The 72,089-nt window shown below is 32.3% G+C and overlaps 1 protein-coding gene across 2 annotated transcripts; it reads left to right on the top strand.

The window, feature by feature from the left end:
* Nucleotides 1-13,623: 13,623 nt before the first annotated feature.
* On the top strand, nucleotides 13,624-69,045 carry LRRN3 (leucine rich repeat neuronal 3). Of its 2 annotated transcripts, none has more exons than XM_074193899.1 (2): nucleotides 13,624-14,045; nucleotides 66,025-69,045. In XM_074193899.1, the coding sequence occupies exon 2, from the start codon at nucleotides 66,379-66,381 to the stop codon at nucleotides 68,503-68,505; it is 2,127 nt and encodes a 708-aa protein (XP_074050000.1). In that variant the 5' UTR covers nucleotides 13,624-14,045; nucleotides 66,025-66,378; the 3' UTR covers nucleotides 68,506-69,045. The 2 variants fall into 2 exon arrangements, with proteins under 2 accessions (XP_074050000.1, XP_074050001.1); XM_074193900.1 differs by lacking the exon at nucleotides 13,624-14,045 and adding an exon at nucleotides 64,193-64,384.
* Nucleotides 69,046-72,089: the final 3,044 nt, after the last annotated feature.

Below are 72,089 nucleotides of genomic sequence, written 5' to 3'. Positions count from 1 at the left end.
TTAAAAAAGAATGGAATCTGTGGAAACAAATGACTTCATGAAACAACAAGGTTCTGGAAAAATTGGGAAAATAAACTCAAGAGTAAATTAATCTTTCCCAACAAGAAAACAAATCCTTGAAAAATGCAATAACACAAATACAAAATGAGAATAATTATCTCAGATCCTCAATTGGGCAAATGAAAAATGAAAATAATTCTCTAAAAACTACACTTGAACAAAGGAAAATTCCTTCAAAAATATAATTGACCAATTGGAAAAGGAGTGGCAAAAAAGTAAATGAAAAGAATTCTTCTCTTAAAAAAGAATGGAATCTGTGGAAACAAATGACTTCATGAAACAAAAAGGTTCTGTTAAACAAAACCTAAAGATTGAAAAAAATAAAAGGAAATGTAAAATACCTCATCAGTAAAACCACTGACCTTGAGAATAGATTGAGAAGGGACACCCTGAGAATTATAGGTCTTCCTGAAAACATTGATGAGAAAAAAAGGCTGGACTTAATATTACAGGATTTAGTGATGGAAAATTGTCCTGATATCAGGGAACTGGAGATCAAAATAGTTATTGAAAGAACACGTTGATCCCCTCCTGAAAGAGATCCTAAAATGAAAACACCAGGGAATGTTGTGGTCAAATTCTAGAGCTATCAGATAAAAGAGAAAATCCTGCAAGAAGCAAGAAAGAAATAATTTTAATGCCAAGGAGCCACAGTAAGGATTATGTAGGTCCTGGCTGTATAAACATTAAGGGATAGAAGGTTCTGGAATGAGATATTCTGAAGAACAAGGGAGCTTGGAATACAGCCAAGAAATCACTATCTGGCAAAGCTGAACATGCTATTCCAGGGGAACAGATGGACATTTAATGAAATGGGAGACTTCCAACATTTCCTGATGAAAATACCAGAGCTAAATAGAAAATTTGGACATCAAACAGGACGCTCAAGAGACACATGAAAAGGTTAAAAAAAAGGTAAAGAAAAAAAAAAACACTGCTATCCAATAAGATGAAACTGGTTATATCCCTACTTTGGAGAAAGATTTCAATAATTCTTGAGAATTTTAACACTATTAGAGGTAACATATTTAGCCAGAAGTGATGGACACTCATGGCTTTTCAGTGACTCAAATAGAATGATTTAAAAACAGTACCTCCATAAAAAGGGGGGCAGTAAGGAGATGACAGGAGGATGGAGGAGATTGAATGGGGTGAATCTCCTTACAATAAGAGGTACAAAAGTCTTATTGTAATAGAGGGGAAGAAGAGAGGAGGTGAAAACCACCTGAATTTTCATCTCATCAGACTGGGCTTAAAGTTAACTTACCCACACTCAGTTAAGTTAAGAATCTTATTTTATCTTTAAAGTATTAAGAGGGGAAAAGGGGAGGGAGCACAGGGAAGGGGAGAAAAAGGGGAACTAACAGAAGGAAGGGATGAAAGAAGGGGAAAAGGGAAAGAGGAAAGAAAGGGGAGTGGTGGATGTAAGAGGGATAACACACTAAAGGTGGTGGAATTCAGAAACAAAATACTGAGGAATATGGATAAAGGGTTAAAAGGGGGAAATACAAACAGAGGAAAGATAGCATAGAAGGCAATAAAGAGTTAGTAATTATATAATTTAATGTGAATGGGATGAATATGCCCTTAAAACATAAGCAAATAGCAGAGTGGATTAATAACCAGAATCCTACAATATGCTGCTTACAAGAAACTCATTTAAAGCAGAGAGATACATATAGAGTAAAGATAAAAAGTTAGACCAAAATATATATTCTTCAGCTGAAGTGAAAAAAGCAGGGTAAGCATTCCTTATCTTAGACATAGCTGCTGTAAAAATAGATTGTGTTAAAAGAGATGAGGAAGGAAACTGTATCCTCCTAAAAGGTACCATAGTCAATAAAGTAATTCCAATACTAAATATGTATGCCAATGGTGTATCATTCAGATTCATAGAGGAGAAGCTGAAAGAATTGCAGCAAGACATAGACAGCAAAACTCTACTAGTGGGAGAACTCAACATTCTACTCTCAGATTTAGATAAATCTAATCATAAAATAAACAAGAAGGAAGTTAAGGAGGTAAATAAATTGTAAGAAACCTAGATATGATAGACTTATGGAGGAAATTGAATGAGGATAGAAAGGATTATATTTTTTTTCCTGCAGGACATGGCACTTACACAAAAATTGTACTAGGGCATAAAAACCTAATGATCAATTGCAGAAAGGCAGAAATAGTGAATACATCTTTATCAGATCATATTGAAAAAAAATATGTTATTTTGGGCCAGGGAGATATAAAACCAGAACTAAGTGGAAACTAAATAACCTCAATTTGAAGAATGAGTGGATCAAGCAATAAATTATAGAAAGAATTGATTATTTAATCCTAGATAATGACAATAATGAAAGAACATACCAAAACCTATGAGATACACTCCTCAAGGCAGTTGTCAGGGGGATATATTATATCTTTAAAAGCTTATATGAATAAATTAGACAAAGAGGAAATCAATGATCTAAATATACAACTTAAAAAGTTAGAGAAAGATCACATTAAAAACCTCCAATTAAATCTCAAATTAGAAATTCTAAAAAATTGAAGGAGAAATTAATAAAATTGAACTAATAAATAAAAGCAAGGTTTGGTTTTATTAAAAAACCAATAAAATTGATAAACCCCTGGTCAATTTGATTTAAAAAAAGAACAAAACCAAATTGCTAGTAACCTAAATGAAAAAGGTGGACTCACCACCAATGAGGAGGAAATTAAAGTAATAATTCAGAATTATTTTGCCTAACTCTATGCCAATAAATTTGACAATCTAAGTGAAATGGATGAATATTTACAAAATTATAAGTTGCCCAGATTAAATGAAGAGGAATTTAAAAACCTAAATAACCCTATCTCAGAAAAATAAATTTAACAAGCCATTATTGAACTCCCTAAGAAAAAATCTCCAGGGTCAGATGGATTCACAAGTGAATTCTATCACCATTTAAGGAACAACTGGTTCCAATTCTATATAAACTCTTTGGGAAAATAGGTGAATACAGAACTCTGTCTACCTCTTTCTATGACACAAATATCATTTTGATACCTAAATTAGGAAGGCTTAAAAAAGAGAAAAAAATTATAGACCTATCTCCCTGATGAATATGGGTGCAAAAACATTAAATAAAATCTTTGCAAAATAATTACAGGTTACCACTATGATAATACATTATGATTAAGTCAGATTTATCCCAGGAATGCAGGGGTGGTTCAATATTAGTAAAACTGTGAGTATAATTAATTATATCAATTACAAACCTATTAGAAATCATATGATTTTATCAATAGATGCTGAAAAAGGTTTTGACAAAATATATCACCCATTCCTACTAAAAATACTGGAGAGTGTAGGCATAAATGTATTGTTCCTTAGAGTAATCAGCAGTATCTATCTGAAACCATCAACAAGTATTTTAGGCAGTGGGGATAAGCTAGAATTATTTGCAATAAAATCAGGGGTGAAACAAGGATGTCCATTATAACCACCACAATATTGTATTAGTAATATTAGTTTCAGCACTGAGAAGAAAAAGAAATTGAAGGATTTAGAATTGGGAAGGAAGAGACAAAACTCTCACTCTATAGACATGATGGTACACCTAGGGAATCCCAAGAAATCGTCTAAAAAGCAGTAGAAATAATTACCAACTTTAGCAAAGTTGCAGGATATAAAATAAACCCTCATAAACTTCAGCATTTGTATATATGACTAACAAGATACTGCAGAAAGAGAAATACCATTCATCATAACCTCAGACAATATAAAAATACCTGGAAGTCTGCCTTCCAAGGCAGACTCAAAAACTTTTTGAAAATAATTACAAAATACTCACACAAATAAAATCAGATTTAAATAACTGGGCAAACATCAACTGCTCATGGATAGATTGATCTAATTTAATGAAAATGACAATTCTACCAAAATTAAACTACTTGTTTAGTGCCCTACCAATCAACATTCCAAAAAAATCACTTTAATAAGTTAGAAAAAGTTGTAAGTAAATTCATATGGAGAAATAAATAGTCAAGAATTTCCAGGGATTCAATGAAAAAAAGTGGAAAAAGAAGAAAGTTTAGCCTTACCAGATGAAAAATTATATTATAATGCAACAGTCATCAAAAGTGTCTGCTATTGGTTAAGAAATAAAGTAATGGACCAGTGGAATAGACTCAGGTGTAATAGGAGGAAATGATTGTAGTAATCTGCTATTTGATAAACCCAAAGGGACCAGTTGTTGGGATAAAAGGTCTCTCTGCAATAAAAACTGTTGGGAAAATTGGAAATTAGTAGGGAAGAAACTTGAATTAGACTAACACCTCACACCCTACACCAAGAAAAGATCAAAATGGATACAAGATTTAGACATAAAAAGCAATATTATAAGTAAACTTAGAAGATCTAGGAGTAGTATATCTGTCAGATCTATGGAAGGGAAGCAGTTCATGACCAAGGAAGAAATGGAGAACATCATTAAAAACAAACTAGATAATTTTAATTACATTAAATTAAAAGGATTTTGCACAGACAAAACCACTGAAACCAAGATCAAAATAAATGTAGTAAACTGGGAAACAATTTTTACAAGTAATATTTCTGACAAAAGACTCATTTCTAGAATATTTAGAGAACTGAGTCAAATTTTCAAAGAAAGTCAAGTCATTCCCTAATTGACAAATGGTCAAAAGCGATTTACAGACGATTTACAGATGAGGAAATCCAAGTGATCCATAGTTATATGAAAAATTGTTCTAAATCACAACCTATCAGAGAAATGCAAATTAAAGCATCTCTGAGGTACCACCTCATACCTCTCAGACTGTCCAATATTAGCAGAAAGGATAATGATCAGTGATGGAAGGGATGCAGGAAATATGGGACACTAACACATTGTTGGTGGAGCTTTGAATTCATCCATTCTTTTTGGAGAGCAATTTGGAATTATGCCCAAAGGGAAACAAAAATGTGCATACCCTTTGATCCAGCAATATAACTATTAGGTCTATACCCTCTAGAGTTTATGAAAAGAGGTAAAAACTTCACTCATACAAAAATATTCATAGCAGCCCCGATTGTGGTGGCAAAGAATTGGAAATTAAGTGAATGTCCTTCAATTGGGGAATGGCTTACCAAACTGTGGTATATGTATGTCAGGGAACACTATTGTTCTATTAGAAACCAGGAGGGATGGGAATTCAGGGAAGTATGGAAGGATTTGAAAAAACTGATGCTGAGCAAGTTGAGCAGCACCAGAAAAACATTGTACTACCTAACAGCAACATGGGGGCGATGATTAACCTTGATGGACTTGCTCATTCCATCAGTGCAACAATCAGGTACAATTTTGGGTTATCTGTGATGGAGAATACTATCTGTATCCAGAGAAATAATTGTGGAGCTTGAACAAAGACAAAAGATTATTACCTTCCATTTAGGGGAAAAACCCATTATCTTATTTAAGTAATTTTGCTATCTCTTATATTTTATTTTTCTTCCTTAAGGATATGATTTCTCTCTCATCATATTCAACTTAGATCAATACACACCATGGAAACCATGTAAAGACTAACAGACTTCCTTCCGTGGGGTTTGGGGATAGGGGAAGCAAGAATAGGGGGAAAATTGTAAAACTCAAAATACATAAAATTTTCTTTAAAACAATTTAAATAATGTGCTTTGGTCTGTGTTCAGATTCCATTGTTCCTTCTCTGGATATGGATGTTATTTTCCATCACAATTCCTTTAGAATTATCTCTGATTATTGTACTACTATGAAGAACTAGTTCATTCTAGTTGGATCATCAAACATTATTGTTGTTATAATGTGTACATGTTGTATTCTGAAGTAGTTCTGAGGAACTTATATTCTATTTTTTTTTAGTTTTTGCAAGGCAATGGGGTTAAGTGGTTTGACCAAGGTCACATAGCTAGGTAATTATTAAGTATCTGAGGCCGGATTTGAACTCAAGTACTCCTGACTCCAGGGCCAGTGCTCTATCCACTGTGCTACCTAGCTGCCCCCAGGAACTTATATTCTTAAGAGACAGATAACACAAATGGATTAGATAGCCCATATTTGGGTTAGAAAGATTAAATAAATAGTGAAATGAAATCATTTTCATGTTGTACAATAATTTCTATCATATCCTGTTCTTCACAACCCCATTTGGGTTTTCTTGGCAAAGATTCTGAAATGGTTTGTCATATCTTTCTGCGGCTCATTTCACAGATGAGAAAACTGAGGAAAACAGAGTTAAATGTTTTGTCCACAGTCACATAACTAGTAGGTGTCTGAAGCTATATTTGAACTCACAAAAATGAGTCTTCTTTATTTCAGGTCTAGCATTACCTACTGTACCACCTACCTGCCCCTGAGGAGAACCATGTAAGAGTGGGATGACATACCCACCCTTACTTGAAGAAAAGACAAAGATGATTTGATTATCATTCCATGCTCCAGCATAGTAGCTGCTGAGTAGTTTCCAAGAGAGACTGCAAAGCAAAGCCTTTCAGGAGACCAGATTATTATCAGTGAGCCATTGAGGCAACCAAATGAAGACACTGGGTATAGTGTGAAAGTGTTGAGGCTTCTAAAGATTGATTTCTGGACTGGTTTCTGGGATATAATAAATCTCTGTGATCATAATCAAATAAAATAATACATGTAAAATGTTTTTTTTCTATTCTTAAAACTCTCTTAAAGTCATTTATTAGAAATAATAATAACCTTGACTAAATTCTTGGTCAAGATTTCTCCAACCAAGAATAAATGAAGTCAAGTAACCTTTGAGAAGAATAAATGAAAGCCCTAGTAGTTTAAGTGATTTGCCAAAGGTAATGCATACAAGAAGTATCAGAGGAAGGATCTGAAAGTCAAGACCTCTGTCTCTAGAGTCAGTGCACTTTGCATGAACCATACTTTATTACTTCATAGAGTAAATATGAGAACCACTTCATTGAACATTATTTCTAGGGTTGGAGTGAAAGCATAGCTGCAGAAAAAGTTCCTACCACAACATATTAATCACCTTCTCTTCCTTTATTCACTAATTAAAGGGAGGGAAAGGGCAAAGGTGGGACTGGGAAATCTTTTTTTTCCATGTTTACTGGGTAAAGGTCTTCCTATCCTGAACTTGGCATACCACTTTGTTTTGTGCCTCTCTTTAATGTTCAAGTCTTGAATTTTTTGCATGATGCTGTGGCTATCATATATTCTTGTACTCTCCTACTAAACTGCATACTCCATGATGAGAGGACTCAGTCTCAACTTAAGGTTTTCATTTTCCCTAGGGTCTATCATAGCATTTTGCAGAGGCTAGAAATTTCAATATTCATTGAACTGAATTGAACTGTAAAGTGTTATAGAAATTTAACTTGCTATAATTATGAATAATTCTAAAAGCTGATAATTTTCACAAGGACAATCAGGTGTTAACTGCACAGAATTTGCAGATAGATAAAAATAGACTGAATAGTGTTTGCTTGATAGAATTTGGGTTTGGTCATTAAACAAAAAATATATGGGTCTAGATTTAAAGACTTATCCAAGGTTAATCTGAACTTAGGATAAAAACACAAATTAATGAATAGAAATATTATTCTTTTCTTTATAGTTTTCCAGATACTTTTGATATTCTAGATTTCTAAATGTGGTAGCGTAGCAGTGAGGATCAGTCCATTCATAAGTCCCACTGGTTCTACAAAGAACTCTTCTGGACTTGAAATATGGACCATGATTTTAAACAGTGTATTTCAAAATAGGAGGGGAAACAAAGCATGAGAAAAAGGAACAAAGTATGAGAGAAGGACCTTCAATGAGGTCTCACATTTTAGAGCATGTGTAGACATTCCCCTGATTCTTCTTGAGAATTTATTCCAGTTCAAATAACTGCTTGAAGAATTGAAAAGAACTATGAATGACTAAGGGGCTAATACTATGTGTTGACAAAATGTCTTCTTATCACATGTGGAAATAAAAAGAATATTTTAAGAGATACTAAACCAGAACTGATGTACCATATACAAGAATGAAATGATGAGTCTCCCTTCCACTGATCCTTTTTTCTCTTTTCTTCCATAGCTGCCCCCAATGTCTAGAATGCACTCCCTCCCCACCTCTGCCTATTAGAATTCCAAATGCCCTTTGTGGTTCAGTTCAAAGAACACTTTTTACATGAAGATTTTTCCTGATCCTCTAAGCTACCAGAGTCTTTTCTCCAAATTATTTCACATCTTCCTGAGAAGGAAGAGAATGAGGAGGAAAAGGAGATGAAGGAAGGCAAGGAGGAGAAGGAGAATAAAAACAAAAAACAAGAAAAAAAAGAAGTCACAGTAATAGAGTAACTACCATTTATATAGAACCTATGTTCTAAAAGTCTTACAGATGTATCATTTGATCCTCATAACAATTGTAAGAGGCAAGTGCTCTTCTTATTGTCAAGTTACAGATAAAGAAACGGGCAAATGGAGGCTAAGTGACTTTTTTAGGATCATATAGATAGTTAATGTTTGAGGCTCATTTTGAATGCAGATTTTACTGACTCCAGGTCCAGCACTTTTTATACTTTGGTAGTACCTTGGCTGCCTCATATTTGAATTTACTGTAGTATGTATCATTTTGGCTCCCTAGTTAGCACTTGAGATCAGAATCTGTTTCATTTTTTGACTTTATTTCCACTAGTGTCATAAATGGAGAATTTACTAAATAAATGTTGGTTGAATGGTTTATTGAACTCATATTTCCACAGTAGATTAAGGAACATGCATATTAAAGAATTCAAGAAAAAAGTGAATGTTTCTACAGGTATATCTAAGTCAAAGAGACTGTATTATTTGAAAGGACCTTGCACACTGAAAGAAATTAATAATCATTTTTTTAAATTAATACATAAATAATTGAAGCATCTGCCTTTGAGTCAACAGTAGTCTGATTTAGGATCTACTCTAATAATGGAGGATGAAATGTGATTTTATCATCAAAAGTAAAAGACTGAAATGCTTATGCTTCTACACTTAAGTTATACATCCTTCCTTACATGCAAGATGTTTTTTTCTTTTCTTTTCGGCTTTTGCAAGGCAATGGGGTTAAGTGGCTTGCCCAAGGCCTCACAGCTAGGTAATTATTAAGTGTCTGAGGCTGGATTTGAACTCAGGTACTCCTGACTCCAGGGCTGGTGCTCTATCCAGGGCTCCACCTAGCCGCCCCATTACATGTAAGATTTTGATCCAAACATATTGTTGTGTTCTTTAATTTAATGACCCTAATGAACTACTACATTCCATCAACTTAGCACATTATCATACAACAATACTACTCACCCCTGCAGTCATATTTCCAACTTAAATGAGGATTAATAAAATAGCAGAATCTATGTAATTCACTAAGTAGATCAGTCATCTATCATGCAGGACCCACTCATATTTATTTAGCTTTCTCAGCACATCAACTTGTCTTTTCAAGTCAGCACTGCATTCTTCTGAGCTCTGTTTTTCAAACAATGCAAGGAACAACAATTCTGTCATCAACAGACTGAATAATCATAACTATACAAGAGCACTGACTCTCTGATGCATTAAATTCACTGTTTTTCCCACCAGTTCAGTTACCAAAATTCTTCTTACTGACTCTTTATCAAATTAGTTGATTCAGCAATTCATAAATCATTTATTCAAAAAATATTTGTTGAATGTAGTTTTGAAAAACAAATCCAATTACACAAATATATCTTAAGAGCACATGCGTAAAGTTCAAGTTAGAAATATGAAGGTGAATAAGCCATACATCCCCCTAACCTTAAAATGCTTATGATTAAATAGGGTATAAAAGACAAGTATTAAGAATATAAAATAAAGAATACTGTGTTGTGTCAAAAAAAGGAGTGGAAATACAATTATACAATCTCAGAATTGGATATATCTTAAGTCATGTTCACAGTATTCTTGACAATGTTTTATAGATTCACTTTAAATATCATTACTAGTGGGAATTCATCAAAATCTAATCAATCAAAGTGTTATTTATTAAATACCTGATATATATATATGTACATATATATATATATATATATATTAAGCATGGTGCTAGACACTGAAGATACAAAAACATAACAAACCTTGTATGCAAGGAATTTATATTTTAATAAATTCTCTATTTCTACTTCCATGTGTTCAAACTATTTGGATATTCTTTTAGATGCTGCCAAAAATGTGCCACTTTACAACTTTTATCCATTATTCCTAGTTTAGCCCTTTGGGTCAATGATAACTAATCTCTCCTTCCACTTATTAGCTCTTCAAATACTTGAATAAAACTGTGATATTCTACTTGTTTTCTTGTTCCTAACCTGGACATTTCCAGTTCATTCAACAGATTCATGTTTAGTATCATTTTTAGTCTTTTAGTTATTCTTCTTGTTCTATTCTAGACATAATATTGTTTGCTGGGGTTTTTTGATTCGGATCTATATTTGTAAAGCACTATGCAATTTTTTTATTTATCATAATGACATAAAAATTGATATTTCATGGGCAAAAAAAAAACTACCAATAAGAAAACTTTATCTTGGAGATAGATACCCATACTGCAAGTTATAGTACAAGACAATTACATGAGTTATGAAAAAAACAGTGTGGCTTTAATTCTTATTTTTAAAATGCATTAATTAATATTAGATAAACACTACGCATTTTCATAGTCTCTCAGATTGCAAATATCTTTTATTTCTACTACAACGTCTTCTCTAAGGATTTTATTAGGAATAAATAAATGGATTAATGAATTGTTTGATGTGTTCCAAGTACTATGTTGAGCACTGGTGATGCAAATTTGTTTTTGAAAAAAAGAAAGGCAGTTCCAGAGAAAGAGATGAGAAAGGAACAGAAGTGCAAAGATTCAGTATATGGTAGATGGCAGGTCCAAAAATGGTCAGTGATGATCATGAAGACATCATCCCCTGATATAATGAAAAAAAGTGTTTTAACCCCTTTTGTCCCTGAGCAGTGTATACTGATGTGTATTAATAAAAGAGCAGACAATTTAGGAGTCATATTTTAAATAATCCACTTCAAGAAGTGCCATATTCACAAAGGTAGTATCTAACTATTCAGAAAAAGAGGGATTAAAGTATACATTTCTTGTTTTTTTTGAATGGTTAAACCAATCTACCATTGCAAAATCACTTTATAAGATGATCATAAATGCCAATGAAATGTAAAAAAGCATGTTGTTGCTAAAAGGACAATCATGAATAATGAATATTTTTTTTTTATTTTTCAGATCTGAGTGATTATTTCATCCATTAATCTATTCATACTTTTCTCATAATGGCATATATAACATAGCTATACTAAATGTTATTACAAGACATTATTTTTATTAATGTTTTTAAGTGTTAAATTGCAAAATCTTCAATCAGACAATAGAAGGAAAGACTGTAAATAATTTTTGTCAATGGAAATTTAATAACTAAGTTAAAATTACTTCCTGTGAAACGATGTATATAAAATATTTCTTGATATAAATCAAACAAAATCAAACCACTTCTTTTTGATTTCAGGAACACATGTTCAAATTTGAATATCAAGTGTGTTTGTTAGTTTCATCTATAATTCAAGAATGAAATCATATATCCCTTTGATTATCACAACTTACTAGAATTATATAAGTACATGATAATTTATGTAATTGTTGGGTTCATATATGCAGTCCCAATCAACTAAACTTAAATCATTATGTACCAAATATATAAACTAAAATTTGTTTACCAAATTATATTTTCATTCTTCACCACTGTACTTGATTCTTTTTATAAGATATGAGCTTGAGCCCAATTCTTTTTTAGAGATAAGGAAGCTAAAGTCCACAGATATCCAGTGACTGGTACAAATTCCCCTTAGCAATGGAGCTACAATTTAAACCAGTGTCCTTTGACTCCCAAATCCACTATTCTTTTTAGTACATATCTCAATTTTGTGAAAAGAAAAATATAGCAGCAGTGCAGAGGTAAAATCATTTACATTGAATAGCATATGCAGGGGCTGAAGGTAGAAGAAAAAGTACCACCCACTCTAAGTACAGGCAATGCTAAACTACTTATAGGTCAACATTTTCCAAAGTTCTATTCAATTTTGTGAATAGCAACTGAAATGACTGGAAAAGGAAACTACTGAACTATAATCTCCTAGTACATGTGATGATAAGTGATATGAAGACTTCTTTCACAGAAAGGTCATTTTTAGTCAAAGAGTATTTAAAAATATGTGGATATTTTTATGACTTCATGTACAAATAAGCACTTTTGTAAGATTTGCTTTTATTTTTTTAAAAGCACAAGAGCTTTTGAAAAATACCCATGTTTTATGATGTTTTCAGTTTCAAAAACCACAGTGAACTGTGTCATTTCCAAAATTAAAAAAAAATTAATTCTCAGTCTATTATAAGACACAAATACTTTCTTAAATCTAGAAGGAAATGTCAGCTTTTTTCCTTCTTAGTCCACTAGAGGGTATCCTTCCTAAACTAGGGTTGGGATTATGAATTCTGTCTTCTTTGTGACCTGTTGATAAACTGATTTTCACATTTTATTCTCTACTACAGGATTTTTTCTAGATAAAGCAATCACAATTTAAAAATGCATTCTAATTATAATTGTCTATTTTCAGGAAATCTCTCAAGAAAAATTTCAGGTTAACATTTCATATCTTTTCCCTTCAAATAAGAAATTATGTTTCTGAAACTTCCCTGAAATTGAAAAACACCTTTAATAATCTAATGAACTTTCCACCAAGCATAAAATTCCCAGGTATAGCAATTATGTGTACATGTGTGTGTATATTTGTCATATTTGCCAAAATTTCAGAGCCTGCATTTACACACACACACACACACAGACACTTGACAGGTTCATTACACCAGAGAAACAAAACAGTACAGATACAATTAGAAATCAAGGTTTGAAAAAAAATATCTTCTTCTTGAATATGTCAGCGGTGTGAATCCAGGGCTAGAAAAGATAGTGGATTACGTTAGTCAGCCTAAATTGGAAAGGGCAGAGTTTTAAACAGTAAAAACAAAACAAAAGTCAGCACCGACAAAAAAAAATTGTGCTACATTAAGTAGGGTAAGTAAAGAACAAAATGCCACCCAACATAGCTTCAAGCTGTTTTTGTTGAATCAGATCATCCTTTGTTGAATTTCAGAGGGAGATGCTCAGGTGCTGAATCTATGAGATAGTCTTTCTGTTTGGAAATATTGGTAAATATGGTTTTCCTATTTCAGATCTGGTATTCACAGTGCCTCAGTGACTGACAACTTTTTTTTTTTCAAATAGAAAACTTGCCCCAAAGCCCCCTTGCAAAAGGGGGGAATAAGACAAACGATACCCAGGAAAAAAAAATATGTAAGCCGATTCCATTTATTTGTGCCTAAGCAGCAGTGTCATATAACAGACAGGTTGCTGCAGCCAACCAGACTGGAGCAGCTGCGAGAGCTACATCTTGGCACTCTGAGGCGATTGGCTCCTCTCTGGGGAGCGGAGGGTGTTCAGTTATTAATGACCGCTGAGCAGGCAGCACCATGTCAGTGTGACAACTGATCGGGTGAACGATGCACCACTAAACCACCATGGAAACAAGGGGAAGTAAAAGGAGCTAGCAGCGTCTCTCTCTCCTCTCTCCTCTCTCTCTCTCTCTCTCCTGGATTGCAAGCAGCCAGCAGTCTGACAGAGAGGCAGAGAAAGCGGCTGCCTGGCAAAACCCGGGATCTCAAGTGCAGTCTGCTGCTTCCCTTCATGTAGGACATACAGATAGGACTCTATATACATGTCTATGCATGTGGTGTCTATTTGTTTATGCTCTGTCTGCACATATGCATATGCACCTTTTCACACCCAGGGAAGACTGCCACTCTGTGATTATCACCCCTAAGGAACTAAGGATTCCACAGTCCAGAGACACAAGAAGTCATCTACTACCCAGAAACTGCATTTGCAAGGTAAGTTTTGGTTTTGCTTTGCTTAAAAAAAAAAAGAAAAGATAGATATTAATATGTACTGTTTTTCATGTAGCTGGTGCTTGGTTTTGTGCTTCAGACCTCCTGTTGGTAATTTCTTCTTGACTGCATCTCCAATAGGCTTTAACCTCAAATTTTACTTGTAGAGAAAAATAAAATTCAACACTTCCTTTCCCCTCCCCCTTTTATGTCTAGTGGTGCTTGTGGAATTCTCCAACATGCATTATACAAGCTTGAAAGCCCAGCAAAAGATATGAGAGGGAGAAAGGGAGAGGTGCTGAGAGGGGGAGGAATGGACTCCCCCCCCCCCTTCAAGTACTTAATGTAATAAGCAAACTACACAGATATATTGTGTGGAAAATAACGATAACAACAACAAAAAAAATCAGACCAGAACCCCCATTACTCACCCTCCCCATAGGTGGTTTAAGGCAAATACTATTCTATGTCAGGACCCAAAACCACTGAGCACGGAGGCTGAACGAGCATATTACAATCAGTTATTGAATTTCTGCCAGGCTACATCTTAAGGATTGTGGTAAATGACTTCCCTTTAATAACATCCCCTCACTAGTCAGAAGGGACAGGGAGAATGTCTGATGCTAATGCCGCTGGAACGGTACAGCCTAGGTAAAAAGAATCCCATGAACCAGAAGAGTTCTCATCTTCTTTGGTAATTAACAGGGTCACAGCAGGTTGGCTCTCTGATACATTTTCTATTTGAGAAGACTGTTCCAACCAACTGTTATTATATTTTCCCCTGGCTCAAACCAAGCTGGAAGGCTCAATTCTATTCTAATGTACTGAACTGAAACAAAACCAATATGCCTTTTTTTTTTCAGTCAGGTTTTAAGAATACAACACAACCCTATTATTTTTTTTGGGGGGGACAAGTGTTGAAGGAGAGGAAAAGGAGATGAAGATTAGGAGGAAAGGAATAAGTATATTCATACAGCATTGAGGTAACTACCCATAGGCATTACTTTAGGTCTTCTATTTACCCTCTCTAATTTCAAAAGCAATGCCCCTGAGACCCTGAGACCAAAACCATGCCTAGTCAAGTCTGTCAACAGCCCTGTAAGAAAGATTCATAAAATACTGTGCTTGACTAATTGATACTTTTAAACCCTGAGAGGGCACATAGCTACTTAATGTGTTATTTCGAATAGACAGGACAAATTTAAGATCTTGTAGAAATACTCACTACTCCTTTAATGAATCCTCTATAGACATTAACAATAAGCTAAGCATTGAAATTTGGTTTTCTGGAGCTCTATTTCAATTTCTTATCCCCCTCACCCACCCATTATCTTCAATTCACTAAATAGTCAAAGGCAAATGCTTTATCAAAAATAAATGGTTTGTTTCTAAAATTGGATTTTTCTGAATTTGTATCCCCGTGCAACATAAGGAAAACTGAAGGGATGGTTTTCTCTCAAAGCCTGCCACTTTCCCATAAATGTGTCAAAAATCAAGTCACTTTTACACTAGGTAAGGTAAGAAGTCAATTAATTCAGGTGACCTTTGTAAATGACGACAATAAAGCAGCTCTGACAATATGCCACTGTCTTCGATTTTCCCTCTGGAAAATGAATGAGCTTAAGAAGAGGTTTCCTGCTCACAGTGAAAAATGAAAGGTGCTGAAGCATTAGCTCTCGATATTGGCGAGCTTAGTTGCAAAGCTTCAAATGCTATGTGCAATCTGTTTTAAAAACAACATGATTTATTATTTGGAAGGAAATATACTCTACTTGCTGTTTTGTTATTCATTAAAACTACTGCTTTTGCCACAGACCATCCTGATATTTGGTTCAACAAACACCCACCCCTTTTGAGTAGACCTGCAACCTCCTGCTTATAAAGTCCTGTCTAATGTGTGGCACTGCAGTATTGATCCTAGACTATTGTGGACAGCTTTGGGGCACAGTTCTGAATAAACTTTTCACACAAAATGTTCATTCCCCAAGTCTTATAGGCTTTTGTTTTCTAAACCTGCTTTCAGGATTGCAATCTGTAATACTTAAGAATGACTAAAATCTCTGCTCTCTTTCAATCCTGAGTAATGCTCTTATAGATATTCCACGTACCACTGGGTGTCACGGTGATGTGCTCAATGGATTCTGAAAAATTCATATAACTTCAGACACCCCTATACTTGGTTTGTCTTGGTAAGCAAAGGTGTTTTTTGTCTGTCAACAGCAATGTCAAATGATAAGGAAGGTAGCAAAATTTGAAGATTTCTTCATAGTCTCCCTCAATAATGTAATGGTGACAGAAAAATAATAATAATAAAAAAAGATTGCCTATCATGATGGCAGTCTTCGAAGGACCATCCTTTCAGATGTAGAGTACGTCATATGCCTCAAGCCTGGTTAGAATGCCAAGTACACACTATGTGGGTATTTTAGTTATGTGGGCAGTGTCCTAATAAATTCTAGGACCTGCTTTGCATGCTGTCCTGAGAACATATAACAAAAGGGCCAAACTTAGGATGCCCAGCAGGTATCTGCCTGCTGTATGCATGCTGATTAAGATGATTATTAAAGGCGCTTATTCACTCAAAAAGTCCAAATAACAAACACTCATTTTATCATGTTTTTTAAACGTTATTTAGATCCTAAACATTATCCTGAAAAATAAAGTATTAGTTATAAACTAAAATAACATGATTAATGGAAACTGAGATTAAGAGGAGAATGAGTTCTTCTCTTCTTTTCTCAATGAGGATGCCCCTAATGACCAATTTAAAACAATATGTTTCCTTTCAATTTGTAAATGCACTGTGCAATCAATAAAATTTTAAAATGTGCAATATAAACCTGGTTCTAACAATTTAACCACTCATGCCATTATACATGTCATGGCATGTCATGGTACATTAAACTAAATAAAGTAAGTAAACACCAAGAGATACATTTCATGCATATCATGAAGGCTAAGAAATTCTTCATAAACTTCAATAATGGTTGCTCTGCAAATAATACTTGGGAAAAAGTTGAAAGTTTGGCAACTGAAAAGAGATCTGTCACATAGCTTCCTTAACATCTCTATCCCTGACACAAAATAACACACACACACACACACACACACTCACACACACACACACAAAGAGAAACACACATGAACACAAACACCAGCTATAGTCTGTAATGAAAATAAAGCTGTATCTACTTTCGGAACCAGGAAGTAATGAGCTAAATAAGAATCATTCCTTTGGCCAAATATTTTAGACAGATAACCTTTTAATTAGCAATAAGAAAGCAGACAGTATAAAAATATGTGGAAAAAGTTAAAAGGAACAATTAAAATAATTTAGGGAGAGCAGGAAGAGATTGAAATATAACATGAAATTATAGTAGATGATTCTGAAAGCATTGCTATGATACAGGATGAAATATTACTGAGCACAAGTGTATGTGAAGAAAGACAATGTACTCCCTACTTTATAATGAATTTGCATAATTGACAAATTTATAAATATTTACTTGCTGTTATTGAAATTCATCTTTTAAAGTTAGGGTAAGTGTTGCTTTTTTTAAAAAGCCATTTTGAAAAATCTATACTGGACAGCTTCAATTTGAATAAATTAAAACCAAACATATTCATGAGATCTCTGAATCTTTAAAGTGAATGGCACCTTGAAGAGTCACAAGCTTATCTTCTCATTTTATACCAGAAGACTGGCACCCAAAGAGAGCCAGTGATTTATCTATAATTGCAAATCTAGTTAGTTGTAGCACATTGTCTTTAGACCCTGAATCCAAAGCCCTTTCTATTATACAGTATTACCTCCCCAGTATTTGATTAAATCAAATAACTTTTATCTTTAAAGTCTATGTATATTTCAAAAAAAGAAACTTCTATCTCTAGAACAGAGCACTTAACAAATGAGAACTATAAAAAGCATAAAATTCAAAAACATGTTATCTCATTTCATAAATTACATAAAATGCTTCATGGGTTCTCAAGAGATTTCTCAAATGTGGAACCAATTATTTGCCTTACTTTGAAAAAAAGTATGTAAACAATTTTATAGACCTTAAAGCACTATTATACATGTTAGCAATTATTTTTATCAATATTTTAAGATAGTGGTTTCCCATTTGAGTGGAACATGAATCATATTTAAAAAAGAAGTTACTGACCTACTGTCTTTTTCATCTAAGCTCTTTTTGCCAGAAATATTGATAAGGTTTGATCTCACATTTCTTAGTCTAGTTTCACAGAAGTCCACATGCTATGGGTCACACAGTTCTTTCATAAAGCCAATATCCATACTCAATTGAATGTAATTTAACCTTCATTTCTAAGACAATAAAAATCTTATTTTGTGTATAAGCTTAAGTGTTGGAAAGCAACAATAAAGTTATTATTATGATATAAAAATTTATATATTGTATAACCAGTATTTTTAAATGGCTTTATTTTTGTAGATTTTTAAAAATATATTTCTAAAATCTCCACTTGGTAAGACATAATTTGAAACCAGGGAAGGTCTTTTAAATACAAAGACATTTCTCAATAATAACCAAGATCAAAGTTTATTCATAATGTAGAAATAAAAATAAATACACCACAAAACAATAATGAACCCAAATATTGTTATATAAGATGAAAACAGAACAAAATTAATTAAATTATATACTGCTTGGTTACTAATTTTAGTTACAATTTAGATCAAAAGAAAATATATGTAAAGCATTTTGCAAACCTCAAAGCACTATATAAATGTTAGCAATTATTAGTACTATTATTATTAATGAATATAGTAGTCAGAAATAAGTTCTTTTTTATGTTTGCAATAAAGAACATGGCACAGTAGGTGGAAATCTGGCCTCAGAATCAGGAGCACCTTGTCCTGACACCGTACTGCCTCTATGAACCTGGTATAATCATTTAACCTATCAATGTCCCAACAAATCTCTAAATTCCAAGTTGCTTTAATAAGTTCCCATATGCATTGGGAGATGGAGTTTATTCCTGAGGAGTTTCCAATATACAAAAAAATCTTGTCTGGACTAAAAAAGTTTAAGTTTTTAAAAGAGAATTTTAATAGGCACAGTTGATCAATGAACCTGAAATCAGAGGAAGTTAATTTCAATTTTCATAAAATATTAATACTAATGAGGAAGCCAACCAGTATAGTGGATAGATAACCAGGCCTGAAATCAAATGTCTGAGTTCATATTTGGCCTCAAACACTTGTTAGGCTCAGCTCCTGATCTGTAAAATGGGGATACCCTGAAGGAAGAAATGGCAAAGCACGCCAGCATCTTTGTAAAGAAAATCTCAGCACCACAATCCATGGCATCTATATATAGAGTTGGAATCAACTGAATAAAAATAAAAATTAATGATGATAGTTAGCAATAAGAGATGTTAAAGAAGCTCCTCAGTCTCTCTGTCTCAGTGTCCTCATCGGTAAAAAGAGAAGTTAGACTTAGATGGCCTCTAAGATACCTTCTAGATAGAGCTCTATGATTCCATATGAAAAAAAATCTGTTTGAAAACAATTTTATTTTAGAATTGGATCTAAAACTAATCTTAATGGAAAAAATGAATAATTCAATTCATCTACTTGCCCATAGTTTTTTGTTGTTGTTTTTGTTTGCTTGCTTATTTCCTGGCACTTGTCAATCTGGTAAATATATAATCAGGAATAGGTCAGAGTAATTTTTATAAAATAGAGAGCAAAAAATAAAATTCTTCAAGATTTAGACCCAGGGGCACACAAAATTGATTGGTGAGAAATCATGATCCATATATTTAAGATTCCTTGAGGCACCAAACAAGTGCTGGCATGATGGCAACTACACAGTTATAGCCTGCTTAGGCTACCTACATATGTAAGGCTTAGGGAGAGGCAAAAACATTGTGAGCAAATCACTTCAAAATTCATTTTATTCTAGGATTCACCTGAAAAAAAGGGAGGAAATGAGATTGTTTTCATATCAAAAACAACTATGATATGGACAAATGAAGGGAAATCATTAAAAATAAGTTTATAAAATAAACATGATTTGAATTTTTAAATAGATTAACTAGTCTTTCAATGACCAACTCTTGGGTTCAGAAAAAGGGCAATAAAAAAATTTTAAGTACCTACAATATGTCAGTGTTAGTAGGATAAAAGGATTAAAATTTTTAAACTTTTCCATCAGAATACCCAATAGATTCTGAAAACGCTGCCTGGCTACATTATAGACTTGCATCATCAGCAACAACACATATCTGAACATCTGCAAAATTATCCTCTGGATAACTGAGTACCTGAGACCTGAAGAGAAAAAGAAAATAAGGCATAGATGATATATTAAGTTGAAAATGCATTCATCAGAGAGCAAATTCACTAGATATATTCACAATAGCCTTTTAGCATGTGACAAACTCATTGATGACCTTTTATGAAGTTCCTACGTTTTGGTGAAGATTCATAAATTCCCAAAGGGTGTAATGCTTTTAACTTGTTTTTTCTGTAGGTGAATAGACTAGGATGGGAACTGGCCAGGGACAGCCCTGGTGTTTTATTTGGCATAGGAAATTCCAAGGAGAGGAAACTCCCTCTGCCGATATAGTTTGGTATAGTCTTAAATAACTTAAAAATATCAAAAACACAGTCTGAGGGACCCCTGATGATGTCTGAAGCAAATATAATTGGCAAATATTTAACAAAATAAATTAAAATGCAGTGAAACAGATAATACTGCATCTTAAAAATAACTCAATATGCAGTAAACTTTGGATCACAGGGAGTCTTATATACAATTTACTGATTCTGTTTCTATTTGAGTTTAATACCACTGGTCTGGGTCACTGAGAGGTTAAATACCTTGCTGAAGATCACAAAGTCATCATGTTTCAGAGATAAGACTGAACCAAGATCTTTCTAGTTCAGAGACTAGCTTCCTATTCACTATGCCATGCTATCTCTAAATAGATTATACAAGTATTATAGAGAATTCATTTATTTTTCCACATTGCTGCTTGATTATTTTCATAAAATGGGTGGAAACAACCACTTTGTACTGGGATAAAATCTAGTTTCATGAAATTTTTGTACATGCTAACAAATTATGCTTTTCAGATCTGGAAGTTTGGAATTAAATTTCCATCTGATCTGAAGCTTTCTTTTCAGAGAAAATTACAATATCACAAATCAAATGAAAGAAATAAATATGTAATAGATGTATTCAGCTTTATGAGTCACATTGGTCTTACTGTTCTCTGAGTTTCTTCCTTCATCACTGACTTCAAAGAAAGATCCCTTTAATTGGTGAGAAAGAGAAGTCCTAGAAAAATTGAATTTATCATAATTTGTTAACAATGTTAGGAGTCTAAACCATAATCTCATCTATTCTACACTTGATTCCTCAATGGCTGCAATAGTAGCAGCAAATCTTAGAAATAGGTATTCAATATTTTTAGAGTACAGCACCCATCAACTTTTCCTCTTTAAAGGAATTTAAATAGTTGCAGGATGTCATTTCAACACACATCCAGATATATGACATGCTGATTTCTGAAAGGGTAAAAAGATTAATTGGCATTATACTCTATTTGCCTCAGGTACCAAGAACAAGGCAAAGAACCAAAAATGGAATTCAATCTAGCTTGCAATTCTACCACACAGTAGAAAGTATAGTCAAGGAAAAGGCAAAGATATTACCACCATGTAAGACACAGGAAGAGGAAATCAAATCCAGTATTGAACAGAATTTAATGCTCTGAGTTCTATTCCTAGCAGTCCTTGAATGAAAAGCCTCTGCATAGATATGACATCTGAAAAGAAAATTTGTTTTGTGAATGATTAAACTGATTCACCTATCAAACAGTTTATATTCCTCCTTATATCTGTAATTTGTCACCTACACTTTTTTATATCAAATGTGCTTCATATTTTAACTACATAAAAATACCATGAATTGATACAGCCTTCCTCCCTAACTTTTTTTTTAATAGTGGAATGTCTGTCAACTCAGTGCTTCATCAGTCAATTGTTTTACATTAATGAGTAAGCACATTACCTGATAATTTACTAATTCAAAGATTTTTCATTTTTTCTAAGTATTAGACAAAAATCTTTTGACATTCATAACCAGGTTAAAGTAAGCAAAGAACTTACACCTTGGGATCGGAGTATACATACTAGAGGAAGTGACAGCACAAAACTGATCCATGACCTTTTTCTCCCCCTCCATCCCCATGATGAACAAATGAAACAACTGAATGAAAGAAGCCACTGATCATTTAAATGCTATGTGGGACAATCATTCTATTCATATCAAGGTAATATAACACACATATAATTCAATTTACAGCATAATAGAAATTTTAATTCAGACTTTCTTTTGCTTACATTTTTGAGGTAGAGATGAATTCTAGGCTATTTCCTTTTACTCCTTTCCTTCTAACTTAGTTCTACACAAATCAAAATCTAAAAGAAACTTCAGTATTATTCTCTACTTGATTAACTGACAAAACAATTTTTACAGTCCCTTCACAAGTGGCCCTATGAACTAGCAGCTTGTATGTCTTCCTTTTACCATTTTCCATCAAGAAAAGATGATTTCAACATGCTACTTTACTTGAGGTCATGCAGTGCAATCACTGTTATAAAGGCATAATATATAGTTTAACTCATAGGTCTCCATTTTCATGCTCCATAACAATCTCAGTCACTTTGTATATATTCTCCAGTTATGTATTTCCTTTTAAAAAGAGGAAGAAACTACTGATAGTATGTCAGCCTGTTGTTACTAAGATCTTAATGCTCAATGAACAACACCAAGTTTCTTCAATGTTAATGAACCTCTAGCTTTGAAAAGATAATTCATGAGGAATATAGTTATTTTTTCAAATCAAACATGCTTGGGTCAGGTGTATTTATTACTATTTTGAATAAAAGATTTTTCATTATTTTATAGAACTTATCTATATTAGAGTACAATTAAAAATCCAGATAGGATAATTTACACATCTAGGGCAAAACTAGGAAAAGAGATAGCAAGGACTTGACAACTAGTCACATAATCACAGAATTAGAGCAGAAATGTACCTATAAAGATCAAAGAAAGTTAGAGATAGAAAGTGGCTGTAGGCAATCATCTAGTCTAATTCTTTTATTTTATAAATTGCAAGAGGCTTTCTTATTTTTATATCTTAAGAGATTTTTTTCTTCTACTGGCATATTGTAGCCTTCTCAATCAAACCAGGATTTAAATAAATAGCAGTTTTCCACATTAGTTGTCTGTTGAATTTGAGAGTTACTAGGTTAGCAACATCTGTAAAAGGCCATCATTGGAACTGATCTACATGAGAAAAATCTGAAGGAAGAATGGGGGATAAAAAAAATCACTGGGCACTTCTGTAATAGTAAATTAAAAGAGAGTAGCTTGGGGATTAAATATTGACATAACTTTCCTTTTCATACTTAAGATACTGCTTCTTTATTTCAAGTAGTTAATACATTAAAAATAAAATATAGATTTAAGTCATTGATAAAGAGATAGCATACAATATTGAAAATGAATACAAGTATGTGTGATTTTTCACATTTCATTTGATATTTTTACTATTTAATAAGTTGTATAATTAGTTGCTTAAGAATAAATTGGGTGTCAAATCTGTGCTATTTTCCTTTTTGTTAAAACTAAAAATATAACTTATAAATATTGATGCTATGATCATGTGATTAACTAGGTATGCCTTTCTGATTGCAATGCTCAATACCTAAATAATGAAATTTTAGGCTTTTCATAGAAGAAAATTTACATGGACTACCTTATAAATGAGTCTTTTTGTATGATAATTTAAATCTTATATAATTAATAAAATCAAAGAAAAGTGATAACAAGAATGCATTACAAAAAGAAAAGGGAGATTCTTCCCTTTTAAATATTTCAATAAAGCTTTGAACCTGCATAGATCATAAGATCCAAATACAAAATATCCATTTTTAAATTCAGAAGAGCATCTCAGAGGTTAAGAAGGAGATATCCTCCTCACACATAGGAAAAATACTGACATTTATAGATTTTTATTTTTTCTACCATGAGTATCCTGCAACTATCTAGTTAAACATTTGATTATGATGATCAACAAAGTAAGAATTTACTTAAGTATTTTTTCAGGGTGTGAGAAGAGGAAGAATAGGCTTCTAATCTTTCCCTGTGCTTTTAACAACAGGTCTTTAGAATAATCTCTTGAGTGCATCAAATGTAAAAGTTTTGCTTAGGATGTAGGATCATGGAAATGTACTGAGATTCTTGGGTAGTTCACAGAAGCTATACCTCATTAACCAAGTTAATGAATTAAAGTACAATTATTTAATGAGTGTAATAGATCATCATTTTCACAATCCCCCAAATTAACAGAATTCTAGAAGGTAAAGGAAAAGCTAGAATTTTTAGCCTAAGTTAGTTTTTTCTCTCCCCTATTAGAATTAACCCTGTGACAAATGAATTGCTTAGTACCAGGTTAGCAAAAATGTAAAGACAAGGTTTTAATGTAGAATTGTAGGGATCTTTAAAATAGTTTAGCAAGAGCCTCCACGAATTACATAGTAACATTGTATTGAACTGATTGGAAGTGGGGTTCTTGGTGTGTCATGGACTCCTTAGGCAGTCAGGTGAAGCCTCTGGACTCTTGCTTGGAATCACATTTTTAAAGAAATAAAATAAAATACATAGATTTCAAAGGAAAAATTTATATTGAAATCACAAAAAATATACAAAAAACAATCAAACAAACAAAATACAAAATAGTTCAGAGTCCCAAAAATGAAGAAACTTTCATCTTGGAGCTTAAGGGATCTTTGTCAGATTGAGAGAATATTAGGGCTAAAGATAGGGTATTTCACCATAGAAAGTACAGTAGTTTGGAAACAATAAAAACACTAAAATAAATAGTATATAAAATACAATAGTGTATAAAAATAAAAACCAGCAACAAATTTGAATGTATTGTGGTGTAACATTGATTACTAATGAAATGCATGACTAGAAAAAGAGTCAGGCAACACAGTCTGTAAAGCCATTGCGAGACTATGATTTATATCTGTGGAGAGAATAAATGCATTGGAGAAATCATAGATTCTTTCAAAATTTCAACTAAAAGAAGCACCCAATTTATGACTTCTATTAAGTTCTAGGATCATAAATTTCTAGTCTAGCTTAATAACTGTTATGTCCCTAGGCAAGTCATTTTACCTCCAGGCTCAGAGACCTTAATATGTCCCAGACCTATTAAGTTTTAAGAGGCAAGATTTGAACCTAGTTCATCCTCACTCTAAGGTCATCTCTTTATCCACTATATCATACTGCTTAAGTTCACAGTATTGAGAGAATTCTAGCATAGATATAGAAATAGTTAATTGATTGAAGACTAGGTTACCTTTTTTCTGACTCCTCAAAAAGCATTCAAACACAAACACACTCATACAAGCATACATGTACACACACAAACAGAAACATAAACACTTTCTGGTTATAGAAATAAAAGTTTTTAGTTAATAGATTCAAGTATCTTCATTCTGAAGAATATCAAAAGGAGTCATTAAATGCCAGTGTTTCCTTTGTTTATTCATGTAGGACTTATTCCATTTAACATGCAATTGTGCTACTGTATGAGTATATTAGAAAAAGAGGCTGTCTTCATTTAATTATCCCTCACTTTCATCAGAGTATGGAAAAATATAAATAAAAGTTTTTTGCTAAAATGAGCTTTACTTAATAAATATATTAAGTTTAATCAGATCAGAACATAAACAAAATATAAGGTATTTGGGAGGGAGGATACCATAGCCTATGGGTGTTGTGGAACAATGAAAGGCTTGTAGAGCAAATGATGATTAAATTGAATCTTGAGAGAAATCAGGGATTCCAAGGAATGGAGGTGAAGAAGGAGTGTTTTATATGCTAGGAGGGTGGGAGGGGCAGTTAGTGCAAAGACAATGAGACTTAGACATGGGTCATAGTGAAGCATGATGTATGAGGAAAAGCAAAGAGGATATAGCACTGATGGCTTCATAAAGTGAGGAGAGGGGAGAAATATGTAAGAAGAGTGGAAAGGTAGGAAAGAGACAGAAGGTAAAGCACTTAACTGGCCAAAGAGTTTTCAATTTTTCCTGGAGGTACTAGGGAGCCACTAAAGTTTATTGAGTGTGGGGTACAGGGAGAAAAGTAGAATGTAGTTAAATCCACCTTATTGCTGCTAATGGGAAGACTGTTGATTTATTGCCCTAACACACAATAGTCTCGTCCTCTCTCTCTAAGGAAACAAAAACACATTACTTCTCATTATATGTATAGTCTCTACCTATTAGAATACAAATGGATTATTAGGGTTGCAGATTGTTTCTCTTTTGTATTTCTATTTTCAGTACTTAGTGCAGTGTCTTGTACCTAACAAACACTTAATAAATACATTTTCATTCAGTTATGTCCATAAAAAGAGAAATGGAGGATCTACCTGGAAAGAGTTGTCATCAGTCCATAGTATCCTTCCATATTAAATATAACCATCAAATTATCTCATCATTGTCTTGACAGGTGTAATTGACTACAGGTCATAAAAGGTACTAAATTTGTCACTAACTTCAAACATATTCTACTAATGATATTTCAGCATTTATGGCTGCATGTGATTATTAATGCCAGGATTCATATTTAGTATTAGTCTACAGATGAAAGGTTCAAGTTTTTCTGTTTTGTTTTGTTTTTTCCTCCTCCTTCAGTTGTTCCATTCTTTGGTATTTGTCCAGTGATTTATTTATCTTGGATATAAATTTTATGATTCATTTCAGTTTAGAAATTCAAATTACTTACATGGTTTGTTTATGTGAATTTTTTTGTCAATGAAGTCTTTGTTTTAAATAATTACAAAAAATATTTACATCCTACTATTAGCTAACTTTTTCATCTCATCTATGCATACAGCACTTATAAGGATTGTGTGAAAGGAACCTGGTTGAATCAATCCAAATAAGAGGAATTTATAATGATCAGTTTTAAACACTTCAAAAATAAGATGAGGGTATTCTCTTCCCTTTGATTTCTGGAGGGTATTTCACAATTGTTTATATATATATACATACATATATATATATATATATATATATATATATATATATATATATGTATATGTTTGTGTGTGTGTGTGTGTGTGTGTGTGTGTGACCTTTGTTTTTTATTGTTGTTTTTCCTTCTGGTATTCTACTGATAATTGAGTTGATTGGTGAGGCCATGAGTGCTATCTAACTCCTAAGTAGTACTTCTCTTTGAGACAAGGTCCATGTTTCAAAGACCTGTAACTTCAAGGTATTGCAAGAAAAGATCACTGACACTAGATTCAGAGGGTCTATATTCAAATCCTACCTCTAATTCTACCTCTATGACCTTGAATAAATCCCTTTACCTTACTGTCTAATTTTCTTCATGAGTGAAATGAGTGGTTTGGAAGAGATGACCTGAGAAGTCTCTTCTACCTCTACCTCTAGACCTGTGATCATATGAATTATAAACAATATTTTATATAGAAATTCTTGAGAAGACCACTAAGAAACAAAAGTTGATAAAGAATGCAGAAATTTAACTGAGATCTAAGTAAGGCACAGAGTTCATTACAATACATTAGATTACTACTGGGAGAAGTCATTAATCATCCCTGGACTTTATTTTCATCAACTCTGAATTGAAGAAGAATTTAGATTAAATTATCTAAGTTCCCTTTAACCTTTAAATCCAATGGCTAAAAATAAGCTTATTTTCAAGTAAATTAATAAGTTAAGATGTTATGGATACAAATATACATTTTTTTCACAACTAGAAAAGAGCTTTGGGATTAGTTCATATAACCCTTTCACTATAGGACAGATCATTCTATGAACACTTAGACGGTATAGCCCCCTGCCAAGACCACCTTTTTGAATAACTATTATCCTAACAATTAAGAACAGATGACAATTTCTAAATTCAACTCATTGGGAATAAAAGGCAAGCTATTTTCTATGAAGGGCTCTCATTTACATAACTCCCTAACTACTGCTATTTGGCAAGGGCCCAATTTCCTGGGCCCCTGCCAAATGTTATCACCCAGTCACATTTCAAGGTGTAACTTTATAAATTGGCAGTTTATTTAAAGTAATATGTTTGTTGTTGTTGTAAAACATCATGCATGTTAATTATTCAGGATCAATGTGCCTTTTTAATATTTTGTGCTTGAAAATGACTTTTACTAAAAGGTTAAAAGTAAAAATCACATAAAAACTAAGTACATATTACCACTGAAAAGTAAAGAAAAAGATTTGGAAATAGTAGGTTTTAAATATTTTTCAAAGTAGAAGCATAAATGCTAGATCACTACTAAGCTCAACAAACTGTTAGGCAAGCAATTTCTAGGATTCTGGATTAATCCAACTATGAGATGATTCAGTCCTGGCTTAAAAAAAAAATAACTTTTTTAGGTACTGTAGCAAAAAAAGGTTAAGGGAAAAATGTCTTAGGGGCTGATGTGTCCCTCATTTGCTTTAAACTTGTGGTAAAATTATTTAATATTCATTATATATATCCTATATCCTATTGTGAATAAAATGTATTAAAATTTGTGCTATTACTATTTCTCCAATTTTAATGCACAATTGACAGACAGAAAAATAAAGAAAATTATATATGATGAATTTGAGTTGATGACTTCTTAAAAGTGACATCACATATTTTACTTTTCATGAAAAGTTTACTGAAGGTATTACTAATTTTTATTTGCTTTTTTTTTTTTGGTGGGAGGTGGCATCCAGAGAATGGCCTGAGATACTGAAAGTTTAAATAATTTGCCTAAGGTCGTCATATTGACCAAAACGTTCGTGGAGTTTATTAAAAACATAAATTGCTTTTCTCCCTTTATTTTATTTTGTTCATTAATCTTATGGAAATGTATAGCTTAAAAAATTCCTTTGAAACTCTTTATAAGAAGTTGTGCTGCACGAATGATTAGTAAACAACCTCTAAGTCAAAAAGTCATATTTTTTGTTTGTTTGTTTTAACTCCTGCCACCTTTGATATGCATAGGCTATGTGAAAGGACAAAATATTTAACTTCTATGATGCATCAAACTTTCTTAGGATCTCCACTCTAATTTCTCCAAAACAAATCAGAGCTGGTGCTGATTTTCCTTGGTAAGGAAAATTTCTTCACTAGGAATAATCCTTTATCAATTAAACTATAACTCCAGATTCCACCTTGCCCCCAGACTACCCCCCCCACCCTACCCATCAAGGTTTTATTTTTTCCTTTAAAGCACAAACATGTCTCAACTGGCATTGCTTATAATAGTATGCTGTCACTTTATACACTTAAAATCATTGATAATATTGCAAGGTGATATATTTTTTTACAAAAAACGTTTTCAATTTCCAAAAGAAAAAAATTATACAGCATCTTCTCTCCTATAAACTCTCTTATCCTAAACCATCATTATCAGTAAACTAACATTCAAAGTTCTATAGCCTATCTTCATGAACTCTGGAAAAATTATACTTTTCCTTCTCCTAGGCAAAAACATGAAATATAGCAATAGTCATGCATATAGAGCAGGGTTACACTAAGTTATATTTAATGATACTTCTTATATAAATTAAAATTCACATTATCAAGCAAATAAATCAGTCCAACTTGTGTTTGTGATAAGAATCACATGTATTCCTACACTAATTCAAAAATTTTCTGATTTTTCTTCTTAAATACAAACTGAACAGTTATTTCTGAAGCCTGTCTATAGGATATTACAGATAATCTTGGATTCATAGAAGAAGAATAAGAAGGAAAAGAAAGATGTGTGGAAAGGGGGAAGTGAACATGAGGAGACAGTATTAATGGTATAGAAATAGATACAGATATTGTAATATTGAATAAGGAGGAAAAATAATATATATATATATATATATATATATATACATTCACAAAGAATTAGAATTAAAGTATTCTAGAATTATAAACTGTTTTTGGCAACCTTATGTTTGCAAATGGAAAATCTGCAAATGGTGCTATACTCTCAAGGAGAGCATACCTGGGAGAGAATTGAGGGAGAGAGGTAAAAAAAGCTAAAGCCTTAAAGGAGCACAAAACATTGATATATATGTATATATATATATATATATATATATATATATATATATATATATATGTATGTATGTATGTATACACATACATATATATATATTTAAAATCATCTTTTTTTTTAGAAAAAAGTGATATATTCCAAGTTTCCCTGCCTAGTAGTAACCATCTTCTCCCCTAAGTGATCCATCACAAATTTGTAGTCTGTGGATAAGCAAATATATGTCAGCTTCTCCCCCATCTTGCCACCCCCCTCCATTTTTTGAAATGGAAGTAACAGCTCAGATGAGGAAAAAAAGCAAAGTTCAAAATCAGACACTCTATCTTTCAATGCACATCCAGTTTTTAAACTGTTGAAGCATATTTTTCAGGAAAGGGGATAACCTCTATTTCCATGTTTGAAGACAAGTTCTATAAGTCAAAGATTCAATTTTAAAGAAAAAATGAATATGTCTTCTGTTCAAATGAGGCTTTAAAAAGCATGTGTTAGTCTTTAAACTTTTTCATGACTCTTTTTGCTCTAATAATAATAATAGAAAAATAACAACAATAATTTATAAGGAGTATCAGAGTAGCTTACATTTATAAAGGGCTCTCAAATTTGGAAAGATATTTACATATGCTTTCTCACTTAATCCTAACAAAAATGCACCAAAAATGGATACTACCTTAAATTCCTTTTACACATGACAAAAATTGCTCTTTAACCCCTATACTGCCTGTACAATTTAACAATCATTTCCATGGACAATTCTATTCTTCTGTCACATACATCTACACAATGTATCTCAAAAGACTTTGTGATATTTTAAGTTTTAATATCTAAAAGTAAAAGTGTACAAGATGAGCAGCTAGGGGGTGTAGTGGATAAAGCACTGGTCCTGGAGTCAGGAGGACCTGAGTTCAAATATGACCTCAGACATTTCATAATTACCTAGCTGTGTGAGCTTGGGCAAGCCACTTAACCTCATTGCCTTTCAATCTTCCCCCCCCCAAAAAAAATACAACAAGAATTTTGCCTCAAGTCTGTTTAATACAATTTGTCTGTCATGAATTTAGTTACGAAAAGCAAACTATTGAAACATAATGCCAATATTTTCTCTGAGGTATGTTTCTTGGTTTGGAAATACACACATATATGTGTGTGCATATAAATATATACATATATATATAATGTATATTTAAATTTGGTAAGGTGTCATCATGAAAAAAGGTGTATAATGGACAATTTTTTATATTCATTCCCCCCTTCTACTTACTGATTGGTTTTGTCTTTTAGGTTCAGGAGAAAGGAAGCTAATGAAGTCCTTTGTACATACAAATGAAAACTATATTCCCATCTTGCCTTATACTAAGAATGTTGTAGTATCATTGTGGTAGTTTTACTGTCTACTACTTTTCACTGAAAAGCCACAATATTTTAGTTAAAATAAGAGTGACAGATTTCTTCAAGTTTGTCTGAGGACCTTTGCTGATTTGATTTCATAGAAAAGTTCATGAAAACTTTCTAAACAATTAATTTACAACTACACCTGAAAAGCTACAGAATTCCTAAATAATGGGGAATCCTCTTACCCTCTTCCTCATACTTTCATTGAGGATGGAATAAAACTAATAGAATTAAATTGACAGAATGGGAGTATATCATATATTATAGGAATTACTTCAATATAATGGATATTTTATATGCTCCAACTTCATTCTAATGGAAATTGTAGCATATTCATTTATTTTCCCCTTAACAAAATGGAGAAAGTGAATTTTTAAAGGGCTTTAAAATTTGGAAAGATATTTACATTGTTTTCTCACTTAATCCTAAGAAAACTGCTCCAAAATATATGCTACCTTAAATTTCTTGTACACAACAAGAAAATTGCTCTTTAACCCCTATACTGCCTGTAACAATTTAACAATCATTTCCATGGACAGTTCCATTCTACTATCACATACATACACACAAAGTATCTCAAAAGACTTAGTGATATTTGGAAATTGTAATGATACTAGTGTCAGAAATCAAGGTTCGAATCTAACTTCTCAGAATCAGCTATGTGCCCACTGGTCATCATTAACTTCTCTGTATCATAGTTTCAATCAAACGAGATATTCTCAAAGATCTCTTCTAACTCTGCATTAATGATTCTATGCTTACAGTGATCCGTGATGAGATATAAAAAGAAGCAAAAGACAGTCCCTAACCTCAAGAAAATTACAGTATAATGAAGGAGAAAACATGTGAACAAATAAGTACAAATCAAGAGGAAAACATTGGAGTTTATAGGGGTTAGAAAAGACTTCTTCTAGAAGGTGTGCTTTTCTTTGGGACATAGAGGAAGTCAGAAAGTTCAGGAGTCAGAGCAGAGGAGGAAGAGCATTACAGGCATGGGGGACCAGTCAGAGACAATTCCTGGAAGAGAGAAATGGAGTGTCTTTATGAAACAGCCAGGAAGCCAGTTTAACTGAATCAAAGAGTACATGTCGGGAAGTAAGGTGTAAAAATACTGGAAAGGAAGGAGGGACATAGGTTATTAAAGGCTTGGAAAGACAAACAGCCGAAGAGAGCATTTAGTACTTGTTCCTGGAGGCAACAGGATGCCACTGAAGTTTATTGAGTGGAGTGAAGTAGATTTCATGATTGATTCTGCATTTTAGAAACATCATTTTAGTGGCTGAAAGGAAGATGAATTAAAAATGGAGAGGGTGGAGAATTGAGGAAGGCAGAACTACTAATAGGCTATTGTCAGAATCAAAGCTAGAGATGAGGACAAAATACAAATGAATTGGTTCACCAAGGAATTAACAGGAAAAAGTGGCTAATCAAGGAGAGTACCCCTGGGAGAGAATTGAGGAGTCGAGAGAGAGAGGTAAAAAGCTAAAGCTTATAGTCAGCTAAGTGATTTTCAAAATTATTAAACATGGAGGTGGTTCATTTCTGTTCATATTAAACAATATAGCAAAAGCAAGGGTATGACTATCTTTGTGTGGTAGAGATGGAGTAGAATAGTTTTATGTTAGATGAGTAGGTTGAGGAACTGAGTGATTAGGATTTTTGAGTTGGAGCCCCCTAGAATTTTAGTAGGAATTGGGTAGGAGCAAAAATAAAGTAAGCAAACTGAGGAAGGAAGTGTTTTGGGAGTCTGTAGATAATAGCTACAAAGATTTTGATTGGTTGGTAGATATAAATAACATGAACCTTAAGGGAAGAAGGTTTCTAAGTGATGAAGGGACAAAAACCTGAAAATGTCAATAGGAAACAAAGATTATATCAACTCCCCTGCCTCAACCAGTGAGCCTAGGATAATGAGGGGAGATGCACCCAGTGCTGGAAAAGGTGGTCAAAGAATTCTGTGTCATCAGGTTTCAGTAAACACTAATAGATGAAAAGGAATGGGATAGGAATAGATTGACCTTGTCCTTGAGGAGTTTTACAAATACATTTTCAACTTATTTCAGGCCACAGTTACTGAGCAAATTGTAACAAATTGTGTATACACAATTTCTCATTTCAGATTGAACACAATGGCTTCATAAACTCTTTCCACTAAAATTGTATACTACAGAATTAACATGCCATCAATTCTTTAAAGTGAATCCCTACTTAAACTTGAATCTGAACCTTTTTATATTTTTAAAAAGTAACATTATTCCAAAAACTCAAATTTTATCACAAATCTTAATTTTCAATCAGCCATTCCCTGGACTGCCAATTAGCCCAGGTAATTTCAAAATTATGCAACATTGAATCATTATTCAGGACAGGATACTGAAAATAGAAGATGAGAACAACTCATAATAGAAGTATACAAACTGATCAAATTGCACAATATATGTTACCATTTTCTATGACAACAGTCACTTATTGACTGACAATTTACTTCTGTTTTACTCTCTTAGTCTGCAAATCACAAAAAATGGGTTTCCCTAGCAACTGCTTCATGTTACTTAATTTGCTAGGGGAAGAAACGCACACACTGTCTTCAAAGCAACAAATACACCATGTGTTTTTATTGTTCTTCCTATCCTAGGAGAACAGTTCTCAAGACTGGTTTTTTTTTTGTTTTTTGTCTCATAGCTTTGAAATTACTTTTCTTTTTCCTTCTGATGTCCTTTGCATTTATATTATGTATGATGCTAGCAATTTGTGTAAAATGGAGAAATGGGAAAAAAAACAGGAAAAATTCATGCTGTCACAAATGGAATGAAAATATGTAAGTCACTGGTATCTGCTGTATCTAATGTAACCATTGTCTTTTATTATATATATTCACATTTTTTCATCAGAATCTTATCTAAGTGCATTTGTGTTTCATTCAGATTAAAACACAGTGCTTTTGATGTTCACTGAGTTCAAGGTTTGGTCTTTCTGCTGTTTTTTTTTTTAGATATACCATGTTTACCCTCTCTACCAGTATTTTACATATTCAAACACACAGAGACAGCTGATCATTAGAAACACTAAATGGAAACATTGCAGAATAATAGTAGGTGATTTGTTAAAAGTACAATAAAAATTATAATAATTTTGTTTGAAAATAAATTGAAATCAGAAGTAGCCCTATATCACACAATAGCTGATCTCATAGTCTATTGGAAAGAACTTGAGGCTGGAAATCAACAGATGAATTTCACATTGTCATTATCTTTCTTCATGCCTTGGGAAAAGTTACTTAATTCTCTAAAAAAGGTAAGTATGATACTGGGGAAGGAAATGAAGACATAGGGTCAGTCTTGAATTTAGGAAAATTGTGACCATGAGCAAACAAGTTAATATTTCAGTGATCTTGAGTAACACTCAACAGAGATGAGTTACAGAGGAGTTGAAGTTCTCAAACCAGTGAAGTCATAGGTCTGAGTTAGATGAATAGTTAGCTAGCTAGATATAGAAAAATAAAACAATTTATTAGCCTTTTGTTTGAACTCTTTCATATAAAAGGAAAACAAAATATTCAATTACTGCTTCTTTTGAATTCTGGGGGAAAGTGAGATGATTATGAAATACTGAATTTAAAAAAATATGGAACAATATATTGTTAGAATAGTTTTCAGAATTGAAAATGAAATACTCCATATGTGATGAAGTACAATAATGTCATTTAAAAGATGGATTTATAATAATATTTGTCTTTCATTCTTGAAGATCTTGACATCAGGGGAGGTGCCATGATGCCATGACAAGAACATGGATTAGGTTTGAGTGAGGAGGAGATGTGCTGTCACCAGTCTCACTTTTTCCTCCAGACCCATCTGGGTCCAGTGGTTAGAAATGAATCAGGATGACTGGAGATGGTTTTGGATGTGGGGAAATCATAGCTAAGTGACTTGCCCAAGGTCATGCAGCTAGTAAATGTCTGAGGCTGAATTTGAATTCCTGTCCTCCTGACTCCCAGGCCAGTACTATATTCATTGTGTCATCTAGCAACCCTTGAAACCAAAATTCTTTTCTTTCTGGAACATAATTATGGTAAAAAGAAATTCCTATTGTGTAAAGGTCTCCTTCCTCCTTTTGTATTGTAAATACTCTACTTTCTACTGTCATCAATATAATAAAATCACAATTAGTTACTCTTACTAATTAATTTTTTTAAAATTTATCTTTTATTGAATGTCTTTTAACAGATAGGAATATTGATAAGAATGAGTTGTATATTTTTCTTATAGTGGATAAGGGAATTGGCCATAGAATTTGAAAAACCTGATTCTTATGACAGATACCAGCTGTATAACCTCCCATTATATATCACTTAAACTCTCAGTGCTCTAGACAACTCTCTAACTTAAGTTATAGAGCAATCAATAAGAATTTGTTGAGATAAACTATGTGCTAGGGGCAGCTAGGTGGCACAGTGAATAAAGCACTAGCCCTGGAGTCAGAAAGACCTGAGCTCAAGTCCGGCCTCAGACACTTAATAACCTTGGGAAAGTCACTTAAGCCCATTGCCTTGCCAAAAAAAGGAAAAAGATTACTATGTGCTAGACATCATGCTAAGCACTGGAAATACTAAAAAGCCAAACCAAAATCAATGAACACAAAACCCCAGTTTCTGGTTTAAGGAAGTATACATTCCAATTAAGGAAATTACTTATCCATGTCAATAGGTACACAAGAAAACACTTACAATGTAGTGACCTGACAGTGGATGGCATAAGCCACTGAGGAAACCAGAAAAACATCCTTCAGAAGGTGGGGTTTGTTCTGAGTCCAGAAAGAAACCGTGAAATTGAAAGATGGTGGGGGAACAAAGAATTCCGAATCAATTAAAGGAATGACTGGGAAGAGGCTTGAATAAGGGAGACCAGTTCAAATACTCTTGCAGTAGCCCAGTTTAGAAGGTATTAGGGAATGAACTAAGGTAGAAGACTTTATGAGTAGATGATACTTAAGTTACACCTCTGTGTGGGGGAATGTTGCTGGCTAATAAAGAGTAACGATAACATTAACAAGAAAGTGTCTGTCTGATATAGAGCATCACCAGGCACCCCCTTTACCAATGAAATCACAAGTATGGTTTTAAAAGGTTATAAAACAAAAAACAAAAATTCAAAACTAAAAATAACAACAATAACAACAACATCAAAACCATTTACAAAGAATTCTGAGTTTGAAGTGAAAACTTCTTAATTCTGAACCCAGACTTCCAACACCAGTTACATCACATTAAGTAAACATTTCTGGGCCTGGTTTTCATAGATTTAGGACTGGAAAGAACCTTAAATGACAAATCTAACCCTCTCATTTTATGGCTGAGAAAAGTGAGGCTCAGGCATGTCTGGCTCCTTATGAGGGTAAGTGGCAGTTTTAGGATTTTACCCTTGACTCCAGGACTACAAACCCTATAATTTATTTTGATTTCACTTTGCTGCCTTACCTTTTTGTTGCTTTGTATTCAAACCAGTCAATGAACATAGGCCAGAGTTCCCTAGATCAAAACTACAAATAGATGCATGATATATAGTATATAAATAGATAGGAGAACAGATAGGTAGATAAAGATATCTCACAAATTATAACTATCAATGTGCAAAAATCTTATATATTCAGAGCATAAATATTCTGGCAAGTCTTGGCTTAAAAAGTGCCTTGTCACCTCTTGTGAACATAACTAAATTAATCTGCTATTCAATTTAATCATAATAAAGAAATGGACTGCATACACATAATTTTTTGGCATTTCCTTAGGCAAGAATATAGAGCAATCAATTCTAAAATAATTGGGGAAAATTTGTGTTTTGTTAGAACAGAAAAGCAAAACATTCATTCAACAGTACCACATAGAATCATTTGCTTAATAGCATTTCTAATATGCTTTGCATTTATTCAATGTACTTCTTTCTATATTAAAATGCAAAACAATTATATTGGATGTAAATCCTAGTAAAACAATCAAAGTTTCGATTAAACAAGTAGAGGCAAAGTTAACCTAGTCTGATTTGCAGTTTCTGTTGAATAGATAGTACTTACATGCAATTATTCTCTTTGAGTACTACATGGAAAGGAAAAGTTTGGGGGTTTTAGTTTTGTTTTTGTTTTATTGCTGATGCTTTTAAACAGAGAACACAGAAAAGATTTTTTAAAGCAAATTTTAAGCATTTTAAATAGATGAATCATGGAAGTGAATCATCTATAAATATAGCTAAAGAAGTATAATCATTAAGAGAGACCTAGCACAATCAAGGCTTTCTTTTGAGAAATTTCTTTTGCAAATAATTACAATCCCAAAATCATTCATTTTTGTTACTCCAAATTGTCTCAAAAATCCTTTAAAAGATGTCTTCAACCTGCCATTTTAGGCATGCTTTCCATTTCTCATCTTTCTACATTCTACATTCCAGTCAAAATGGCCCACTTGTTCCCTACATATGTTATCTAATTTCCCACCTCACTCTGTATTTTTGCATATACTGTTCTCTTTACCTGAGGTATTTATGTTTTTACATATACTGTTCCCAACCTTAGGATTTTGAGTTTTCTTCAAAACTTAGCTTACTGAGGCCTTTTCTGATATCCTAAATTGGTAGTGTTTTTCCCACAGACCCAAAATTACTTTGAAGTTATCTATATATTGTACAGGTAGAAACCATGCAAGTAGTTTTTTGACTGGTGAGGGTTATTTAATTTTTGTCTTTGAAATCTAACTTCTATTGTGGGGTCTTGTAAACAAATACTTTATAATGCTTGTTGAGTAAATTAATTGGAAGAAACATGGATGACTTCAGCATTTTATTCTTTCACATCTCTCTTTTCCCTGTATGTTTATGTATAAATTGTATAGAAAAAGCAACTAAGTCATACATAACATGTATATGCATGCATGTTTGTAAAATAACATAATAACCTATATATATTCATATTGAAAACTGATTGATAGTTGGAATTCTCATATTAGGACAACTTCTGTTCATTAAAATCTTGAAGTATGTATTTTCAAGAATTGACATGTATAGGACATGAGCATGTACTAACCAAAAAATGTTGTGTGAAAGATAATATTGATTTTGATTTTACTTTGTTGGAGAGAATTGGTGAGTTACTGAAGAATTAATTTTAAATATGAGATTCAATAACTGTGGTTTTTGTTCTGATTAAATGTCAAGGTCACAGATTTGTTATTTCAGATCTAGTGAGCAATAATTTTGTTGGATAATAATGAACTCCCAACGATTTATTGGCAACACTCTGTTGTCCACTTCAGAGATTTGACACATAATCTGTACTTTCATGCTTGCACATAAAACAATTAGTTTGGGGCCATAAAATCTTCTGGACCCAATTCAAAGCTTTGAGCAAAGCATTTTGCATCCATACAGTCTTTGGGTTCCCAAGATGAAGATAGGGAGAAAAAATATTATCCAGTTTAAGTGTAAAAAACATAATTTTGTTTACATTAATTTCTCCTGCTCTTATTCCTTATGCCCAACCCAGTCTTAGAGTTCAAGGAGTTAATTCAGGGAGAGTTAATTTCTAAGGTACTGGTGATAAACTTCCTACAATCTCATATTTCCTGGCAAATTAATTCCTCAACTCTAGCACTTAGGCTCTTCTCCTAAATTCAGTCTCACAGATTGTTGTAGCAATGATTGCTTTCCATTTCAACACCATTGGGCTTCTCTCCAGAAGTATAAATCAGCTAGAAACAAGCAAGGTCAGATTCCATCCATACCAAATGTGGAGAACTCAATGCTCTCTAGACACTGATAAGAACTGAACACTGCATTATGTTTTCACTGTCGATTAGTAAAGCATGTCAAATTTTTCTCCAGAACTTTTTTCAAGGAAGTTTATAGTTTAATTATTTGTTTGGCAGATTTCTCTCATCTTACATCTAGGTCAAAAAATTAAATTACATTCCCTAAACAGAAATGTGTGTTAAGACCAACATTTCTAAAATGTCACTGGTTTTATACTTTTTTCTATGTATAACTGTTTTCCAAAAGTAATGATCTGAGTATTTTTATAGTAAGCTTAGGACTCAAGTCCTAAGCTAAATCCATTTTTCCGATTATATCTTTAAACAGCACCTGACAAAGCTTATCTTAAAGTGGAAAGGTGCATACTTGTATAGATAGAGAGGTCATATCTTCATTAGTTCCACCACAACAGATTACTTAAATCTGTCTCATAAGAGAGAGATTGTATGGAGTCACTTTTATGATTTTCTTGAGAATAATCCATATTTGTTATTGGATTTTTAACCATGCTATTATTTTAAAGTAGAAGTTTGTTACACTCCTGTAGTCCCCAAGTAGCAAATATCTCTTCCCTGGGTTTGTCAAGATTATCTATTGATTCAACAGTTTGCCTGTAACAATTACAACACGAGTCTGGCATTCATCAAAAGTCCAATAGTACTAATAATGTGGATGGCTTATTATTTTGTTTGCTACATATAATAATAATAATAATAATAATAATAATAATAATAATAATATCACAATTCAAAATAAAAAGCAAATGTTCACAGAATTAAATAGCATATGCTTATGATCCCCAAAGAAGATTAAATCTATTATATGTTCTGGTTTTTAATAGCAATAATATTTTAAAAGTAACTGCATACTTCCTGACTTCAAAAGAAACACATTCCATTTTTTTCAGTCCATAGTTTTAAATTGTTTTGGTTTCCTTCAAATCTCACCAGCCTTTCTCATTATTTTCTGTTCTTAATGAATTCCCTCTATATCATCCCCAATTTATAATGTATCATTTTTACAGCTGTTCACATGTTATCACTTCCATTAGATCATGAGCTCCTTGAAAACAGGAACGGTTTCCTTGTTTGTTTCTTTATTTGACTGTTGCCTTTCTTTGTATACTCAGTGGTATGTATAGTTCCTGGCCTATAGGTGCATTTTAAAAGTGCTAATACATTGGAGTCATACATATACATAAATATATATATATATGCATGTTAATACATGCATATTTGCCGTACACACATAGAAATGTACATAGAAATCACAACCCCTTTATTACTCTAGGAAAATCTTAAGATTATTCCTCTAAGGCAAGTTTTAAAATAACTTGCTTTCAAAATCTACTTGCTTTCTAGAGTATTCTGCATCAAAAGAAGAAAATTTCCACAAATGTGTATGGAAATTACTGGTCTGCCTTCCTGTCTACAAACACATACTCAAGCACACATGTTTATGAGACAATAATAGATGTAAGTCAGAATGGAATAGGGAAATTCATTTTAAGTGTGAATCATGGTGTAAGTAAAAGTATACACATAGAAGAAGTAAGGAAAAGAACAAAGAAATAGGGAAGTATAGTAGATCTGTATAGAACCCATGAAGGGGAACAATGGCAGATAAGGCTAGAAAGGGAAGTTTACATCAAACTGTGGCACAAAGTGAAAGCCAGATCAAGAGTTTGCTTTTTATTTATTATGTTGCAATATGGAGCAAATAAAGGATTTTTAAATCAGGTAATAAAGATATATTGGAAAGGAAATCATTTAAGGGAAAGACAAGACTCTTCTTACAACCTGTACATGTCCTCTGAAAAGCTCATCACAGAAGCTCCCCTAATTTACTGAAGGTTCTACACTTGCTTTCTACATGGCACAGCAGATAGAATGACATCCATGGAATCAAGAAGACTTGAGTCCAAATTTCAACTCATATACTGAGTAGTTGTGTAATGCTGGGCAAGTCACCTAATCTCTGTCTTCCTCATTTCAATCAACCATGACATAGGACTAATAATAGCTGCTTCATAGGACTGTTTTGAGGATCAAATGGAATAAATATTGCAAACTTAACATCATATCTAGAGATTAATGTTTATTTCCTTTCTTATTCCCTTCTTTCCTTTCTCCCTTTCTTCTATCCTCCTTCCCTTGCTCCTTTTACCTTTCCCTATTTCATTCCTTCCTTTCTTTCCTGAAGCCCTTCTTCCTCCTAGGTTCTCCTTCCTTTCTTCCTCTATCCCTCCTTCCCTCCCTTCCTTCCTTCCATCATCCTGAGAAAGGTTGTCCACATGCATTGACTTTCTTTTACAAAGTGGTTAGTCTCTTCCTATTATATACTTTCTTGATGAGATATTTAACTACTATTACTAGAAATTTCTCACTGATTAATTTTATAGCCTGTATGAATATACTCACCTTGAATGTTCCACTGCATTTTATCTGATTTTCATTTTAAATTCCTCAAAATCTATTTAATTTGAAATCTGGCAATCAAACACCAATACCAAAAGAATACTTATATTAAAAATATGGACTTTGATGACTATGAGATGATTTGAGTCATGAAATGAACTTTTTAATTTTCTGAGACAATTCATTCTTTTCTCTTTCTGTTTTTGTCCAAACCAATATGCCTCTATCCCAAATATACATACCAATAGACGAATGCTATAGGTAGTTCACTGAAATGCATGCACAAAAAGCATTTTTCATCCACCACTTAGTTTTTACCTGAATAGCAGAACTCTTTTGAGTAGATTTTAATCTTTCTAGAAAACACTAGAATTTTCTGGATCTTGATGAAATTCATATCAGGATATGCACAAACAAGTATCTAGAAGAGCATATTAAATATAAAGAACCCTTCAATGTTGACTTTGAACTAAATCTCTCCATAACAATGGCAAACAAATATTTCTGTGTTTTATGCTCTGCTTGATGTATTGGAAAGATCACTCAGAAAGAATATGAGAGAAGAAGAGAAAGAGAGGGAGATAGAGAAAAAGAGAGAGATTAATACAGTGATTCTGATGTATTGATGAGACATGCTTTTATAGGAACATTTTGTTCTATTGTGTGTATTGTTTCATAATCAACTATATATATATATATATATATATATATATATATATATATATATACACACACACAAAAGAACTAGTATTCATTATTTTTAAGATAATTATGAATGTTATCCACTGTAGAATTTCAGTTGTAAAATCCTACTTGCTTCATACCTTCATTGAGACTGTCTTCAGTTGTTTGTAGATTAGCCTCATTGTGTGGCATAGCCACAAAAACAGGTATTTAAGTGTTAGTAATTGCTGTTCTCTAACTCACCTTTTTTGAGCATGTATTGTCTAAGATTTTCTCTGTGCCTTTCTCTTCCTCAGAAAGTTTGTGAATTCATCAGTACTCTCATAGCATTATCAACTCTTCTATGTAAACAGTTTATAATTCAGCAACTTTTCTTCTCATTTCTTTTTAAGTGTCATGTTTCTATTCCCTATATAGTTTCAGACTCTGATATTAGAATTAAAGTGTGGTGTCTCTGCTGTCCTTGATGGTCAGAATAATTTATAAAACAAAATTTTCTGATTTTTTTTCACATTTTTCATCTTTCCATTCTCCTTTTTCCAATGATTATTTCCAAATGCCTCCAGGATGATTGTGTTGAGATAGACCTTTTGCTTAACTTTCTTTAAACTGTTTTTTTCCACTGCTTCTCTTTGTTTTATGAGTTAATTTTGCCTATGATAATCCATCATCTGTCTCCTTAAAATATGACAATTTCATTTCAAACCATTGTCAGTTTTTTTTCCTGCCATCTCTCTGTACTTGGCTAATCAAATGCTTGCTAACTTTTGGTTTCCCATTTGGTGTCATTTTCATTGTCAATATTAATACTGTCAATAATGATTACTTGTTTAAATGTTTCAAAATTGAGTTGTTTCAATTGGATGCCATATCTCTCTGAAGTTTTTGCAAATTCATGGAGATGTAGATATTGTCTCTGATCATTTCAGTGTTGCTGTTATACAAAAACAATTGCCACAAGGGTGCCAGAAAAGTGAGTCCTTTCATATATACATATATATATATATATATATGTATATTGTATAAATGTTTATTTTACTTGATACTTACCATGTCCAGAGTTAACCTAGTAATTTTTTGAAGTCTTTATCATATAAAACATGAGGCTCCTATAAGACTGTTTTTCCTGCTTTCTTCTTCCTTACTCATGTTTTCTAATATATTTCTCACTATGAGTGTATAGTTTCAACTTCACAAAGAAATTGTTGAGTAATAAAGTACAAGGTAATTTGAATTAGCTCTTTTTTTCAATTAATTTATAGCAATAATGTGTTGATAGTTGTGAATCTATTCCTTCAATATTATATCTACTCATTGAACATTAGATAAGAATCTTATTTTTAGAGTTAAAAAAGTCAAATTACAGTTTATAGCTATTCTAAAAATTGTTGATTCTAAATATATTCTTCTCATTTTTTCTACTACTCTGTCATTGTCACTGAAGAAGTGGGAGGAGGTCAAGAGCTAAAGGCCATTTTTGTTTGTTTGATTTCCCTGGCCAAAATAACTCATCATCAGGTGGCAAAACTACTGGTAATAAGGCATAGCTTTTGAGAATCCAAGGTCAGGTCATCTCTACGATGTAATTATGCTGTGCGATTTTTGTGGAATAAAAGCAGTAAAATGATAATACTTTGGGCTGCCATCTTAGACCTTAAAATGATTTTGCTTGAAATAATTACCCAAACTCTTCCACATGGATCAACATATGAAGTAATAAGATAATTTTTCTTGAAAGTTCATATTATTATTTAAAAGATAGGTACCTAGCAATATAAGAAGGAAGTTGTTTTGTTTTGTTTTTTCCTTCCCTCTCATTAGAATTAGTCAATGCTAAGGATTATACTTGTCTTCCAGGAGAAAGAATGGGAAGAATATCAAAGTGAATCAAAGAGAAAGGGTAATGACAACTAAAGTTCCCAACAATAAACAAAAGGATAAAGCCATAGTCTAGAGGTGCTCTGGCACAAGGTCCAGATGACTATGACAGGTAACAATGAGAGAATCAATAGGCTTCTCAAATACTATACTAAAATATTCTGATATTTGTGATTGCTTCCCACTTTTCATCTTTTCATTGTCCATTTTCCAAAGATTATTTTCATTGGGACTGGGATTAAGGATTCCATTCCTTGGGAGGATAGGTCTTCATACCCATGGGAAAGGGGTTAAAGGATTCATTTATTGGAATTAGGATATAAGGGAGGATCTAGTCATTAGAAACAAAGCAATAATTAGGATATAGCAATGTGGCACAGTGAATGGAGTGCTTGACAGGAAGATAAGTTCAAATATTGCCTTAGATACTTAATAGCTTTGTCATTGTTCAAGTAACTTTATTTATCATCATCATCATCATCATCATCATCATCATCATTATTATTATTATTATTATTATTATTATTATTATAAAGGTCAGAAAAAGACCAGCTTGGAGAGACATTGAGAGAAATGATCCATTAACCTCAACTATTTTTGCCATTGCTTTTGCTGTTGTTAATATTATTATTACTGCAAGGTCAGGGAAAGATCAGCTTGTTAATGAATATGGAAGCTATGGTTCCATACATTCCTTGTCCATAGACTAAATTGTCCTTGGAACTGAAGTGAGTCTAAACTGATAGGTGAAAAAATGAGTGGAAATAACTTGAAGAAATGGGGGGGGGCAGGAATAAGCAAAATAATCTCTATAATTTTAAATGCTCTCAAGGTAAAGTGATAGATCAAGTGCCATGTGTGTATGTTTTCTCTGGTAAAATGAGAACTAAATCCCAGAACATTCATATATTGATAACATACACCATCATTGTCAATCTCAATATTCATTTATTATCACTTTGTCACTAAAGTCACTTTTAACCAAAGCCAATATTTGACCATTTGAGAGAAATTAAATTCTCAGACAGACTGGGCATCATAGTGCTGTTTTGTTGTTGTTATTGTTGTTGTTGTTGTTGTTGCTTGTTTTGGGTTTTTTTGCAAGGCAATGGGGTTAAGTGGCTTGCCCAAGGCCACACAGCCAGGTAATTAAGTATCTGAGGTCAGATTTGAACTCAGGTACTTCTGACTCCAGGGCCGGTGCTCTATCCACTGCACCACCTAGCTGCCCCTATAGTGTTGCTAATTAACATTAATTTCATATCTAAAACACTTAAATAAAATTGAAAAGTCAGTAAAACTTATGATCAAATTTTTTCTTGATCTGCAAGTTTCAAATCTTGACTTCTTCATGCATCCAGACATGCAAATGTATTTCAATAAAAGGAACCTAATGAATTGCCTAGTAATTATGCTTTATTTAACATAAGAATGAGATAAGGGAATGAATTAAAGTATTGAGGCCCCCATAGTATTTTCATCATTTGGAGGGACTCAAGTAGTTATCTAAGAATGACAAAATGTATATATTATATTCAATTATTTGAGCATATAACACAAAAAGAAAATACATCTGTAATGTAATAAAAGGGATCCAAGCTTTTGATTTCTCTGAATTTCTCATTGAATGTTAATAGTTAATGTAATTTCTTGCAAACATTAAAATAAACTCTTGGATATTTTACAAGAATGGGCATAGTGAGGTTTTGGATACATGCCCACTCAAAGTTATTTTCTGGAAATTGCACTTGGCTAAATGGGTGGCCTTCATAAAGTGAGTTCTCAATCTAGAGTGCTAAGAATTACTTCAAACTGAGTTGCAAAAATGCACTTTCTTTTCCTTAGGGTCCTAGTTCTCACCCATATTGTGAAGCTTTACTAGGTGGGAACTAGTTACCATGTAACCTGTGGGAAGAATTCCTTATTATAAATACAGCCTATAGATAATTTAAGGAGTATATTCCTGACTATCTGTTCAAGTTAGGAGAAGTTCTGACTTTTGCATAATGTAATAGCAGCCTCACTGGATGGAATTGAACTGTGTTTTTAGTGGATAAAATGAGAAATGTTCACTTAAGAATTGAGCCTGAGTTATAGAACGGCATTTATTGCACAGGATACAAAACAGCAAATGAGTCCTTCATATTCTCATTGGAAAATCCCAACAATAATTATTTTTTATTTTTATAATTTTCAAATTAATAAGGAAAATTATTCTTGAAAGATGATTTCTTACATTTGTTATAGATGTTTCCAGTATAGTAGTGCAGTGTATTATAGGCAGACCCACTAAAAATCTGGGTTCTAGAAAGTTTTTTAACTTTTTTATCCAAATTACAAACAAAATGTACTCTCCACTGGCTCTCAATTACAGAAAAGTTAATGGCTCACATTCAACTTCCAGTTTTTCAAACATATTTTCTAGGTTCCAACTTTGTCCTGATTTTGTTTTTTGGAGGCCAAATCATTAAAGTTCCACAAATTTGAGGGGAAGAATTAACCTCTATTAGTCTATGGAATAAAGGACCTGATTAAAGATTGGTTATTTTCTGTTTCATTTTGCCTTAATGATGAACTCAGATTAAATTCATGCAAATATGTGAAGAAATTGGCAATTAAAGTATAATTTTAATGTATCTAAAACATGCTTAATTATAGGGCCATTTATTCAAGCTGCATCTGAACTACTATATCACAGAGATATAAGCACTATTCTTGTGTTTTTCTTCTCATCTCTACCCCTAACTTGTCCTTTCCTTCCTGCTTTTTTTAAAACTACTAAAACATGCTTCAACAAAACAAACAGAAGCTTTGCATTTTTTTTATTTTACTAATATTTGTGATGCTGTTGATGTAAGGAACCCCTAAGGATACTAAATGTACTACTATTAATTGATTTAATATGCTTAGTAGTTTAGAGACTTAGGTGTCCAAGTTACTAAATGTTAAACTTCTTTGGTCAGTAAACCATTCGACATCAGGGTTGAAACTTGAACCCACAATGTCCTGATTCTAAGATCAGATCTCTACACACTAAACTACTGTCTCTCTAGGACTCCAAAAATATTGATTAGCTGGATTATTTTCAGTTAAATGACTAAGTAGAACTGCCAATGAATAGAATTAGTATCAAAATAGGCCTGGGACTTAAAACTAGAAGGGTCTTAGAGAGATCATCTAGTTCATATAACCTGAAATTAACGTGTGTGTGTGTGTGTGTGTGTGTGTGTGTGTGTGTGTGTGTGTGTGTGTGTGTGTGTGTGTGAGTGTGTTTGTGTTTATGTGTGTTTTTTTATCTTTTTTAGCAATGTCAAGATCATGTTTTTAAATACACAAAATAAATATGTGGAATCACAAAAGAAAACAATTATATTGAAATATTTTTCAAACAAGTTCATGGCCCCAAAGAATTCAGATTTAGACTATAATCCCTTAATTTTATAAATGAAGAAATAAAGAAGAAAGTTTTAAAATTTTACTCAAGATTACAAAATAAATAACAGTAGAAATTTGAAAACAGGACTTCAAATTCCAAAACAATTGATATAACAAGAAAGATTTAGTCCTCAGCATCCCCAAAAATCTAGAGACAAAAATTTATTAAGTCCCAAATAATTGCTGGACAAGGTTGCATTATCAGGTGAAGCAGAGGAGGCAGAAATTCCCCTGATAGCATGAAAAGTAAAATATAATAATGAGAAAAATAAATACTAGTTTTTGCTCACTGATCTATGTCATATGAAATTTTGGTATGATTCCAGATATTTTCATAGATAAAAATAGCTGATTTTTTTTTTGTATTTAGGTTTGAAATACAGGGAAGATGAGGCAGTTCTGCCCCACCTCAGACTTTGCAATCCCTCACAAACTTGGTTGAGTACATATGTACAATAAGCTCATGCTGTAACTATTTCTTTGAATATTTGTGCAATATTTGTAGACCCTTTTACTATATATGCTCATTTCTTATCATCTAGATGAAACCTTTCTTGTATGTGTATAAGTTATTTAGCATTGCTAATATTGATTTTAACTATCTGAAAAATCACTGGGAGAGTCTGTCAGTCTAGCTACTTCAACGATGTCAATGTGCATGGCTACCTCTGTTAGGTTCATACACACAGCAAATTCTGACTTTGATACTGTTTCTGCCTCCCAAGTCATAGAACCCACCTCAAGTCACTAATGCTTAGTACCTAAATTATCTCATTTAATCCTCAAAACAACTCTAAGAGATAGTGCTATTATTATAATACAGAGGAGATTAAATGAATTGCCCAGTAATACAATTAGTTAATGCCCAAGGCCAGTTTTGTACTCTTAAATCCTGTATTCTATCTGCTGTGCCACATGGTTGACTTTTCCACATCAAATCATCCTTTAAGAAAATTAGAAGTCATGAGTATCCAGTACATTTACTGAAATTCTACAAATAAAAATTTGCAAAAGTCTAAAACTTCCTCCAAGAACTTTTGTTCTTGTGTGACATTTTGGAATTTTATAAATACTATTTCATTATTTATGCTTTAGGATTATCAGTAGGATTTGAGTTGTAATACCATTTTAACGTGTTCTCCATAGCCTCTATGACATATGCTTAATAATATTCTTGTTGAGAGAGACTGCAAAAGTCATAGTTTATAATATATAAATGAGAAATAAAAGCATGAAAAACTAAGTATGGAAGTTGTTGCCATTAATACCTTTGGTGGAGAATACAGAAAATATCAACCTCAGTAAAAGTCAACCTTCACTTTCAAATTAAAATTGAAGAATAGTTGGGTGTTTTAATAAGATCTTGAATTTAATGTTAGAAGAGATCTTAATAGTCATATTATTGAACTTTTCATTTTACAGGTCAAGTAACTATGACTCAAAAAGGTTGTTTCACTTGACCAAAGTCACACAGAGAGCAAGTAGTAGAACAAAACTTTGGAATCCAGTTTCTCAGACTCTAGATAGAGAAGGAAATTGTAAAATTATACGAGAACAATGTGCTAGAATCATATTCCTCTTAAATCTAGGTCACTTCTTCTTACTCTCATGAATATTTTCCCTTTCTTTTCAACTAAGGGTGAGAATAATAAGATGTGTTTTAATTAGGTTAACTACACTTAAAAACATAATTAAATAAGTTCATAAGATCATGTTTGCATGTGAATTTTGAGAGTACTATGAGAAAAATCAGATTTCCTTTGACCGAAGTAATTTTTACTAAAAATACTTTAAGATTTGTACAAACATATAAATACATCACACTTACAAAATTTAAATGCAAAATATTTGAATATATTTGAAAGTAGATAGTCTTCTTACAGAGTAGATGTGATCTTTCCATGGCCTTGTTAAAATTTTAATTCAAATACACTCCTTGACCAAATGAACTTATTTGATAGGTTTCTATGTGCATTTGTATTTAACCTAATTAAATAAAAAATAATAAATAAATGGAAAATAGACTAGTTAGTAATAGCATTTTATTTTTAAAGCTGCATGCCAAATTTGTAGCTTTTACTAAACTTGAAGGAACCCATTCAGAGACTATCTACTCTATCTTTTCAGAATAATACTTCTCAGATGTAATTTCTACTTCTCTCTAAAAATGTTGCAACTAAAATATTTTTTTAGTTCTATATCACCATTCAATTGATTGTCAACAGGCTTCTGATTCTTCTTCAAAAGTCAATAATTTTTTGTTGTCGAACAGAACTACTCAATTAAGACAAAATGTGATGAAGACATTTTCAATGTTATTTGTCCTGGGATACAATTTTGTTTCATAAAAATATTTCTCCCGGAAATAGTTAGAAAATATTTACTTAGGGGCACAAGTAAAAGAAAAAAACAATACATTTTTGGTAATCTATATCTATAAGTATATCTATATCTATATCTAATATATATCTATATCTATATCTAATATATATCTATATCTATATCTATATCTATATCGATATATATATATATATATATATATATATATATATATATATAACTTCCATGTAGTCCCATAAAACTATTCCACATTCCATGGAAAGTAATGAGGCACAGACAAAATTTGACATGCAGCTCATATGGAAATCTTTTCTTGCTGTTGTTGAGACTGCTGTTAAATTTTTATTATGTTCTTTTAATTACAAAATGAAGTTGCATTTTGTTCTCAATGATTTAAGGCATTTGCCTAACTGAAATGAAAATGTGGAGTGAAAAATAAATTTAAAATCATTTAATTATTTTCCTCAAAGTGTTATACCAGAAATGCCTTATGACTCAGGTTAGGTATGTGTGAGTCATGAATATCCAAATTATTGTGCTGAGAGATGTAATGTAAACTTTGTAAATTGTCACACTGGAAGAGTTTTTTTTCCAAATCAAGAAATTTAGTTGAAAGCAATTTTTAAAAATACTAATGTTGCTATAGGAGGGTATTCATTTAAGGGACAAGTCATCTACTATATCACTGTGTAGAAATCATTATGCTTACCTAAGGCTGATCAGATATGGAGAATTAATTTTTCCTCTTTAATCAAATTTTAATTAATTGTAATTAACCTCTTCATGTGCATTTCATATGCAAAAATTAGAATTAAGCAACAATGTTGGTTTTAGGCAGGATACCATATTGCATGCAGTCTACTATTTTTCTTAATATAGAGTTCATTTTTCCAATTACAAAATATTACCTGACAGAATCAATCAAGAAGGAAAAAAAGAGGAGGAAAAAAGATGAAGTCAAAAGAGTTAAACTTTTTCTATGTACTTAGAAATCATTCTATTGAAAACAATCCAAATTATGCAATACCATCCACACCAATTTTGTCAAATGAATCAAATATTCATACATCTAAATGCAGGACTTTGAAAGATATCAAAACCTACCCTAATAGATAAATCTAAGAAAATCTTCAAAACTTCCATGGGTTTCTAAGATATTGCTCCTTCTACATCTAGGAATAATCTAACATATAGGTCAATATTGCCTCCTACCTTGTGCAAAGCATGTTAAGGAATATACATAGCAATAGGTAGAAAATCTTTGAAGCTACATTGGCAATATGATTTTGGGCACTTCACAATTTTTGTTCAAAAAGGAAATCTTAGATATGTAAATTGATCTATTTAATTGTGTTTGTTTCAAGAATAGAATAATTAAAATTTAAAACTGGGAGGGAACTTGGGGATCCTAAGACCAATCAAATTTTATAGCTAAGAAAACTGAGGATCAGGGTGGTCATATGGCTTACCTCAACTCATAAGATAGTAAACAAAACTGTGACCTAAAGGTCATGCACTTTAAATTCCATTGTAATGTCATAACCTGAATACTAAAAATAGGTAATGAGTCCCAATTTATTCCATATATCTCTTACAACATAAAGCATTTAATGTGCCTCAGTTTCCCCATTTGAAAAGAAAAATTTTACATTGAAATAGAGGATAAGTCTGTGTTGAAAAAATTGAATGAATAGTTATTTTTTACCCTGTAACAGATGGCTAATGGTTGGCACCACAAAAATAGTAAATAACAAGTGAAAAATGAAAGAAAGTAAAAATAAGTAAATCATGCAATTTAAATCCTTTGACTTCTTGAATCAAACTGAATAAGCTACCATAATACTATAATGACTTTTAGTGTTCCCTATTACATTGAATATTAATATATTCATTCAAAGACAACATATAAGATGGAAGGATGAGTTTGGGTTTGGAAATATCATTTGTTTTGCTAATCATGTACAAAAATCAACTTTATATGTAATGTTATTAATGAAGTGCTCAGTTGAGCAAAAACTATAATTAAAAAGAAATACAAATCAAAATGCTTTTCATAATTAAAAATGACAGTATATCCCCAAGCTGGTGATTCATAAGCATGCAAAAATCACTCCAATTGATATGAAACATTGCCAAGATCTGGACTTCCATTTTCCTACCCCTACAAAGACAATTATAAATGACTAATTTCTGCTGTGTAATTGTAAATACCACAAAGATATAAATGCCTTCGTTAGAAATCTAAATCCAAATCTGTTTCTCTCATGGATCTTGGCAATATCATACTTTCAATTCTAATAGTAGAGTCAGCAACCAAGAAAGAGTTTTCAGTTCCTCTTGCATTAGGTCATTAAGGTCATCTCTATTGATGTTGCAGAACTGTTGTGAGGAAAACATTTTGCAAACTATGAAGAGTAATAAAACATGAGATATTCTTTTGAAGGTTAATATTTATATCTATCTAAACCTTTGATACAATTCATTTTATTCCTTAACTTTAAAGTTGTGTTTCCCTTCTTCTGCTAAAATATGTCCTGATATTATCAATAATAACAATTGACATTTCTGTAAGAATGTCTTTTACTCACAGTAGGACTATCAAGATGGAATATTGGTAGGAACTGAATCTGAGATTTCATTAACACAGAAAATTCCCTCTGATGTTAGCACCTTCTCCAAAATCATTAGTCACAGAAAGATGCTTAAAACACCAAGAGGTTAAATGACTTGCCCAGTATTGCATTCACTCTGTACCAAAAGTGGGACTTGAACCCAATTCATTCAAAGAATTAAAGGTGTAAGGAACATATATCGTAATCTAGTCCAAGTACCTCCTTTTGTTATTGTAGAAACTGAAGTTTCAAAGGTTGAGAGAGAACTAGTAGAAAATTGAGAGGGAGAGGATTGGGAAAAAGAGGAGGGAGGGAGGGAGGGAGAGGGAGAGAGAGAGAGAGAGAGAGAGAGAGAGAGAGAGAGAGAGAGAGAGAGAGAGAGAGAGAGAGAGAGAGAGAGAGAAATATTTTGTGTAAAACACAAATTAATACATAAATTAATCACAGGAAAAAAGCTAGCAGTTTCAGAAAACTAAAATAAAATCAGAGGCTAACAAGTATCTTTAAGAAGAGTTTTAAACAGTTTTTTGCGTTAAATTCCTTGGCAGTTTGGGAAGACCTAAGGATTTCTACCCAGAATCAAGTTTTTTAAATGCATGTAATAAGATACAGAGGATCTCAAAGGAAACCAGTTATAAAGGTTGATATCCATTTTTTGTTATTGTGTGTATATGTGTATATGTTCTGATATATATAAATTTCAAAACTCAGAGCAAGTAAACTGTACAGTGAGGACAGAAAACAACTGAAAAATTAAACGAAAACAACAAAGACTTTACTAATGTGAAGATTCTTTCAAGTGATTATTTAAATAAGAATTCATAGAATTACCAAATGTTAGAACTACAGAGGATCTATGTGAAAACTTTATTGATCACCTCAACTATCATTGCCCTCCTTAACTACCTACCTTCTAATTAATGACTTTATATAATTTTTATATACATATATTTGCCTATGCACATATGTGTATACAAATATATGCCTGAGTATGTGTGTGTGTACCTGTTTTCTCTCTTATCAAAATGTTAGAGAGAGCTCTGTTCTTTGTATTGGTATTCTTGGATGTTAAGACAATACACAAAACGGTTTTTGATTGACTTAAAGATTACCAAATGAGATGATACTTTCAATTTGGAGATGAGGCAATGAAGATTTCTTGACCCATTCTAGTCACATAGTGATTTTGCTAGCAACTGAATTACTCATTTTTTCTGACCCTTAGCCCAAAGCTTTTTTTCTAAACCAAAATACTGTCTGTTCAAATCCAAATGAACAAAATGTCTGCATCATAAGAATATAATGAGGAAGTTGAATAGAATGCTGTATTCAGAGGATGGGAGAACTAAATTCTAATCCTACCTCAGTTGCCCACTGGTTGTGTGATACCTGGGAAGCCATTTAATCTCTCAGCTTTCATTTCTTCAATTGTAAAATGAGGAAGATAATACATTCTACTTCACAGGGAATTGATAAAGATAAATGAGATGACATATATGAAGTGTTTTATATACGTTAGAATGTTATATAACATTAGCTACTATTGTTAACAATGATAAAACCATTTGATTAAAACAGAAAAAAATGAGCAAAGTTCCTCCCTAGCTTCTTTTAAAGAAGCAATGCTAAGTTAATATTACTTTTTTTAAATGTCAAGCAACAACTGCTGTCCACTTTCTTTGAAATCTTCAAATCCCACATACAATAAAGTTCTATTCGTAATGGTTAGGATGCCTAAAATTAAATAATAATAATAAGCATTATTATCCATGACATTTTTATTATTAATGAACCTTTAGATAATTTTGCCTCCCAACATAATTCCCTGAGAAGTGGGGGGGGGGTTTAGATTCATTTTTTAGAAGTATTGTAAATATAACCTATTGCAGATTCAGGAATGGAAAGTGATATGAAAACTGAAGTATATTCTTAATTGGTCCTAAAGTTCATTACAAGTTCACTCAATTCCAAGGTGATCTTGTGGACTATCTTTGACATTAAAGTAGAGCCCAAAGTATGCCATTTGTGAAGAACTTCTGGAGTTATCCAACTCTCTCTTTTTCTCCCTGGAGTGAATCTCCAGTATGCTAACAGATCTAAGACCTCATGAATATGAATTCTAACAATGCAGACTTGATCCATTCATACATATCCAAATTCTTGCCTATGTACTGCTATAAACCACAAGACAAAGGACCACCCAACATGATAGGGTTGTTAATGAACTTTCCAAACCAAAGTTGAAAAACTATTAAAAAACAGGAAATAAAATTCACCAAATATTTATATTTGTTGCCAGAAGTATTCTGATGAGGTCTTAGATTTTAATGCAAATAAGCAAGTTTACTTTTTGAATTGGCAAAAGAAGAAAAGCTTAGCAATTAATTAATGTGACCAAAGAAACTAGTTAGTCTCAATAATTTATGATACCAGCTATGTATTTTCATATTTGATAAAGTGACTTTTTGAATGTTTAACAAATTTATTCTTTTTTGTGTATAAACATGACTACAAACTTAGTTTTATCAGAATAGTTGCATAACTAAACAAAAATTGTTTTAAATGACTTATTCAAATTACATGATTAAAATGTAATGTTCCAAGTCTATTTAATACAAGAAACTAGAAAGTTAGGTACATATTAATAAATTGAGGGAAAATGAAATCAGATATATGATTTTATGGTTATTTTATAAAATAATGAAATATCAATATAAAATTGTTTAGTTGAAATTCTTTTCTCTTAAATTTCCAGTTTTTAATTTGTCACCATTTAAGAATCACACCTGTCAGACTATTCTATAAAGTTAACACAAAGTATTTTCTTAAGAATAATAAATTCAAATTCCACAACTTGGAAGGAAGAAAAAATATGGATTTCTCCCAAATTTAATATCAAGGAAAAAGTAAATGATCTTTAAGTCAACTCATTTACTATAACTATTATGGTATGGCATTCATTCAAATAGTCAACAATACCCAAGGGATATGAAGCCTTAAAAAAAGCCTGAATTTTACAACAAGGGAATATAAAATTAGATAATGGGAAAAGTAAATCCAAATTTTTCACAAGTGTATTCTGCTAGCAATTTGCTACAGAAGAAAATTGAACTTAATGTAGTCATGGCAACATCTTGTCTTCATTAGTTACTCTATTTAGGCCAACTAACATAATATCTCTTTTACACTGATTTTTTTTGGAGGAAAAAAATCTTTCCAATCCTTTTAATATCTTTAAAAAAAAAGTGAAAAAGACAATGGATGGGCTTAAAGGACTGGGTCCTAGTCCCATTCCTACCCAAAATTAATTCTGTAATATCTTTGAACCTCATTTTCCTTTATCTCTAAAATGAGTATGCTGACTAGATCATCTATAACATTCTCTACAGATCTAAATTCTATGACAGAATGTGCTGATGTGCCTTTTGATCTGGTGTTGAAAAATTATGATTAAAAACATTAGATTTCAAGCACTGAAGTGAATTCTCCTTTCTTTATGCACTTCATTTTCTTGGCCTTTTTGTCATGTCTTCCAAGGTTTGGGAAATATGACAAAGGAAATTTGAATCATTGCTGCTTGAGAGAATTGAAAAATAAATCTTTTTAAGTAATAGAAGGCAATATTTCCCATAGATAACTTAAATATTTAACTGTTTCTGTGAATCATTTTCATTTTCAGATAACTAGATAGAATACAAACAAATTAACAGGTTTTCAGTATCATATGAGAATTCCTAATGTTGCTTTCTTGTAATGGCCTCTAACATGAGACTTTATCTTGTCTTCCTGTCATATAAAACATTTCAAGCCTTTGGCTGTCCCTCAGGCAAAATTTAGGTCTAGGAGCCAAAAAAGAGAAAGAAAAGATATATAGTGAAAAATTCACAAATAAAAATAGACATAGGAATTAAGGAAACTATTCTTCCCTTTTAAATCATATCTTATACCACGAAATAATCTTATTCAGTTAGTAGACATATTACACAGAACAATGGATCTCACAAACTCAAAGGAAAAAAATATCTTTTAAACTCTACCTTGTCTAATAGTACTTGAATCAAACTGACAGATTTGTGGTGCTATAGTTTTAAAATATATTTAAAACCTATTAGAAAATAAACTTGATTCTTAATGAACAACAATAAACATTTATCCATTAGCTAATAAATTTGATATTCTATATCCACCATTGTGATTATTGAATACGATATAATAAATGCATTGCACTGAGATGCATCTTAATAGGTTGTGAAAATTTACTAATATTTCCACTAAAATAACCTTTAATGTCATCTAATAAAACTTTCTTTTTGCTTTAAGTGTAGTGAAAAGTGTGCTGGATTCAAATTCAGAGATGTAGGATCTGAACACTGGCCCTGCCACTTATTATTTTTATGATCTTGGGCAAGTGACAAACTCTAGGGGACTAGCTTCTCAGCTGTAAAATGATAAGATTGACTTAGATGATCCTTCCATACCTAACTTCATGATATTATGAATTAGATAGCTTCAATACTGAGAAAATGCACAACTGGATTTTCTTAAAACTATCAAGCCAAGCATTTGAAATGAACGCTCATACTGGAAAATTAGTTATTGTTAATCTTTTTTAGGACAAGATTTTAATCAAGGGAAACAAGGTAGTTTAATGAAAATATACATATATATATATATATATGCATTCATTTATTTTAAGAGTATTCTACTGTTAATATCATTCCTATCACCTCTCCCAACTTTAATTTAAAAAAATTTACCCCTTACTCATAATTTATTCCCTTTGGGAATGTCATTAGTAGTAGTAGTAGTAGTAACAGGCAGTGGCCACAATTTGGATTGGCATACTGAGTAAAATTATTTCTGAAAAAAAAATTCAGAGAAGAGAGAATGAGAGTTATGTGAACAAAAATAGTATTTCCTTTAACCAAAGATTTCATCAGCTTGAAAATGTGTTAAAGATCTAATTCTCTATACTAACTGCTCAATAAAAAGAGTATGATCAAAAAAGAAGGAAAAAAAGAAAATTCCCAATGATAAAAATGGGAATTTAGCTGAACATGTTTAATGATGACCAGAATAAAATACATGACATAAAACGTCTGTCTTCATATTCTATTCTGAAATGTTTAATGTTTCACAATGATGCACACAAAGGAAGATATATAAAAAAAGTACAAAATGGCTTTTTCCTCTTTTTTCAGACAACATTGTGGTAAGGGCTGTTATCCAGAAAAAGTTCTGAAATGATTGTGATGGCAGAAATTAAGAGACGTTCTTCTATGAACAAATCTGAAAGGCAGCTTTGTAGGAGCAGCTGTGTTTTGAAAGTACTTCCACCTCTAAATTGGTCCTTGTGAAGTGAACTCTTTTCCCTTTTGCCAGTAGGGTCCACTGCAGTGTAACTGCTACATTTCCACTTTTATGGTTCAGTCTGACCACTGAAGTGGAAAAAAAAGATTGCAAAATCTAATATATTTTTTCCCTTTTTGTCTTTCTGAAACTGTTCTTCGACGTCTGTTACTCCAATGATGAGAAACAATGTCGGGTATTCATATTCTGTAGGCAACATCAATCCCTAAATGTGGTGATGCCCCTTGGTGAGTAGGAGTGCATATAAAAGAGACCAATCAAATGAAACTGGACACCGTTTTTTAAGAAAAGTAGTACTCTTATGGTCAAAAATCAAAAACTCCCCAGGACATAGTTAAAGCAGCTAAATATGATATGGCCTCTCTCTCTCTCTCTCTCTCTCTCTCTCTCTCTCTCTCTCCACACACACACACACACACACACACACACACACACACACACACACCATATTTAAAAGAACTTTAATAATTTACCCAAAGACTTCAAATTCAGTAAGATTTGCACAAATAGATAACATCAAAAAGCATATTACATTGCCTACAAGGCTAAGTCAGTGAACAGTTACTTTTCTTGTTCCATCCCATTAGCCATTTTTTACATAATAATAGCAAAAGACAAAAAATCTTAGCCATCTATTTCAAAGATCAAAAAGAGAAAATCATATTTAATAGATCATGAAGAATACTCATCATCTGATTTACTCTTCATATAAATGAAAATTATTTTTACTATATACTTTGTGGAACATTTAGCAAATTTTTACTACATTGTTCTGAATGAACAAGATGAATTGTTCTGCTTTCCTTTTTTTTCTTATGCATTTCCCATTAGTATCTGAAATTTCTAAATCAAAAAGTTTTCACTTTACTTGTCAAGCATTTCCAGAATTCAGAATGCAGTTTTTTTAATAAGATGATTTCAATTGCAACAGAAATTTGGAGTAATATTAAAATATAGCAATTTTATAGGAATACTAAACATCTTTTAAAACAATGATCATGTATATGACATTTATTTTGTTGCTGAGTCTGATTTGTATGTCATTTACACAGACTTACAAGTATATTTAATAATAGTAGAAAATTTATCAACATTGGCTTCCTATCCTTTTATCAAAGTCTAATTTGATATTCTTTTAATATGATATGATAACACCAGTTGACTATGAAAATAAGAAAATGGAGTGACAGGATCTTCTGAAATAATGAATAAAGGAGCTAGATCGTGAAGAGAACCACATCATTCAAAATTAATTGATTTAGATGACATGAAAACTGGTGGCATGCATTAATTTTCATTAAATGCTCCTTTTTCTTTGTCTAATTCCCTCTTTGATTGTTCTTCCTTCCTTCCTTACCCCCCCACCCCTCTCCCTTCCTGCTTTCTTTCCTGTTTTCCTTCCTTGCTTCCTTCCTTGATCAGGGTATCTGGGACCAGATTTAAACTCAGGTACTTCCGACCTAATTGTTCTTTTAAATAACCATTCTTTTCTAACTACTTTGAATTCAAGTCTACAAAATAAACCTTCCAATTTTATATTTTTAGCATTTCAACTTTCAACAGGAAATCTACTTTGACTTAAAAAATGATTTATTCAGTTTTACTGAAATCAAATGATAGATTTTAAATAATCATTTCATCTAAACGGCACAGGAATAGAAAAACAAATTTTCTAGCTGCATTTGTGTTTTATGTTAAATTTCTCCTAGGGTATATTAAACTCTTTGCAAAAATGTGGATAGAAATATCACTGATATAATAACTAGAATAACATTCTATGCTAATGTAAAAGTTTATAATCATTAATGATGATAACATTTCTAAAACTGAAGGAAATGATATCTTGCAAAATCATAAGTTGCTGAGTACAAAACTTCTATTTTATAAAACAATTACAATTATCTTTTCATTTCAGCTCACCTAATTTATACTTCATTCATGGACTGAAAATTAATCTCCAAAGGCAGAAAAATAACCAATATTCTGAATTGCTATGAGAAAAGTCCAAAATGATCTTCCAAGAAATATCATGGTTTTCTAGATTGACATGGAAAGCTCTTCTCAGTCAGTATTCCTAGCATCCTCATTCAACCTATCAAGCATGAGGTCACAACTAGCCACCCTGATACACAAATGAAAATTTAAAACTTTTGAGATAATCTGACATTCTTTTATCCAGAGTTCTTAATATATTTTGTGTCATGGGGGCCTCGAGAAGTCTAGTAAAATGTATGGACCTCTTCTCAAAGTTAAATTTTAAAATACATAAAAACCATAAATTATGTTTTGTTTTTTTAAGTTTTTGCAAGGCAAATGGGGTTAAGTGGCTTGCCCAAGTCCGCACAGCTAGTTAGTTATTTTAGTGTCTGAGACCGGATTTGAACCCAGGTGCTCCTGACTCCAGGGCCAGTGCTTTATCCACTACGCCACCTAGCTGCCCCCCCTTTTTTTGTTTGTTTTGTTTTGTTTTTTAGGTTTTAAAACGTAAATTATGGAAGAAACTAAGGATTAGTGAAAATAAAAATGTCCTTTTTTCCTTCCAAGTTAATGGACTGCTGACAGCTATCACAGTCCCTTTGGAACCCATAAGCAATAAGGATCTTCTTGTAATGAAAATATTAATCAAAGATAGTTATTGGATAACTAGTCTATATTTGGTCCTAATTGCTTCTAGGAATAGATCCAGGTGTCAAGGAAATTTCTAATTAAAGAAAATACAATAAAGAGATAGAAACACATTTTGTAAAAAGGATTCAAAAAATTGTAGTAGTTGACAGAGATGACTTTAACTCAGGTCTTCTGATTACAAATATAGAACTATCCCTCATGCCAAAATTTAATCATTGAAGATTTCAGAGACATACTTTTTCTCTAAAACTAATGTTTTTTTTAAATCAAGCATTTATTTTCTTGACTAATGAATTAGAATCTATTTTAGCTTATTTCCTATAATTTACTCCACTATTGTTATAAAATGTATTTTCTGAATCAATAATCAATAACTAAACATTTAGCCAGCACCTAGTAAACATAGCAAACATGCTAAGTGCTGGATGTTCCTTAATGGTTTTTTTTTTTCCTTACTGAGTTAATTTGCATTTTAGTAACAATGCAAATCTATATACTCTGTACATATATATAGTAGGTACACATAAATTGGGCAAGCTGGGTATACATTATACGTCTTTGGCACAATTTTTAAAAATTAAATGAGTTCTAGGGGCGGCTAGGTGGCATAGTGGATAAGTACTGGCCTTGGTGTCAGGAGTACCTGGGTTCAAATCCGGTCTCAGACACTTAATAATTACCTAGCTGTGTGGCCTTGGGCAAGCCACTTAACCCCATTTGCCTTGCAAAACCTAAAAAAAAACAAAAACAAAAAAATTAAATGAGTTCTTTAAGCTGTAAGCTAATAAGATAAAGATATTAATGATTTTAAACAAGAATAAAGGAAATACTTGAAACTTTTAAAGAGTATATCAGACATAATCAGGCACAAGATTCTGACTTAGATCAAGAAGATATGAAAGTGGACAAGGAACACAATAGTCTTTACTTCTTGACTTCAGCAATTGTAATTCAATAAAACACTTATTACAAGTCTAAAACAAGTAGTTATCTGGAACTCAGTTTCTCTTATAGCTAAAAACTCAGTGCCAAGTAACAAAGGAAAATGGGAAGATCTAATGTTAGTTCAGCCTATATTGTTGCTGTTTTTTTGGTTAGTGATATCTTTGATTCTTCTTGACCCAATTAGGGATTTTCTGGTCAAAGATATTTGAGTGGTTGGACTTTTTCTTCTCCAGTTCAGTTTATAGATAAGGAAGAAGGTTAAGGGGCTTGCCCAGACTCACATAGGTAGGAGGTGTCTAAGGCTGGATTTGATGTCAGGTCTTCTTGTCTCTAGGACTGGTACTCTATTCACTGTGCCTCCTAGCTGCCAGCTGCAAGCAACAATGATAAGTCAGTCTTTATACAATTTAAATTGTGGAAGAATAGCTCTATGACAAAGTGGAAAGAAAATCATTCTCAGTTGCAGTTACCTAGGTTCAATTACCTACCTGTGAATAGACAAGACAATCAACCTCAGGCTACTCACTAAGAATAACTGCTGATCAGTAGAAAAAGAGGTTAGCCTCCTGGAAGAAGCTCTACACCAATGGAATATCAAGTCAAATTAAAAATGTAGAATGGGTAGTTGATGATGGAATAAGAATTCAACTTAAGTCTGTCTGGTCAACTCCATTAATGCTACCTTTGCTTAGGCTATATATTCTCAAGTGGAGCCCTTGACTTTGCCTCTATTCCCTTATGTTTTATAAGTCAACTTTTATTTATCTTATAGGAGCCAAAGACAAGACATTCCACTTCATGATAGCTTCATAAATACTTATGCCTTTTCTCCATCTCCCTTTTATATATGATATTTATTTAAAGGAATAAATTCCCCTTTACATGTTCCTTTCTCCCATAAGAGTGAAAGCTGTTAAAGGGCAGGAATTTGCTTGCTTTTTATTTGTGTTCCCAGTACTTAGCACAATTCCTGGGACACATCAAAAACTCAATGAAGAATCCTTTCTATTTATCTACATATTTCTAGAGAAAATGACATAGATTCAAGATGTTTCTTTGAAGATATGAAAGTATTTATTTTGTCTCTCCATAATAGCTACATTTTGAAATATATTTATCAATATTAATAAATTATGCAATCCTACATCACCATGTTTTCAGGAGAAGAAAAAAGAGAAAAAGCATATAGTAAAATGTTTATTACTTGATATCATTATTTCAGGAAAGACTTTGGAATGAAAATAGCTCATAATTATTACAACAATGATCCAAAAGTTGTTTAGTTAAAACAAAAATTCTTAGCAGTATGACTGATTAAAATAGTATGCCTCAAAAAGCTGTTTTTCAAACATAGCATCTATAGAAATTACAGTTATGTGTGTCAGATTACTCATGTTTCTGTTATAAAGACATGAGTATTTATTTGAAGGAGCATATAAGTCTGTTTTATTTACATAATGAAGACATTTGCTCATTGCTGATAATATAAACCAGCCTTTAGGGAAAAATGAAACAATTGGAGGTTACTCTCAATTTTTGCTTTGAATAATATTGAGAACATGTCAAATAATTCACAGAGTCTAACAGAAAGAAAAGACAAATGCACAAATATGATGACAGTCACTAATATTTATTCTTAAAGAATGGTGCAACCCCAGAATTGTGTGTGGTATAGGAGAAAAGGAGGGAGAAATTAGGTGTGGGCAGTGTTTCTGAGATCAGGTGGCATTTTGGTTGTACTTTAACATATGGACAGATAAAGAAGGGGAGAAAAATTTCAGGCATGAATAAATATATGCATTGGGACAGGGCAGAACTATATTTCATGCAAAGAGCAAAATGAATTAAGACCTCAAAAGGACAAGATAGATGCTAGAAAAATGTAGAGGAATCTGAACACCAGATAAAGGAATTTGAGTCTTCTTAATAGACAAAAATTTTTGAGTAGAAGAGTGATCAACCAAATTTATGCACAGAAAATACTGATCTGGCAATGCTAAAGATGTATTAGAGGACTGGGGTAGAAAATAAAAGCAGAAAGACAGGTTAAGAGACAAAGTTAGGCACATAGTAATGAGTGTGTACATTATAATGAAGGCAGGGGATATAATGAGGAGAATGCTTACAAAAGATCTTTTTCAAAGTCATAGTTGACAGGATTTAGTAATGGATTTAGTTTAAAAAGCTGGAGGAGAAAAGCAGAAAACAATTAACCACAGAGTTAACAATGGAATTGGGAGCAGCTAGGTGGCAAAGTGAATGGAGCACTGGACTTGAAATCAGAAGGATGGGAATTCCAAACCAGCCTCAGATACTTGACAAGTCACTTAAGTCTTATTACCTCACATTCAGGTTTTCAGTTGGCCTGATTCATATCTGACCACTGGAGCCAGATGACTCTGAAGGAGAAAGTGAGACTAGTGATTTAGCAATAGCACCTCTCATTTAAATCTGATTCATATGCTTCTCATGACATCACCTCCTTGATGTCATGGTCTTTTTAGGGAACAATAGACAAATGTTGTCATCAATGGAGTCACAGAGAAATTGTGAGTTCAGGAGGGGTACATCTAGGGGCACAAAGGTCATGAGATATTAAGGTTTTTCTGTAAATAGCCAGAGATTGACTCTCATATTCAGAAGAGAGATCAGGATTTATTGCATTAAACTAAATTACAGTGGGAACCAGGTATTTAAAGGTAGAACTTCAATATCTGGTAAGAGATGAGATGGTCAGTATCATGTGATGTTATGGTTAGAGAGTTAAACTTGCAATTAGGAAGACCTGAATTCAAATCACACCTCAAAAAGTGACCTCAAGTCACTTAGGACAGTCTCAATTTCTTCATCTATAAAATGGAGATAATAGTATAAGATGGTTGTGATGACTTTATGAGACAATAAATTAAAAAAAAAACTTTTCAAACAGAAAATTGCTCTGTAAATGTTAGGTAAAGTTATTCAAAATACTAGAGAATAAAAATTTTATTGAAGCAGAGTTGTGAAAAGAATAATAGAAAAGCTAATTGAAGGTCAATATTGCTTATTCACTGAACAAATATGCCTCTGGACAACTCTGGCATCCCTTAAGAGAATAGCATCACAGTTTGGCAAGCTGAGTTGAAACAAAATAGGATTATTTAATTGTAGCCAGTAAATTAGCATGTATTAACTTTTGCTGTGAGCCAGGCAGTGTGCTTTGTGTTTTCTATTGAAAGGATTATTTACTTTGATCCCTTTAGCATAGAAATCAACCAATATAGCATTTATTAAGAATCTAGTATGTGCACTTAGCTAGACAATGAGATTACAAAAAAAAAATAGTTCCTGCCCTCAAGGCATAAACATTTTATTTAGCAGACAACATGCATACGTGTAAGTACAAATATACATACACACACACACACACACACACAAAAAGTAAACATGAGGTTATTTCAGTAGGGAACAAGTACTGTTATTTGGTGAATCAAGATAGGTCTTTTGATAGTGTTTTTGATGGTGATAGGTTCCAAATCTTGGAGCTGAGAAAGGGAGTGTCACAGGTATGGTATGTAAATCTCACCACTAGAGAAATATTTGTAATTCATAATCATGGAGATTTGCTTGGGTGAATGAGAGTTGAAATGAGTTGTCCATGGTCACACTGGTGGTATGGGTAGCATGAATCAATTTGAACCCATGCCTTCCTTTATCCATTATTTGAAGTCTGTTTTTTCAATAATAAATATACACTATATGTGAAAAACTCATGACTTTATGAGATAACTCCTGAGAATGGTAAAAGAATAAATTTGCTTTATCTTTGTATTCCTATCTTCCAGAAATAGAATAATGTAAGAGCCAACATAAGATATTCATACAAATGAAATAATATCTTTGATTTCTATATTTAGTTAAATTATGTAAAGTTTATTTTTATTTTTCTCAACAACAAATAATTCTTCAAGGAAAATGATATTATTTTTATTATTATTATTGTTATTATTATTATGTACATTTTACAGATGAAGAAACTAAGTTCAGAGATGTGAATGACATGTCCAGAGGCCTAGAGTGAGTAATTGTTAATGCTAAGATTCTAAGTCATCTGCTGACATCAAGTCTAAAACTTCCTGTGCCACGTCTAAAGAGAGGTTGTTAGTAACTAGAAAACAGAATATGAAATTAAGAACAAAAGAAACCCAAAACTATATGAGTTGTAAGGGGGGGAAAGAGCTACAAAATGTTAATGTCCAAGCATAGAGGAAACAATCATTTACAAAATAATAACAATTTTCCTTTGGTGCCTAAATTAAGTAAAAATCTGCTGGGTTTTTTTTTTTAATACTAATGATTTCCTTTGCTTAAATTGTAGGTCACACTACCATTATTGCCGACCCTAATCAAGCATGGGATATGAATTACTCCTAAATAAATGAATTGCTTAATCTCCAATGTCCATCTATACATATTCCATCTTCACAAAGCTTATCAATTGTATCTCATCAAGGCAATAGTGACCTTCTGTTCTCCAATATGTATGGGATTTCTGGACAATGCAATAGGAGCTTTGACACTTTTCTCCAGGAAGACAAACATTATATTTCTTTGGAATTTATCATTTGACAAATGCAAGCATTTCTTTTATCAGTCAGATATTATTGAACCTAACAGCAGCTGCTGTGGAATGTTTAAAGGTCCATCATATTTCTGAAGACTGGAAGCTAAGATGAAGGACATGCCACTCAAAATTCAGGTGCTACTTGGCCTAGTTCTCACTGCATTGGTACAAGCTATAGATAAAAAAGTGGATTGTCCACCATCATGTACATGTGAAATCAGACCTTGGTTTACACCAAGATCCATTTATATGGAGGCTCTTACAGTGGATTGTAATGATTTAGGTCTTTTTAATTTCCCGGACAGATTGCCTGCTGACACACAGATCCTACTGCTACAGACCAACAATATTGCAAAAATTGAGAACTCGGTAGACTTTCCAGTGAATCTTACTGGCCTGGATTTATCTCAGAATAATTTATCCTCAGTCACCAATATTAATGCAAGAAAAATGCCTCAGCTTCTCTCCATCTACCTGGAGGAAAATAAACTTACTGAGCTGCCTGAAAAATGTCTGTCCAGGCTAAACAATTTACAAGAACTCTATATTAATCATAACTTCCTTTCTACCATTTCACCTGGAGCCTTTATTGGTCTACATAACCTTCTCCGACTTCATCTCAATTCAAATAGATTGCAGATGATCAACAGTAAGTGGTTTGAAGCCATTCCAAACCTAGAGATTCTCATGATTGGAGAAAATCCAATTATCAGAATCAAAGATATGAACTTTAAGCCTCTTATCAATCTGCGCAGTCTGGTTATAGCTAGCATAAACCTCACCGAAATACCAGATAATGCATTGGTTGGCCTGGACAATTTAGAAAGCATCTCATTTTATGATAACAGATTTATTAAAGTGCCCCATGAGGCTCTTCAAAAGGTAATTAACCTCAAATTTTTGGATCTAAATAAGAATCCTATTAATAGAATAAGAAGAGGAGATTTCAGCAACATGTTACATCTAAAAGAGTTGGGAATAAATAATATGCCGGAATTAATTTCTATAGATAGCCTTGCTATTGACAATTTACCAGATCTAAGAAAAATAGAAGCTACTAATAATCCCAGATTATCATACATCCATCCAAATGCATTTTACAGACTTCCCAAACTTGAATCACTCATGCTCAACAGTAATGCCCTCAGTGCCCTGTATCATGGAACCATTGAGTCCCTGCCTAACCTCAAAGAAATCAGCATACACAGCAATCCCATCAGGTGTGACTGTGTTATTCGCTGGATCAATATGAATAAAACCAACATTCGACTGATGGAGCCCGATTCACTCCTTTGTGTGGACCCTCCTGAATTTCAGGGTCAGAATGTTCGGCAAGTACATTTCAGGGAAATGATGGAAATTTGTCTCCCTCTGATTGCCCCTGAGAGTTTTCCGTCTAATCTGGATTTAGAAACTGGGAGCTATGTTTCATTACACTGTCGAGCTACAGCAGAGCCAGAGCCTGAAATCTATTGGATTACACCATCAGGTCACAAGCTCTTGCCTAATACTCTTTCTGACAGGTTTTATGTCCATTCTGAAGGTACATTAGATATAAGTGACATAACTCCAAAGGAAGGTGGTTTATATACTTGCATAGCAACTAACCTGGTTGGTGCTGACTTAAAATCAATTATGATCAAAGTTGATGGTTCTTTCCCCCAGGATAATAACGGATCTTTGAATATTAAAATAAAGGATGTTCAGTCTAATTCAGTTCTGGTATCTTGGAAAGCAAATTCTAAAATTCTTAAATCCAGTGTTAAGTGGACTGCTTTTGTTAAAACTGAAAATACTCATGCTGCCCAAAGTGCTCGAATACCATCTGATGTCAAGGTATATAATCTTACACATTTGAATCCATCAACAGAATATAAAATTTGTATTGATATCCCAACTATCTACCAGCAAAATAAAAAACAATGTATTAATGTCACCACAAAAGGATTGGATCTTAACCTGAAAGGGTATGAAAAGAATAACATAACTACCTTTATTGCCTGCCTCGGAGGTCTTCTGGGAGTAATCAGTGTGATATGTCTTTTCAGCTGCATCTCTCAGGAGATGAACTGTGATGCTGGACACAGCTATATACGGAATTACCTACAGAAGCCAACATTTGCATTCAGTGAGCTTTATCCTCCTTTAATCAGTCTTTGGGATGCAAGAAAAGAAAAAAGCACAGCACTTGAAGTAAAAGCAACTGTCATAGGTGTGCCAACAAATATTTCTTAGAAATGGTGGTTTAAAAAAAAAGCTTACTTTGTGTGAAGAAAAGCACAAGATTACTTTTGTGCTAAATAAAAGGTATAGAAATATTATTCTTTAGAAAAAAGTCTAGACTTAATCAGTGCTACTGCTGACGAATGGAAACATGTATGGGTTCAGCATTTTAAAAAGTATTTGAATTAACTGGCTTCAATGGGTACTGTGGCAACCAAATAAAATAACTTCATTTTCTAGACCTTTCATTTGACTTTTCTGTCTGGAATACAGCTCAAGTGAACAAGAACATTTTCTGTATTTTTTTTAAGTATGTAAGAGTAGTTGAACTGAGCAATACCTCCTACTGTGTTGCATTACACATATTAGCCAAGAGTTTTTGCAGTGACCAGATAAACTTGAATTGGCACATGGTATAGCAAAATGGACAGATTATGTAGAGTAGACACAGTGAGTATGTGAAACTTTTTTTATGAGGAAAATACATTTTGGATTAAAATCAATTGCTTTTGTCTTGTTTTGTTTCTAAATAAAAACAATTTCAGAGAGATACTATCTGACAATCTTTTTAGCGGCGGATTTAAAAAACACCATTCTGTCAATAATGGAGTCCTGAAATCTGAGGGAAAAAACTTTTCATGGGCAATTTAATTGTATTTCATGCACAAAATTATCTTATAAATCATCTTATCCTTCCATGGTATTAAAAATCACAATATAATTTGAATATTTTAAAAATCCATATATTTTGAGTACTGACCCAGAGTTATATTTTTCCCCTTTCCCCTCACAGAATCATGAAGACTAGATTTACTTACTGGATGCAAACAATGTAAATTCAATATCAGAATTTAAAAAATATTTAATTTAATATTAATTATACCTCAGTTTTAGAGATTTTGCTTAACAGAAAATGCTGCCACATTTTTACAAGTTCTTTTTCCAAGTTACTTAATTTTGAAAACATTTTCCCCTTTGTTATTGTGATCCTAAACACATATTATATTTAAACTACATAAAAATGCAGAAATTATTTAGTAAATAGGTGCTTTCCAAAAAAATGAAGAAATACTTTCCTAAACTATGAAATTTAAAAAATGCAAGATTACATTTTAAAATATAGCTAAAAATACAAAACTGATATGTAATAGATATTTCTTATTCAAAAATACGTGCTTTTAAATAGAATTATTCCCTAAAGATGTGTGAACAGAGTAAAGTTATTCTTATATTCAATGGTTAAGTAATTTGAACAAAAAAATTAAGCAACACCAAAAAGGCTAATTTTATTAAAATGGTACAATTTAGGGGAGGGAAAAACTTTTATAGTTGTTAAAAATTTTTTTCACTCTGGGCAATTATTGATTTCATTATATAGAAAATTATTTTAGCTTCAAGAACAAATTAACTTCTTCATGCTTTTAATGTATCAAAAATATGTACATATTCTTCATATACTTAACGTGGACTGGAATGATTTAAAAAATTCTCTGATATAATAAAATACAAGTGGTGTGGACAAATAACTTAGCTTTGCAAAATAATATTTCTGTGGTAATTATTTTTAATGCTTATTCCCATTTAGCTTTTAAAACATCAAACTATAGTAGATTGTCAAAATATTTACAGAATAAAAAATATAATTTTAACTATCATTAGTGAACATAATTCCCAGATTTTGACTCAATGACATATAGATAATAGATATTTAATATGTATTAAATTAAGCTGAATTGAATTATTGATAGAATCACAATCTCTAAGGAAACTTTAGGTATTTCTGATTATCTGGAAGATAATTGATAACTGCTTCAATAAAGAAGAGGGAAAAAAAGGTTAATTTAAAACATTCTAAATTTGATACTCCCAAATTCAATGTATTTCTTGAGCATACATTTTGCAACCTGATGAATCACCATCATACATAGACTGACATTAGAATTTATCAGTGAGACATGCTCATATATCATGAGATATTTCAGAACCATGGACAGAGCTATCCAGAGTGAGGTTATTTGTCAAAAATACAGAAGCTAAAATATGACCTATTATGATGAAAGTACTGTATAGATCAGCAAGAACTTACCCATGTATCTTGCAAGTTTGTCTTTTGTATATATCTGCATTGAGAATTAATATAGATAGAGCTCAGAGGAGAGAATCTAATTTATTTTAGGCAATGATTCCTTAGGGGAAAAATGGTACAAAATAAATGTATTGAAGGAATACCTAATAGCAAGCACTGAAATGAAAAATTATTTTTGTTTCAGCTGAATAAATACAGCTGTTCATAGTGAACTATAATGCTATTTACTTTGCTTAAAATCTAATCTAAATTTGTCATTGAGGGAGAAAAATACATTTGTTTCAATAATAAGAATGACATTTCATACTCCCTATGTGCCATACTAAATAAACCTCACCAAAATATTACCTATGTACTAGTCAAGTTACTCAAACTATTTAACTGAAAAATCCTATTTGAATAAGAATTAACAAGAAAACAAATTGTAGTATTGAAACACAGTTTTCATCAATACCCAATAAGCCCTCAAAAAAGCAATAGGGTAATGTAAATGGCAAATTTCTTTTGTGATGATATGAAAAATGTTCATACAAAATTGTGACTGCATATATCAGCTGTTTATATCCTATTAAGTATTCAAATTTCACAATGCTAAACAAAAATGTTCAATAATTTTAAAGAATCATGCACAATTGATATAGGAAACAAATTGAAATGGCATGCTCATTATGAAAATAAAACAACAAAATGAGATATTATGTCAACAAAGTAACATAGTATGATATTCTACATACCAGTGTTTCAGAATTTATTAATAGGATGATGGAATTTATGAAAATTTATAAGGTATAACATAAATGTATGCTATTAATAATAAATATTTCAAAATAGCGGCAAACACACATTTATATTAAATCAAAAGATTGTAGCTTAGTTTTGAAGGAATGTACGATAAAGTCCAGATCATGATAAACTAGCTAAAATTAAATTTGGGCCATGTAAAAGTAGGGACTAAATTGTAACTAATGAAAATACTTTTTCATATTTTTCATACTTTTATGGGTTTTAATTGTCAAAAATCAGGCTGTCACCTGAACAGATTTTTTTTCCTCACTTTATCATAATCATTATGGCAATATATGCAAAAATTATATTTCCAACACCAACTGATTATCAAGTGTTGTTGTAGAAGAATTACCAGATTTATAAGTTATAAGATTATTTAGGATCAATATATAATTTTCATCTAGACCTTATTCAACACCAAGTTTGAAGCAAAGAAAATGAGTTTTCTCAATGCTTTTTCTACTGTGCTTAAGAAAACTCAACAATGCCAAAGCAAAATATTTTGGACATAGAAGGTAAACATAGAATTGTCTTACATATTAAATAATATGTAATTAAATAATATCACTTATATGACATTTTATAAAACTATAGAAGGATGTTTTAGTAAATGATAATTGAATTAAAGAGTACTTATTCTATTTAAGGAACTTTTTCACACACCAAAATCAAAAATGAAAAACAATATTGTTCATATAGGTTTTTTCCTTTAAAAATAATTCAG

The sequence above is a fragment of the Macrotis lagotis genome, chromosome 7 (assembly GCF_037893015.1).
Source record: "Macrotis lagotis isolate mMagLag1 chromosome 7, bilby.v1.9.chrom.fasta, whole genome shotgun sequence".
Taxonomy (NCBI): Eukaryota; Metazoa; Chordata; class Mammalia; order Peramelemorphia; family Peramelidae; genus Macrotis; species Macrotis lagotis.
This window is presented reverse-complemented; position numbering and strand designations above follow the sequence as displayed.

Bases quoted from the DNA above. Each gene is read 5' to 3' on its own strand.
- LRRN3 (XM_074193899.1), top strand. From the start codon at position 66,379: ATGAAGGACATGCCACTCAAAATTCAGGTGCTACTTGGCCTAGTTCTC.